Source organism: Clinocottus analis, unplaced genomic scaffold (assembly GCF_023055335.1).
Source record: "Clinocottus analis isolate CAN_PGR_092001 unplaced genomic scaffold, fCliAna1.0.p SCAF_13, whole genome shotgun sequence".
NCBI classification, from domain to species: domain Eukaryota; kingdom Metazoa; phylum Chordata; class Actinopteri; order Perciformes; family Cottidae; genus Clinocottus; species Clinocottus analis.
Genome location: NW_027175854.1, coordinates 5,554,997 through 5,625,364, shown reverse-complemented (window position 1 = coordinate 5,625,364; position 70,368 = coordinate 5,554,997). Strand labels below are relative to the sequence as shown.

At 40.5% G+C, this 70,368-nt stretch overlaps 6 protein-coding genes across 14 annotated transcripts in view; 2 read left to right on the top strand and 4 right to left on the bottom strand.

Annotated features, from left to right (window-relative positions):
* Positions 1-1,325, bottom strand: part of trabd2a (TraB domain containing 2A) — a 48,277-nt gene extending 46,952 nt beyond the window's left edge. The window contains exon 1 of the mRNA XM_068574564.1: positions 1,221-1,325. Coding sequence (XP_068430665.1) covers positions 1,221-1,325 — 105 coding nt within the window. The remainder of the gene's footprint in view (positions 1-1,220) is intronic.
* An 11,738-nt stretch (positions 1,326-13,063) lies between these two features.
* hook3 (hook microtubule-tethering protein 3) lies at positions 13,064-34,426 on the bottom strand. 4 transcript variants are annotated; one of them, XM_068574022.1, is made up of 25 exons: positions 34,295-34,426; positions 29,242-29,327; positions 28,919-28,991; positions 28,681-28,731; positions 28,359-28,491; positions 28,171-28,238; positions 27,762-27,824; positions 27,174-27,257; positions 26,247-26,309; positions 24,634-24,797; positions 24,379-24,519; positions 24,062-24,149; positions 23,751-23,864; positions 23,460-23,570; positions 22,998-23,082; positions 22,802-22,871; positions 21,052-21,192; positions 20,627-20,714; positions 19,535-19,569; positions 19,304-19,386; positions 19,005-19,105; positions 18,788-18,892; positions 18,547-18,618; positions 17,932-18,068; positions 13,064-17,747 (listed from the first exon to the last, which is right to left on the bottom strand). In XM_068574022.1, exons 1-25 carry the CDS (start codon positions 34,349-34,351, stop codon positions 17,735-17,737), a joined length of 2,226 nt encoding a protein of 741 aa, XP_068430123.1. In that variant the 5' UTR covers positions 34,352-34,426; the 3' UTR covers positions 13,064-17,734. The 4 variants fall into 4 exon arrangements, with proteins under 4 accessions (XP_068430123.1, XP_068430122.1, XP_068430124.1 ...); XM_068574021.1 differs by having other exon boundaries at positions 13,064-16,295; XM_068574023.1 differs by lacking the exon at positions 26,247-26,309 and having other exon boundaries at positions 13,064-16,295.
* Positions 34,427-36,588: 2,162 nt separating this feature from the next.
* rnf170 (ring finger protein 170) lies at positions 36,589-40,551 on the bottom strand. 6 transcript variants are annotated; one of them, XM_068573535.1, is made up of 7 exons: positions 40,271-40,551; positions 39,202-39,365; positions 38,736-38,811; positions 38,452-38,566; positions 38,137-38,210; positions 37,688-37,819; positions 36,589-37,363 (listed from the first exon to the last, which is right to left on the bottom strand). In XM_068573535.1, exons 2-7 carry the CDS (start codon positions 39,339-39,341, stop codon positions 37,094-37,096), a joined length of 807 nt encoding a protein of 268 aa, XP_068429636.1. In that variant the 5' UTR covers positions 39,342-39,365; positions 40,271-40,551; the 3' UTR covers positions 36,589-37,093. The 6 variants fall into 6 exon arrangements, with proteins under 6 accessions (XP_068429636.1, XP_068429641.1, XP_068429638.1 ...); XM_068573540.1 differs by having other exon boundaries at positions 40,489-40,506; XM_068573537.1 differs by lacking the exon at positions 40,271-40,551 and adding an exon at positions 39,915-40,229.
* Positions 40,552-40,640: 89 nt separating this feature from the next.
* On the top strand, positions 40,641-43,394 carry gpn3 (GPN-loop GTPase 3). The gene is made up of 8 exons (XM_068573534.1): positions 40,641-40,793; positions 40,941-41,049; positions 41,454-41,621; positions 41,955-42,079; positions 42,226-42,341; positions 42,617-42,713; positions 42,787-42,915; positions 43,009-43,394. Exons 1-8 carry the CDS (start codon positions 40,746-40,748, stop codon positions 43,072-43,074), a joined length of 858 nt encoding a protein of 285 aa, XP_068429635.1. The 5' UTR covers positions 40,641-40,745; the 3' UTR covers positions 43,075-43,394.
* An 81-nt stretch (positions 43,395-43,475) lies between these two features.
* arpc3 (actin related protein 2/3 complex, subunit 3) lies at positions 43,476-46,421 on the top strand. Its single transcript, XM_068573541.1, has 7 exons — positions 43,476-43,574; positions 43,976-44,075; positions 44,461-44,537; positions 44,922-44,990; positions 45,284-45,410; positions 45,804-45,898; positions 46,178-46,421. Exons 1-7 carry the CDS (start codon positions 43,569-43,571, stop codon positions 46,238-46,240), a joined length of 537 nt encoding a protein of 178 aa, XP_068429642.1. The 5' UTR covers positions 43,476-43,568; the 3' UTR covers positions 46,241-46,421.
* A 909-nt stretch (positions 46,422-47,330) lies between these two features.
* LOC137783522 (ubiquitin-conjugating enzyme E2 G1-like) lies at positions 47,331-50,743 on the bottom strand. The gene is made up of 6 exons (XM_068573542.1): positions 50,559-50,743; positions 49,683-49,785; positions 49,499-49,596; positions 48,419-48,597; positions 48,004-48,114; positions 47,331-47,826 (listed from the first exon to the last, which is right to left on the bottom strand). The coding sequence occupies exons 1-5, from the start codon at positions 50,599-50,601 to the stop codon at positions 48,028-48,030; spliced, it is 510 nt and encodes a 169-aa protein (XP_068429643.1). The 5' UTR covers positions 50,602-50,743; the 3' UTR covers positions 47,331-47,826; positions 48,004-48,027.
* Between the last annotated feature and the right edge of the window lie 19,625 nt (positions 50,744-70,368).

Here is a 70,368-nt window from a genome sequence, read left to right as displayed (position 1 = left end):
CTTTCAGCGTGATTATACTCTGATTAATGATTAATAGACGAGAAAAAGTTCAACCTGCCCTTGAAGTTGCCTTCAAATCGTTTGTTTTTCTGACCGACCCTTTTAGATTAATGTCATTTATTTTACAGTGATATGAAACACAGAAGTTCTATTTATTTTTTTTTGTTTAATCTGATCCATAAATATTAGTAAGTCAGAACCAAATGATTGCAATAAAGGGGAGAGAGAGCGGGTGAATTCACACACACATTACTTTACATGAACCAACACTGGGCCTGTCTGGCACCAGCCAGCCAACTTTGCCTGTGAGAGGCTGTTTATTAGACGGACCGCTAACAGACTGATAATGACGTATTAACAGGCCACTTAGGACCCAAGTGCCAACTAACAATACACAAGTCAGCGATAGTCAGACTGTGAACCCAGCGTGTTGTACCTTCCTGTTCCTGCTGGAGCTGACCTGAGATGCTCTGCGTGAGTTTAAAGAACATGACTGAGTGATGTTGGTAATCAATAAAAGAAAGGTTACGTAATATGAACTATTTGTATTTAACACAATAGAAATGGACAGAGTTCTTGAAAGAATGCCAGTCTCCCAAATACACACACCTGGAGTGTGTAAAGACCTTTTTACTAAAAGCCAATACACAAAACTAGTGCTGGCACAATTAATTGATTTTTGTGATGAGATGAGTTGACATTAAATGAATCATATTATTCATTTTGATAACTGATGAACTTTATCATAACAAAATGCACTTCTACCTTTTAATGACAATATTATTTAGAATGACATTACTATTTGTTAACTTTTCTTTGACTTTTCTTTGGGTTTGGGAGAGCATTTGATGCTGCTTTTCCACTTTCTGTGGAGAGTTGAAGTTTTTTTTCCAACAAAATATGATACAGATAATAAATCAATAATGAAATCAGTCAGAAGTTGCATACCAAATCAAAAAAAACATAAGGGCTTCAATAGACAAGGTCGATGTGACAATTGCATTACCCTCCATCACTACGAAGTGGGAAGTAAATCACAGAGTGGCGCAACTGGACATTGAGAAGTTGTGAAAAGAAAATGTGTCCAACAGCGGAGAACAAATGGCACTTTATATTGCAAAATAAAAGAACATGTGGCCGTTTTGAGAGGTCCAGACACAAAAAAAAATTGATATGTTGATATGACATCTCACAGAATAACTCCTCATTGAATGACTTACTCTCTTGTTCAGCTCGCAGTCGTCGTAGTCCTTCAGCCTCCACTGGTCTGCTCGGACCAGCAGTATCACACAGGACTGAATGAATGCGCCCAAAGTGCCCCGCATCGTCGCTCTCTCCGGAGTGTGTTCGCGTCGCAACGTGTCGCAGCAGCTATCCCCCAGAACGCATGGATGAAGTACCGCCTGTCTACTGCCACAGCTCCGGCTCCATGCGGTCGCGTAAAATGAGCTGACAAGTATCCGACAAACCGCCGGACAGAGTCATGCTGGCTCGAGCCCTGGACCCGGACGCGCTGCTGCTGCTGCTGCTGCTGCTGCTTCACGTGTGGTGTCTGGGAGAGGAACGAGGGGAGAGCTGGTCACTGGAGTTTACGCAGGGTCACATTACCCCTCTCTCTCTCTCTCTCTCTCTCTCTCTCTCTCTCTCTCTCTCTCTCTCTCTCTCTCTCTCTCTCTCTCTCTCTCTCTCTCTGTCCGCACTGTCCTTTTTTTTCCGCGGCGATGTTCTGCAAAAGTTTGCGCGAGTCTATCCGAAAGTTTGAAGGGGTTCAAGTCAGAAATGGAGCGGCAGCGCACGAGGGAGCCAGACTAGAGTAAATAATAATAATCATACTAATAATACATCCATCTAAAGTTTAGTTGTGAGGCTGGTAGAGATGAGGCTGGTGAACACGCTGCATCGCCGAGTTGGACTTTTAAAAGTCAAACTTTCTCTGCACACATGCGGCTCAGTGTGTCTGCCAAGTCCTCACTGTTTGTATCTGCTCTCTCTCTCTCTCTCTCTCTCTCTCTCTCTCTCTCTCTCTCTCTCTCTCTCTCTCTCTCTCTCTCTCTCTCTCTCTCTCACACACACACACACACACACACGCACACGTAATCTGATTAAAAACCACGCCGCCCGCTATGAGCAAGTCTCCATTCACCTCATCCATGTCAATAAACAAGGTGTGGAAGCCTGCAGACCATTACGACTACTTCATCTTTACAACAACACGAGTCACGAAGCCAATAACACGTTTTTATCATTATTTACGTGGCCCCTTGATTTCAATTCACAGTGGCCTTTTTTTTTTATTGTCAATTTCAGACAGACGCGTTGCGTCGTCACCCCGTAGGAGACCTGCGGGCAATCAAGGGTGCCAGTGGAGATCCCGAGGATAGATTATCGTGCCCTGGAAGTTCATGCCGGACAAACTGGAGGCATTTGCATGAGAACACGCACGATGACAGCGTTTCATCACAGCACAGACACGGAGACCCCGGAGCTCCATCTTTGTTGAAGACCAGCAGACTTCACGCGGCAGCCACTCAACATAACCAAACACAGCCCATTGGATAATCCCCACGCATGTATAAGGATGGCGTAATGCGCAGGCTGAATAGTTTGGTGACCCTCATGGAGCCGTAACAGTAGCAAGCACGGATCAGTCTTATTTAGGCTCAATGAAGAACACGTAGTCTTTAAATAGGCCCGATGATTGACAGTTCACATAGTAGTTCAGTAAAAGATTACATTAAAACACACTTGGTTTGGCTCTAAAAAGCAATATCTTTGTAGATCGTTCGTATTGTCATTAGTTATGTGTTGCACTTAATTATAAAAGTAAATGTCGGGATGCTTGGCTGGTGTGAAAGGTTTCAAAGCCTCATGCTTTGCAGTCGGAGGCGGATCTATGCGCTCTGACTCGATGCGCCTGCCGTCAAAATCCTGGTTCACACGGGGGCAGCGGACACATGTCGGTGTTGTCAGACGTCTGAGTAAATACAGGACGGTTTGTTGACGCAAAGAACGACTCCGGGGCTTAATTTCGGAGACAAAGAACAGGCTGGAAAAGTGGTGATGAGGCCGGCACGCCTGGACAGACAGATAGCAGTCCTCAGCGCTGTGAAGTCACATGATTCGTGAACGTCTTACATTTAATAAAGTTGAATAAGCGTCTTTGCTGGTAAGGACAGGACACCATTCACCCAGTTTCAAATAGAAATTGAAGAAGAAGAAAAACACAGGTGCCTTTAGGCTGCATTTAAAGAAACCGTTTTTATTGGCCAATTCTACAGCGTTTCTGCCCACTCGTGTAATTAGGACCCTTAGTTTTAATAGGGCCCTGTTCAAGCCCCCCCTAGTGGACACAATACGGGTGTTTTCTTTACCAGCTGTGCAATTATCTGGTCTCTGGTCTCAAAAAATCTCTACTGAATGTCCCATTACATTTAAACTTTTTGACCCATTTTTTCCCCTTCTATTTCATTCCCAGACTGTAAAGGGTAAAGAACACCTGCTGACAGAGGAGACATTACATGGACATTTATATATACAGAGAGATGCAGCAAATAACCTTTCAGAAACACGGCAGCATATAGTTTCAGGCTCTACTCTTACTCGTCTTATCAAAGAATCTGACGACAGGTTTTAACTGAAAACCAATCAGATATCAGGGTTGTGTTTTGAAGAAAAGTATTTTAAAAGTAATCTGGTCGGACAGAGTTGTACGTGTCATCTGACAGGATCCAATACATCCTCCTCCCAGTCTTTATAAAAATGAAACATATGTCTGGTGTGTGTGTATGTGTGTGTATGTGTGTGTGTGTGTGTGTGTGTGTGTGTGTGTGTGTGTGTGTGTGTGTGTGTGTGTGTGTGTGTGTGTGTGCCTGTGTGGCTGCAGAGGACCATCTACAAATCTCATGTTCTCCACCTTTTTGGACATTAAAGAGGAAGCAGCTGCAGGTACAGATGCACAACAAAGAGAATCGCACACATGCACGCACGCACACGCACAGACGCGCATAGACGCACGCACACAGACAGACACACTTTATTTCCACTCCCCATGAACCCCCATACAGAGGTTATTCTTTATAAATACTCATCCAACATACATCAACCTCGAGCTCTGTGCAGCGTTAGACTCCACATGTCTGAGATATGATAACTGCTGAGAAGTGAAACCACATATTTTAGCTCTTCACTCATACTAAATGTGGGATGACTTCTGCGGTCAAGTTTTTTCATAGCTTAAAACCATATGACACAGCGTGGGGGGTGATGAGTACAACAATGGTCTCATCGTATGCGTTGAGTTTTGAAGCGGTGACATCGTTTTAGTTTTCTTTTATGGGGACGGCTATATCAAAATTATTTTAATTGATAGTTATTTAGTTTTAAAGAGAAAGTTAATTGTGCAAAAAAGGGACATTTTGGTTTTTTTTTACAAGTGGATTCAACAGTTGTAAAAAGTCCACTTCCTGCTTTTGGTGTAATATTATGAATTAATAAATAAACAAATTACATTTTTGACTGAGTTCAGTACTTTAATGCATTTGAACGTATTAATTCTGTTATGCCATGAAAGGGGAGTCTGTTTGAAGCCTGTTATGGACTTCAGTGACCTCCGTCAATACTGATACCACGGCACATCTGTACATTTCCACTTTAAAGTGGCTGGGTTTGTGAAGATCAAACAGCGCTGGGGTCTACAGAGGGTTTCCGAGCAAACATCTGATTCTGCCTCTTCAAAAGGATTTGACAATATGGAAATGACCACATATGTTTCATTTTATAAAGACTGGGAGGAGGATGTATTTGATCCTGTCAGGTAACACATACAACTCTGTCCATCCCTTCAGGAGAGTAAAACGACCAGATGATTTTTTAAATACTTTTCTTCAAAACACAACCCTGATATCTGATTGGTTGAAGTAAAGTTGGGGGGAGAAAAACATAAAATAGCAATAAAGTGTAAATATGTGTGGATGCAAACCTGCTAGTATTTCCAGATTGCTATCTAAAGTTTAAAGTATTTATATGTCTGCATGCTGTTTACACATTCCTGATGGCCTCATAATCCTGAAAATGGACCACGGAAGACATGACTGTCGCTGAACATCATCCTGGACAGATGTATCCATTCATGTTACACATGAGACGAGAGGAGGAGAAGCAGTGGAAGCCTTCCAGTAATATCTTGAGTCCATGTGATTCAGTCTTTTTACAGATGGTCAGTCATATCGACCATGGTCTCCTTCCCACACACACCATTAAACTCTGATTGAAAAGGCCTGGCTCGATCTGCAAGTGTCTCACTGTATGTGCATGCAACATAATGACTGGCATGTGGCCTGCGTTCTCCAAGTGCCGTTCTATTTGTTCACGCTATTGCTACACGGATTGTTATTCTTATGGTATTGATAACTGTGCAGTAGCCCATTACTAATCTTAGTAGTAGCTTGCTTAAATATACAGACAGAAGCTTAGCTTAGAGCAGTAGCTTGGTGTATAGACTGGGAGCAGAGAAGGCTCTATGGAGCTCATTTGTACAGACTAAAACGAACAAGATATAAAGTGTTGATCAGTAAAGCTGTTGGTAGGCAAATTATATTTTTTTAAACTTTGGACATAGCATTTGTTTTCCTCTGCTTTATGCAATCTAGGCTAACTGCTAGCTGCATGCAGATTCATATTTAATGCACAGAGACTCTTCGAGTACGGACTTGTTGACTTGCCGGCGACAAGAAGTAACATGCAAACAGGATGCAAAACTAAAATTACCGTATCTCCTCGAATATTTATGCCATCGACGTAATTCCAATGGATTCTGAAATCTAAGACGCGTAGCTTTTCCATTGCCATGACAAATACTTGCCAGATTTTGAATGTTACATTTCTCCTAAAAAAAAAAAGGAGCAAAACAATTTTGCCAAAAGGACATTTTTTGACATATTTATTGCTTAATAAAACAAAAAGGACCAGGCGGACTGTCATCAATACATATGTAGGAGAGTTAAAAGCACCGGCCACACCTGAACAACCTCAATAAACATGCAGTACGAATGCCTCGACATGTGTCTTTGGACATCTCCTACTTGTCTCAATGTCTACTGACTTCAGCGTCGTATTGACTGCTTCACTGACGCAGATACAATTAAAAAAAAAAAAAGATGCTCAGGACAGAAATTTTGGCGTCTGATGTCTCACAATAAAGGTCTGTTATCAGGTGGCTTCCTGTTGAGGGGCACGTTGGTAATCCCTCCCCCAAAAACAATGACTCAGACATTCACTGTTTATGGGAAACATGAAAGCGAACTTGTACAGAATGGGTTATGGCTGACAGACAAATCTTTATCGATGTAATCTCAGTAAACAGTGACTTCCTTCAATTTCCTGCGTGGAGTCAGATACACCGTGGTGGTTAGGCCTCTACAATCCTCGTCTGGATTTACAGCATCACTGCCACAGTCATTCAGACAAAAAGGAGATGTGCCCTTTGAAAAGATAATCTGACTTCACAGCACTAATTATATAAATGGTGATTTTGTGCCGTTTACAGTAATCCCAATGTATTCTAATCTACGACTTTCCAACACAAGCAAACAAACCTTCCAGATAACTCAGCATCAGTAAATGTTCTACTCCGACCTTCTGGTTTTAGCAGCGATACAAACCACATGATTGCTGTGTTTGATATACGTAAAACACATTCAATTATCCACTTCTTGTAAACAGCTATAGTTTCCGATTTCAAAAACAAACATGACATTAACTCCAACCGACACACAGAGAGAAAAGGCACGACAGCACGGTTAGTTGTGATGGAAGCGGTCGAGTGACTGATCCCTGAGTCACAGCATCAAAGCGAAAATGGTGTTCATGCTAAAAAACATTTACTGGAATTCAGGGAGTCCTGGCGGCTCTGTGGACACACACAAACACAAACACTAACACACACACACACACACACACACCACATTCATTAGATCCAAAGGTCTGCTCCAGCTTACTAAATTACTAACCCCACCACTGTCCTGTTTCCCCTCTCTATTTATTAGGACATGGTGTCATTGAATTGTTTCAATGGCATTCCACATAATAATATATAATACTAACTACTATAACAAATAATGAGAAAAGGAATATTACAAATAATACTCTACTTGAGCAGATGGACTATATTCGAGGACAATGCAAGATGTAGTAACAACTGGCAACCAATGTGTGACGAGTGAAGTGGAATAAATTGGCGGGGGCCAATATGTTGGGATACGTCAGCTTATGGCTGTAGCTCATGGAGAGACTGGTTGTCCCATAACCACAAGGTAGCAGGTTCAATCCCCAGTTTCCCCATAATTGGGCGTTGAAGTGTCCTTGAGCAAGACACTGACTGAACCCCCGGTTGCTCCCCTGGGGCCTCACAGGACAGCACACTGCTCCTTAATTCTAAGGAGGGGTTAAATGCAGAGATGGATTTCCTCAAGAGGATTAATAAAGGATAAATTCTGTTATCAGCATAGGTGTCGGCCAATAAGACAGTAGAGAAATGTCAAAAAAGATTTGAGGCTAAGACTGTATATAAATGGGTTTGAGGTCCTTTAGAAACAGTGTAGACCAGAGAGCACATGTGTATTTTCACACTGTGAAATGTTTTGTTCAGCCACCACCAAATGTAAGCTGTCCTCATCAAACAATATTAAAATAAGAAACGGTTGAAAAAATCAGTAAAAACAAATGTGTCCTCTCCTCTCAGTAGTTTTGTATCACACTGCATCAAGTTCACACGTGACTGACGCCAATGTGCAAAGTTACCTATAGCATATTCAATCTGTTTCTATGTAGGTTAGGTCTTTTTTTATTATTGGTGTTTGGATTCAAATCACAATCAAACCAAGACAGTCACACAAAACATGTTCAGTTGTGTTCATTAAATGGATGAAAAACTCATTTAAATTGAAATCTATCCTGTTGCTTTTCCAAAGATTGTCCAGTTGAGGTCAAAAGTTGACCAACAGTTGTTTATCGCTTCCAGCCAGTGTTAGGTAAAGACTTAAAAAAAAAAAAATCTTTCCTACTATTATCATTCCAACTCCACCCTCGACTTCCAGCCCATTCCACGAAGACTCTTTCTCTCTTTGAAGTGCACTGTGCATGTGTTTTCACATCATTAAGTTTCATGATGACATGCTTAAATTGATGTCTCAGTTATCTGTCACTGCCAGAGGCTCAAACGTGTTCAAAAACAACATTTCTTTCCATTTTCCCCGAAAAAAAAATAATATATATATTCATCAACTGTTCTGATTTTGATCCTGCATGTGACTTTCCACTCTTGTCTCAGTCCCAATCTTCTAAAATATACAACAATTGCAATATATTTACTGCGATGATTTTAGATTCAGTCCACTGATGCAATGGTCACAGATGTGAACTAAATCCCGGGTGGCAGTTCCAGAGAATCAACATAACTTTGGAAATGCTAGGATTCAGTCAGAAGAACAAATTCAGCGCTGAGTTTGTCCATACAATTGCGATTATCAGGCCTGTCACCGAAAACGAATGGCCCAACAGTATGAGACTCTGGAGCAGGGCAGCTGTATGAGTGAAAGAAATGGAAGATGCATAATGACTCACTTGGGGCTGTCATGGGTCCATAAATCAGCGACAGTTGCTGCTGTGAAGCCTCACAGAGTTGCTCTGTCTCATCTTTACGCTCGACCTCTAATAGACACCTGTCCACAGTCAAAGGATGACTTACCTCACCAGAGAGAGAGAGAGAGAGTAAAGGGGTATGAAGGAATGCAGCTGTTCAAACACCTCTTTGATTTAGTGGTCACGGAGCCCAGCGTGACTCACTCTGGCTCAAACACCGTGGAGATCCCTCAGACGTCCATCCCTCTGGTCCGATGGTTTCCTGCTCTGTCGGACTCTGTGTGCGTGTGCCTGTGTGTATGTGTGTGTGTGTGTATATGTGTGTGTGTGTGTGTGTGTGTGTGTGTGTGTGTGTGTGCGCGCGTTTGAAAGCGTCTGACAAGCAACACATTATAAATTGCCCCAAAGAAAACAGAAACAGAACAAATTTAAATTGAGTAATTCTCACCAAAATAAACATTGTGTGTATGAGCTTCATTTCAAGTGTTATTTTCTCTTAAAATGAATAACTCGCTGCAGATTATGCCACAAATATATATCCAAAATCTGAAGTACTGACCGGTAACATGTGGAATGCATTTACTTTTGAAGCCTGCATTGTTTGCATTCACATGTAATCAACGGAGGAGATGCTAAGCATCGCTTGAGGTGAGATGAGAAGGTCCGTGCTTCGGTAACGGTGTGAAACGCTTGTAGCTGCCTTGTGACACACGATTCATTTTATGAAACATGGGTTCAGGCAATAAAACTGCTTGGCTACGGTTGGACAAACAATCATGGTTTGGCTTCAAATGAGTGCTCTTGTGACGCATCGTAAGCTACGGACGTGACGTCATGTGACTCAGCGGTGGAGCATCTCTTAGCACAAAGTCGTCTGTAAAAAACACTTTTGGTCTCCTGAGTAAAAGTCCTGCGTTTTTTGACCCGTCCACCACGGGCCTCCTTTAAAGTCTCAGCAATAATTTATGTGAAGTGAAGCAACCTTAATTTATGTGAGATTCCACTGTGTTTTCAATACATTTACAGAAAAGCCCATTCACGACACATTTAGCACTTTTATTTGAGTTATGCTTTTCACCACTGTGTGCATGTCATTGCTATGTCTTAATGTTGAGTCTGCTCATGAGCAAACATGTATGGTCTCATTCTGTCTCGAGGGCAATAGGGTGAAAAGGGCAAAAAGCAAATCTGGTTGCATGGATCAAAAAGGAACAGGCAAAATCATGAACCCTGAAATTGTGGACACAATAAATCACTCCTGAATATTGTTATCATTTCTAGATCACTGATTCTGATGGTGAACACGCATCAGCAGGTTTTATCATAAGGGAGGCGACGTGGCGGCAAGCCTGAGGATCTGTCCGGGGGAAGCCAGGCTTCATGTTGGAAATAAAATCAGCTCTGTTCTTCTCGAGAGCTCGGCAACCTATTGCTCAACGAGAGGCGTTCTGACAACTTAACAAGCCTGAGAGGAGGCAAAGAAAGCTGGCGGGAATAAATACATATTCATGTTCAATGCGAAAAGAGATTTTCGTCTCACAGAATGTACATCACAGCGGCTGCCAGTCAAACAGCTACCCCTCGAACTCTCCCCGCTCGCTGGGGTCAATACAATCAAAGAGGCGCTCTGCCTCCCTTTGACTCTCCCACTGTGTCAACAGGCCGAGCATGAGGTTTCAGTTTCGCCGGTGCACTTCTCACCTGCGTCTCATTGAAGTCGTGCCAAAATAGATCATGTAAAAGTGGAGTGGTTGCCTGTGTCTTGGCTGACGGTGATGGGCTGTGTGTGTGTGTGTGTGTGTGTGTGTGTGTGTGTTGGACGCCGTGTGCTTTCCGTGCGTGTTAAAACTTCAGGTCAGGTATCCGCCAGGCTCCAAACCAAAGCGCTGACACACCACCTAATCTGTGTGTGTGTGTCTGATTGTGTGTGCGTGTCGGAGTGTGTGTGTGTATCAATGAGAGCCTTGTGTTATCAGGCCTGCCCCCCACTATTCTGATTGGAATGGAAATTGAAAGTGCCATAAAGCCCATATTGTCAGCCAGACGTTAAGTTATGAAGAATAATAACAGGCTCTTTCATTAGGGAAATGACAGCTCTTGTTTGCTCTGATTTTCCTCCCAGTGGAATGTTTCCATAATTATTTCAATATTGAGAGTCATAAGGAGAGAAAAAAGAAAGAAAAAAAAAAACATCTGGGATCAATGACAACATTTTCTTTGGATATTTAAAAACAATGTTCTGACTTGAAGCATTTGCTTGGAAGAGCACTGATGTTCAGTGGAATGGGGCGCAGTGTACAATTTGCCAAATTCAGCGAAGGTGTGGAACATTTCCTAAAAAAAACTAAATAATCCAAGCCAAATTAATTGATATTCTCATAAATAGTGATTCCGTCAGTGCATCTCCCTCAAAAAGTCAAATTATGGGAATATCGGTTGTTTAAAGTTAATGAAACGCTACATCTGTTAAACGTCCGTTGGAACGTCCAACATTAACGGATTGACATCAAAACTGACAGCTTGTTGTGTTGTTATGAACAAAAGTAGAAGAATTGGGGGCTTTTGTCTGGACCACACGAGTGGAATCGTGTGAGTGCTGCTGCTTGTCCACCCTATTCATGATGTTCACGACTCACTGTTTACCCGTGGTGTACATAGAGTAGATGCCTGTCAAAGTGTGAGGCGGGAACATGTCATTTCAAGGGTGTATGGAGACTGAACAATATCCTGGAGATGTTATTTGAGACTGTTATATTGACAACAAAGCAGACAAGTGTCACTATCTGATGGTTATCTTTGCCAGGAGACGCATTGTATTTGACCTTCCATCATTCGAATTGGCATGATGTAATCCATAAAGAGAAGTGTCCTGTATTAAAATATCCCACTGATGTGCAAACAACATCACGCACACTCAAAGTAAACAGTGGACTGAATAGAGACAACCACCAGTTACTGTCTAAACTTTCAGCCATTTGGTTTTGGGTCCTAACTGGAATGAGATGAACCATCAGCACACTTGACTTGACCCAGGTGTGGGGAGTGATCCCAACACTGGACTGCAACCATTCCTCTGTCCTCTTTTCAATCAGACCCGTCATGATAGGAGTGAGTGCGGAACCGGAGGAGTGTGTTTGTGTTGACTCTGGACCTCTGCCTGCGAAATGTCAGGAGGAAGCACCCAGAGGCCGAGGTCGGGACGGAGAGAAAGAAGCTCTCAGGAATGAAGAATGCAACACCGATACAGGGACGTTTTCTGTGTCTGCAGCCTCGAGGGGCATCCAGGCTTCATCCCAGGCAGGGATGATCCAGTTCATGAGCTCCAACAGAACTATGACCAAAATTGTTCTACAAGAGTGGTTATCGCACTAAGGCCAAAGTTAGGATGGCGGGCTATTATTAGGGAAAATCTCTTTGCCATTCACTATACACAGGGATTTAAAGGCTGAGCTTAATTATAAATAAGAGAATTCCTGACTTGGATACTGTCCCATCTGTCAAATTATCTAATAAAAGTAAAGACGCACTGCAGGAAGAACTCAAATTCACTACAGGCCTAAACTTGACTGTTTTGGTCGATTGATGTCTTTGCAACCTAAGGATTGTGTGTATGTGTGTGTGTGTGTGTGTGTGTGTGTGTCATAGCTACGCCAAACATGTTTGTCCTGATCTCTTCCTGAAAGTGTGGCAGAATCTCCAACAGCAGGCCACAGAGAACTTGATCTGGCTCATTGAGGCATCATACCTGCGTTAAGTGACTTATACTTTTGGCCACTAGAGGTCATAGAGGAGCACAACATTGATGTATTACCATCTAAGTTGATGCTGTGAACTTGTTAGCAAACAGTTACTTATTTACACTTCCAGCAGTCAAATGATCCTTTACAGAGTCATACTTCTGTCTATCTGTTGTATGGAAGTCCAAATATAGATATGTATCCTCCTGGGGTAAAAATGACTGGCTCTTCTTAACAACTCCGTTTCTTATCCAGGTGGCACGCGGCCATCTATGTTGCGATTCCAAAGCAGGTGTAGCGTTGGAAAAATATTTTTGTATATTTTCTTCATCATTCTGGAGATGTATTTTCATCCAGTGGTTTGAGCAGCGTGTATGCCAATAAAGTTCATACACAAGAAGCAAAAGGTGCTGCTCCGGGCAGGTCAGCTAAAGCTCCATCAGGCCAAGGGGCGCTGCATTCAGGTGCTACCTGCCTGTTGGTTCGTCACTGCTGATATACAGATATCAATCAATCTTGTGTGCAAACAATTGAATTTGTGGTGAAGGATTAATTTATGTCACCAGCCTAATTGTGGCCTACCTTGAATAAAGTGGACCATTGAAAGCAGACGCTATGGGTGTGTGTGTGGTGTCAGATTGCATAATACTTGTCATGATTTGTAAAAATGATGAAGAACAGAGACCCGGACGGTTTTATACAAGCTTTATTTACAATGTAAGTTCCAAGTTTTGCAGTGTAGGAAGCACATTTTCATCAATAGGTCCTGATCGGACAGATGCTGAATGAAATCCATCTAACTTGACATAAGTTGTACGTTCTCATTCTCAAATAGCCAGACACCTCCTCTCGCGCTGCACACATTTAGTATGTACATAGTGTGTTTGTATACAAGCAATATAAAACTTGGCAAATGGAAGGTTATTTGCTACTTCAATATGTAAAGAAACGTTGTTCCAATGAGTAAAAAAATACAGCAAACATTGCAGGCGTAGTGACGCGACGCTGCCGGCGAACAGCCTCGTGCTGCTCGTCAGGCAGCACGAGCTTCGGCATGCAAGTAAAACACCACGTTATGACCGGGTTTTGAATACTGCAATCTTTCTCATTTTGTTCTCAAAAAAATTATTAGAAAATGATTTGGGGCCTTTGCATTAAACAGTAAATCAAAATGTCACCTTTCCTTCTTTATTCAGAAGTAAATTGTCACAAACTAGCTGGTTTTCTCAGGTTATTACTGTAATAATCTTTACCCATAGTATTTCATTATTTGCCAGTACACAGACACATAACGATAAATTACAGTGGCTGACTTGAATGGGGATAAAAGAGAACATCATATGCTTTCTCTCAGGGGTTATGAAAAAACAGAAACTGTTTCCCCAACATCCCTGATATGATTTTAAACAGGTCAACCCCAATGTGGATGTGTTCCATTATATACAGATTTCTTCCCAAACCAATGACTCATGAGGATGGACGGTTAAAAGAGTTCTGTGTAATATAACTTACAGCTGGATGTTAATGGCAAGTGGTTTCCAAAACACAGAATTGGACAGAAACAAGTAGCGAACTAGACAAAACATCACGCTTTTGCTTTGCAACTGAAATCATACGGAAACTACACACCCTGTCACCACCGCTCCCTCTGGGAAAACTAATTTATTTGATGGCTGAATGTAGAATCTAATTTGATCAAGTTAATCAAACATCTGAGCTCAAATAATTGTTGATGCAGTTACACATGCATGCTTAACATCTAATGAGCCGGATCCCAGACGTGGCCTCCGTCTTTGTTGCCGTCGCTAGAAACACTAATGATCATTTTGTAGGGTCACAGTAACCGTTCAGTGAATTAAAAGTGTACAAATGTGCTTTCTTTTGTTGATAAGAAAACATTCCGTTTCAAAAATGACTTGTTTTCTAAGAGACTCCTCTTCCTGAAAAGACTGGAGGTAAGTGGAACCTTCACAATGTTCTCTGTGTTTCTCTGACACTCCGATGACAGTTAGTAATAACCGTCATTTTCATTACATGGAGACAAACAGTATTTCCTCCTTTTGTTGCATAAGACAAGTATGTAACAGTATCGCGATCTCGTATGGAAACTTCACTCCATTGTAACAGTACAAGTGGTGATATAATAATACTACTGATATTTTAAAAAAAAAGAAAAAAAAAGAATGTAACACTGCTGTACAAGCGCCGAAAGAATAAATAAGCTATCAAGATAAAAATGCACGGCATGAATTAAACCAAGGTTACACAATAATACAGCTATAAGTAAAATAGGTCAAAGTACAGAGAAGAAAAGCCCTCATTAAGTATTACTTAATGTATGCATATGAGATTTAAAAGTATTGTTTTCAAATAACACAAAAAAACTGGTCTTTAAAAAGAAAGGTGGTATGTCTCGCCATCTTTAGTCATAAAAAGAGCGACCAGTCTGTTTTTTAAAATATATTTTAAACAAAGGCACTCCAATTGGAGGATTCACCCATGTATGCACTTATGCCTAAAATATGCATATATCTTTAGCTCCAGGTGTTTTTTTAAGTCTCTCACCCTAATTGTCCACATACCTATAATATGATCTGAAAATAAAATAAAACACTTATAAAAGAGATTAAAGAAAAGCTACACACAGTGTACAGTATGTCTTGCAGCAAGACCACATTTAGGTTTCTTATTTCTGATAGTGTCCTTTGTGTCTAATATAAGTTAAAAATTTCCAGTCAACGAATTGAATGCACTTTACATTAGCCTGCAAGAGCTAACGTACGCTTTCATTTGCTTATTTTTGTCAGGAAAATATTCTATTAGATTTGCATTCATGTTTGATGGTACAATGTATAAAACATTTCCACCGTTTTTAGAGGCTCTTGCTTTTTGGCTCAGTTCGACCAGTTTTGTGTTACTTAGACAAATAACAGACAACATAGTAGTCAACTACAACCACTGTATACATGTGCATTAAAGAAGATTTTATGGAGAGATTGATGCCATGAGGGCAGTAAATTCCATTGGAAAAAAAGTTATAAGTCGCCTTAATGAGGGCTTTATCCCATAAAAAAAAGAATATTTGTAACAATGTTATTCATTTTAAAACACTTATTTTGCCATCCTATGCAATCTGTCTAAACATGTGCAGGACATCACAGTAATGTCCTGCACGCTCTCCTTGTTGTACTGATTACTGCTTGAGGTAAAACCACTTCTAAGACGCCATCTAGCAACATGTTGAGGAGAGGCAGGGCAGAACCACACCTAGAAGTTTAAAGGGGAGCGCTTTTTGTTATGGAGACTGATTTGCAGGCTACACCTCTCAAATATTTATCTCCCATACATAGAGACAGATATGTGGAAATATGTTATTGAGGTATCCTGGAGGAGTCAAGTTACACATGACAGAAAAGGCATATTTGTAGATGGACTGCTTAATTGACAGACTAAGCTGCTATATCCTGCCCCTGTCCTTGGTGTTTGTAACATAAATTGAAGTGTAACAGACTTGATGCAGCGTGGAAGCACAAGCAGGCACGTCCACGAAGAGTGAGTGGAGGGAGGAGAGGTGGAGGGGAATGGAGAGGGTAACAAAGAGCAGGAGAACACGAGGAGCGAGGAGCTGGAAGGCCGGGAAAGGCGTTTAGTTTCTGGCCTCCTTGAGCTGGTCTTGGGGTTACGATGCATGCCACGGCAGAGGGTTGTTAGTTCTCATGCTGTTACTGGTGTGCTGGTTATTCGCAGACTCGAGTCAATGCAAAGTCATGCAAACAGTAGGCAGGCAGGTAGTTCATGCATCGTGCGCCTCAGTCTAGCCCTGCCCGCGGGGGAGGGAGGGCAGCGTAGGCCAAAGATACGCAGACCGCGCCACTGAAGGCGAGGCCAGGTCAGTGAAGTGCCAGTCATGCAGTGACATTGCTGTTGAGGGAGGAAAGAGAGAGACAACGGTCAGCCGGCGGGGTTTGTTAGCTTGAGATTCTACGCCTTGATCTAAACACATACACAAACAAATGAACGAACAGGGTCAATTCCAAGGCTTCTAAAATAAAAAGGAAGTCCATTGTGTTAATGATAGATTATTCGGGATGTGGCTTAAAAACAATGACAAGGTTAACAGAGTGGAAGAATAAATGGGTTGAAGAAAGGACAGGAACAGGCATACCTATTCAAGATTTGTTTAAAGTGACATGGGAAGCGCTGTGTACTTTTCAAAAACACCCTAAACAACCTTTCCACTACGATAGTAATCAATCGATTCCCAAGCGATATGGAACGGAGCTTCAATGAGTGACACCGTTTTAACACCTCCTCTTTGTTGACTCATTAGTAGAAAGAGCGATCTGCAAACCAAGACCCAATCCCACCATCTAAAACCATGTCACGACTATTCCTTTAACACATTCACGTCCGTGCATGTCCGTCGACCGAACACTGTGGCGCATGTTCTGAAATGTAACGCTATGGCACGTCAGGTGTCATCTGAGACAACCGGCTAAATGCTGGTGAACCTAAAACTATATGAACTGATGCATTTCCCAGTCTGCTTGACGATGGCTCCTTAAGAAAGATAATGAAAACCAGTCTACACAGTTATGTAGACACAATCTACCTCGCTGAGCATTGCAACTTCTGACGAAACTGCAACAGCTGAATCAGAAATGACCATTCACAATTATTGCTGCACTGTTATCAGCTGACAGTGACGTGTTTTTCTCCAAATTATGAAGTCCTATAAGAGATTATTAACCCCAAAAGCAAGATAATTGAACATTTACATGAAATGAGGCGACTATACATCTTCCTATGCATTTGTTGCTCAATATTGCCTCTAAATGTAAAAGATTACGGAAATTATAATGACACGGCAGAAGAGCAACTTATTTCCATTTGCAAAACAAAATTAAAAATGTTGAACACATGTAAATGAGAATTGCTGTCGCCTGCTGAAAGCTACATCATAAGAGTTAAAACCGATAAACGCAGGACAGAGAGTCTGTCGACGCCAGACGAGAAACACGATGAAGACAGAGATGTGCGTGAATACGGCATGAACGGGCAAAAGCGGTTCCATGAAACAGAAATAACAGGAACTTTGAATTCTTCTCTACCTCAGGGTCAAAATTACCTGCCTGACAACGGTTTGCCACAGAGCACAGGTTGAGGAAGGTCAGTGGTGGAGAGGGAGGAAGAGAGGATGCTTGGGGTCAGACCCTATGGAATATGCTGGGGTGTTTAAAGGGGTGGAGCCTGGCATCACAGCAGTCAGGGTTAGACAGGTCTCACAAATATGCTTTGTGAGTGGAAAAAAAGAAAATAAAAAAGTGGTGCGAGATTTTGGACAGCCTTGCCTGGCATCTCTACCTCATGGATCTGATCAAGAAGAAAAAAAAGAAAATCAATAGACGGAATATAGGAAAACAAGAACGTCCATTAGAAATGAATGCAAATAGTGTGCCTCAAAAAAAAAAAAAAGAAAGGCACATCTATTGTGGGTAAGTTTAGGGGATTTGTATGGTAGTTTGTCGCATTATTTGTTTGCCGTGCTGCCATCTACCTTGCGGTAGCTGGCTGGACGTGGCCTGGGTAGGAGCGGCGTGTGCTTGTGGCTTGTCTCTGGCGGGCCAAGAAGGACTGACCAGAACCGGTGTTGGCGAGTCTGTCTTCAGCCGCTTTCTTCTGCAGCGACATGCCCTGAGAATAAGATACAGAAGAAGTCTTATTTTTGCCCTCAATGGACTTCATCAGTAGAACAAGAGAGCGAGTACATGGAAAATCAAAAACCAGAGCTTATTCAGGAGCATGACACATAGTGGAGGTCACCAGAGACTCAGCGGCCATCAGAGTTGAGCCCAAACACAATATTAGTTCTCATCTAACAACTTGTGAACATTAACAGCAGCTGATCAAATGTTTAACGGAGGACATGTCATTTTCTTTTTACAACTATATATAGGCCTATGCTTCCCTCTGGTGGTTAAAAGGCGTTCTTGCATGACTTGTAAATAATGATGAATTTCATGCATATAAGAAAAAACACTCAAAGCATTCAAATTCACAGGTAAATACATGTGGCTGGAATGCTATGTTCAGGAAAAGGAATAATTGACCACAAATCATTTCTGGAGAAACAGGACACTAGTCCACGAGTCACTGTTCAGGTCTTTCTTACCATATTGTACCAGGCAGACACGATCAGTTTCTCCTCGTAATCTCTCTGGGTTTTTGTCTTGTCCATCTCTTTCTGTTTGGAGAAAACATAAAAAAACACACAAAAACTGCTCAATGCCGGTTCTTTTTTTATTAAACATGCATCCTTCTCCAGTTCCTGCTCATCTCTAAGGTGACTGGTTAATAAGCTGCAGAGTCCACCGCTTTCCTTACCGGATCATCCAACTCTCATACGTTATTACCTCCAATGAGTGCAACATCCTGTCCTTCTCCTGCAGCTGGTTCTTAAGGGCCTGGACTTCGGGACCTGAACCCTGGTTCTGCTTGGGGTCTAGGGTCCGGATCACCTGGAGCCAACATATTCAATCGCATCACATACACTTTCTAGTTGACCTGCAGCAAGCGATCACTGGTTACAATGCAACCTGCAAAAAAGAGTTCAGCTATAAATAAACTCACACTCTTGGCTTTTTCCAGGTATTTCTTATATCTCTCCTCCATCTGCTTCATGTCTTCATCTTTCTTCTTCAAGGCGTCTTCAAGCTCCTCCACTCGTTGGGCTGAGAGGAAACAACATAAAAGTGATTTTGTTGAACTTATTTGGCCTTTGCGATGAGTATGCATTGAAAAAAAAAGAAGACGTCTCAGTGTTTCTGTAGCACATGTCACACATTAAATTTAAAAATGAAAAGAACGGTTAAAAGAGGAGAGGTCATCAGGCTTCAACTGCATTTCACACATTGAGAATTCAAACTCACAGCTGGTGTTGTATTTGGGCTCCATTTCGTCGATGAGGGCGTTCTTCTTCAGTAACTCGTTGTTCAACTCTCGTAATTTCTCCCTGATGAAGAGCACAAAAGCATGTACAAAATGTTTTTTCAGACCTAGTTTTGTGGAATATTTCATATTTAGCATCCCAGGACTAAATGAAAAGAACATTTTAAATCAAGTTGTTTGTATGTCAGCATGTCTGGGTTTGTAAAACTTACATGTGCTCCTCATATTTCTTCTTCAGGATGGAAGACTGGATACAAGGAAGAGAACATCAAGAATATGTTTTAAAACAATATATTCCAAACTACAAAACCCACAGATACAACTTATAATACAAGATAAAAAAGACTTGAAACATTCAAAGAGTCTTTTGTGTTGGATGAATGCAAAAGGACCAAAAGGCACCACAATATAACAAAACCTTGCACACTTCCCTTTTCATCCACCAGAGGGAAGAGGAGATCATAACATGTTTGGGTAATGTTATCATGTGGTATCAAACGTTTATATTCTTACATTTAAAAATCATTTTAGGAAAGAGGAAACTTGGGTTTCTAGAGAGGAGAAAAATCTACACAGAGAAGAAACCAAATAACTAATTACAGATACCTTTCCTCCATTTCTAACAGGAAAACGAGATCTGCAGGATCTCCAAACCTAGCTGGGAAACTAACTACTACTTTAGTGCAGCAACTTAGTGAAATAAATGCATGAAGTGATTTTATTTGCAAAGTGTATACAGTATGTATACCAACACAACATTAGAGCCTCATTATGTGAAAATGTGTCACATTGTGAGTTGTTACCCATTCGTTTCACAAAGTCAAAAAGCTAACATCTTGAGAGAACTGAATGGTCTATGAGAGGGAACTGGTCAGGAATCACAAAGTTATACTTACTATAGTCTGTGAGTGGAAGCATTATTTGAAAAGAAAATAATGAGAATATTTCACTGAGAGGCAATAATCGAGATAATCTGTCAACTTTCTTGCCTGGCTACATTTGAAAAAAAGAAATGCTTGTTTTTATAAACTCTATCTAAAAATAACAAAAGTATGTGTTCTGTTTAGTTTTTATCAAAAAGACAGATGGTTAATTATGTTAACGGCACTCCTTTGGCCTTTTCCCTTTTTAAATGTGACTTTTTAAAATAAAAATGTAAAGCTGTGAGCCTTCAGGAGGAGCGCTGGACTGCAGTCTTGTTGAACATTTTTGTTTAAGTGTGTTTTGATGGTAATCTTTGCTTGTTGTCAACATTCCAACAGGTATCAGAGTTACGTCTCCAGAACAAACACGTCATTACTTACATCATCTGCTTTGGAGCCCTGTTCTTGAAGATTCTTATGTAGCTCCTCCACCTGACCCTGCTCCTCCATCAGGCGCTGATTGATTAACCTGGATAAATAACAAAACACAAAACACCAAATTTGACAAGAACGTTTTGACAGCAATGAGCAGGGAGGCAGGCTGCTGACTAAAGGGTCGCTCTCGGAAAATTCCAGTATCGACAAAGAAAATGTCACGGGGGACATACAATACAATACATGAATAAATAAAACCAACACAGGCAGCCCATGCTGAAAGTGTGGCTCTCAAAACTATACAAACACAACAAAAGATACTAAGCAGGGCAAAGAACAATTTAATTGTGTTTTTTTAGGCAAATATAAAACATAATTCAGCCTCCAGTTTGTTTGCTTTTGCCCCGAAGGCTCCTAGGCTCTCTGCTGACCTGTTTTCTGTCTCCAGTTCATTCTTTCTTCTGTTGGCATCCTCCAGGAGACTCTGCAGCAGTGCAATCTTCTCATTGTCCGATCCCTCCTGGGCTAGCTTCAGCATCTTGTTCTCGTGCTGAAGACGAATCAGATGTTCTCTGGAACAACACATTGGACAGAAGCAAGTATTAATTTCAAACAACATTGCTCAAACATAGTTGAAACGACCACTTACACCTGTCACAACCCATAATGAATATTTACCTCAATATCATTTAAATCAAATATTATACCATCATGGCTAAAGATAAACGAAGGACCACCGGTGAGAACAAACACATTTCAGCATGCGTTGTTCTCTGTAGTTACTATTTGGCACCAACTGTGCAGCATTAGTAAAAATAACGTGCGAAATTATAATTTTATTAGCAATTGGGAAACTCAACATACACATGTCATGCAAACAGATGCAATCCCATCTGCTGGTTCGGTCTAGTCGTTAATACTAAAATATTTAGAGCAACGACTGTATTGTGGCTGTAATATTACAAGTGGTGGGCTGTCAGACTGACCGACAATGAACCCTTAAAATTATAAATATACTGTATATACTTTGAGATGCCCACTAGCTCTGTTCCCCCAACTGATTTGACTGATGTCAAACTTTGTACTCAGTTAATACAAAACTGTAAATGAGGAAAGACGGGCAAAGATACTTTAGATACTTTCCACCTAACAGATAGAAGCCAGGAGACAGACGGTGCTCAACATTATCAAAAGACAGATCCTAGACATAACATATCTTGTTTTTAGGGTGTGGCTGCTGACTCCTTTCCAACTGGCAGACTGACTAAATGTTTCCAGATGGACTAACAAATGCTGGCTCGCAAAAGGTCGAGTCAGGGAAGGCAAAAGAAGACTTAAGAAGAGGTTTTGATACAGCTCCTTGGGAAAATATTACAGTGGCCTGACTGGAATTCTATTGGTCGAGGTTTCAAGGAAACTGAAGGGCAGGAATCAACCCCAGACGCTGCTCATGAAAGCAACAGGTTGAATGTGTCTAAAAAAGGCACAGCCTGGTTCAGTATTCACACTCACTGTTGGATGCTGAACCGACAATCACAAGCAAGTATGAATCATCAATTTTGTATTTCAACCACAGTTATTCTCTTTAGATATCTCACATGAAACACTGCTGTTGCAACATTTAACTTCCGAAAACTTGCAGGATATGACATCACCTCAGGCCACAACAGTTTTTATTTTACTTCACCTCCAGAGGGTAATAATTAGTCTGGACTGGGTGTTTCTTCCATTAGAAGCTTTTTAGAGGATTTCAAAGTGAACCATATTTATTTTGGTTCACAAAAAAATCCAGGCACAGTATGGTGCCAGCAGAAAACCCAGCCCTCTTGGAAAGCAGCAGTCAGGCTGATGCAACTCACACCCAAGTATTATATAAGTCACTTCAGAGACGGTTCTTTTAAAGCAGCAGAGAGCAAAAGGAAGCCGACCAGAAACCATCTGGCTACAGATTGAATAATAGCAACACACACACACGCACACTCGAGGGCTCTCCGCATTGCAAAGCATCTCTCAAATCTTATCTTCCATCTTCTGATGTGTGTCTAGCACGCAAGTTGCAACATTGGCTGCAATAAACAGTGTCCAAAACCTCACAAAAGCAAATACAAATACTTTACTATTTACATATACTCTATTTCAAATTACTCCAGAGATTTAAACCGTGGGGTTCAAACGGCATACCGGATCTCTGGGGTGGTGATCTCAGCAGCCAGGGAGTCAGAGCCGTCGTTGCTGACCATCGGGAACAAGCCTATAACAAACAGATGGTACTGTGAATACAGGGTGAAACCAGCTTGACCAAGTAGATTATATTTTGCTGAAGAAAGGACGAGCGCAGCTATTAGTATTTAGCCGCTCTTGATATTTTTGATTTTACCTGATGTGAGCTGTCCCTCCTGGGCTTGTACACAATGTAGCTCTTCAATGGTCTCCTTCAGAGAGTCTCTCTCCGTACGCATACGCTACAGAGGGAGAAAAGTGTGTGAAGGAGTTATATTGAAAATATGATGAGAAATAGTGCAGGGTTTGCAATGAATGTCTCCATGTGCCAAAAATAATTACTCTGTCAATCAAGTAGAGACAGTGCACACTTTGGTAAATTTTTAAACTGCAGTATTTGAAAGTTATGCACAACCTTTGGTCTTAACTTATTCCTACTTGTAGAACAAAATGTTTCATTTACAAATTTAGGCAGACTGATTCCATTTATGAAATACGACCGAGAAAATGTAGGGTGGGATATCTCTGAATATTTTATATTCATCTTTTTGCAGAGTATAAACAATACTGATAAATAAACAGTACCACTTCTAGTATTAGTAAAATGAATTGTACGTACATCTTTTTCTTTTTGGAGGGAGTCCACTTTCTCTTTGACGCGTTTGTATTCAAACTCCATCTTGTCGGCCTTTTTAGATTCTTCTGACAGCCTGTTCTGAAGTTCAACTACCTGTGCAGAGAAAGGGCAGATAAGGGAAATACATTATATCTTAAAATATACAAATATATATATATATATATTTGTGTGAGTATTAAACAATAACAGATTTACTTGGGGTACCTCGGCAAGCCACAGGCCATGTAGATAATGATCATTCTCAGTGAGTCAACATGACTATTGGATGCTTACCTGTCTCTTGTAGGTCTCCAGCTGGCCCTTGGTTGCATTCGCCTTTCGTAGCTCTTCTTCCAAACTGACAGTGCTCTGCATCAACAACGTGTTCTTCTCCTCCAAAAGCTTATTCTGGGAAAAAAAACGACAGACATGTCAACTTTATTCGTTGGTAATTTGGAAATTCAAATATTGCAATTTGTTAGAATAACACCAAAAAAAGATACTGATTGAAACTATACACTGAGTGATAATTTGTCAGAAGATTTGTTAGAGCTCATGGCAAAATGAAGGCATTAAGTTATTGCTACCGTCTGTCATCTGGGTACCTGTCTCCTGAGAAGTCCCATGTCCTCCAGTTTCTTCTTGTAATGTTCCACTGTGCCCTCCAGCTTTGACACTTTGTCTGACGAATGCCTGAAGAGGAAACAACCGGCACTTTACATTAGTGATGTTAAATTTAGAAAGAAGGAAAGAAGTCTGAAACAACAGGAAAGTGGTTCAGTAAAACATTATTTGTCTTGCTTCCTCTCCTTTGTTTGACTCATTTTATTTCCATTTGGCATTTGGAATCTCTTGAGTTTGGTTTGCTTTATTCCAGTAATCTCAGTGTGTTGAGAGCCAAGATTTCGCACCCCCTTCTTACCTGAGGACATCCATCTCGTCCTTGAGCGACTGTGCTTCATCAGCCAGAGACGCAAGCTCTTCATTCTGTGACTTTACATCCACAAGCTCTTTATCGAGCTCTTCACAACGGATCCGGTAGTCATCTTTTGATGCCTCCAACCTAAACAGAATTAGCAGTAATCATCTTTAAAAATCAGGTTTTGACATCAGCATCAGTCAATTCAAATCTCACTTTTTATTTGACAAAATGTCTCTTCTTCTATCAACTACACACCTGAAAGTTTCTTCCTGTAGTTGCTCCAGTTGCGTCTGCAGCTGCAGGTGTCTACGTCCTGCAGGGCTGTTTATATCCTCTATGGAGTCAGACTGGTTAAGTCTCTCCATCAGGACCTGGTTTTCTGCAAGGAGACTGCTCTTCTCCTCTTGCAGGGCTGCCACCTGTGGAAGGGATGCGAGGAGGGCAAAGAATAGGTATGCAAAAAGAGAACCAGAAAGGGCAGCAAGATATGTGCCCAGCAGTGAGAGAAAGGGATTTGGAGAAAAGGAAATAGAAAAAAAAAGAAGGAAGCGCAATAAAAAAGGGTGGTGTGGAGGAGAGAGAGAGAGAAGGGAACACAGGTGTTGTAGAGAATGATAGAGGGATGGAATGTTGAAGATGGCGAGAGAAGAGAAGCAGAGAAGGAAAATAAGTTAGTTCGTCAAAATGTATCTCTCAAACTACTTGACTTCTTGACAGCATTCAATCCATTAGGTCATCATACTGCAGCACCGCTTCCGGTAATAAAGCAAGCACACATCAAAAAAACACTCCAACGGGGCAAACCAACAAACTCCAACATAGCAAAGAGGGCTACATATGGTTTGATGTTGCCTTCTCAATATGATAGAGAGGGAATCAAACTCCACACAAAGCAAAGCAGAAGCAGATTCCTGGTTGTAAATGTGTCACTAATGATAGTAATTCATTACTACGCCTGTTGCATCTCAAAACAAAATAACTGGTCTTTATATGTTTGTTAAGAGGAGATAGAAACATATTTGTAAGATGAATAAGGAGGATTATTTTCAAATTGTCTAATTACCTGGCCTGAAAGGATTAAACAATTACCACATATCTAAATTTCTCAACCCTGTATAAATAAGTCAGGATCAAGTCAATAGGCAATATGTATTGGGACTTTAAAAGGAAAGCCATCACGCTTAATGTGCTCCACGTGTAAAATATATTCCATTTACGTGTCGGTAACACTTTTGTTAAAGTCGTCCTGGAGAACTTGCAAAAGTGTTACAAAAAAATGCTCCCACTGCAACAAGTATAGATCCCATAAGAGCTTTGATCAGAAAAACAGGAAACGTTTCTAAAAACATACGTAGTTGAGTTACAGGTATTGAGTTACAGTACGAGCAATGTTGCTGCTGACCAAAGTCCTTTTTTTATTTTGATAAAAAGGTTGTTGGTGTGCACTTTTTCCATTCAGGAAAAAATGGTTACATCACACAATAATACTACACAGTATGTGTGATATTTTACATATATTTAACAGTTTGGCCAAGAGAAGACTCCTTCCTGGGATTCCCCCTTACTGCTATTGCTGTGGGAGAGCAATGAAACACACAAGGGTAAAAAGGCAAAGGATAATTAGGGAAAGGGTGACAACTGACACACCCACACCAGACTTCAGTTGTGGCTGGCGTGCCCCATGAGGACCATGTGTATACGTGTGCACAAACACGCATGCACAGATAATTAGTGCAAGGGGGAGCTGGATTCCAAAGGGGATGCTGGTGCAAGCAGACTGAAAGAAACCCCAGGACTATTAGACACACCACACACATCATGGAGATGGAAAAAAAAAGCGACAGAAAGAAAAGAAAGTTTGGATTTACCCTCTCTTCTAGCTCATTAAAGTCTAACCTCAGTCTATCACGCTCCTCCTGGACACGGAGGGCCTTTAAAGCAAGGCACACAGTGATGCAATAGTCAGGAAATAAGAGGAAACCGATTTAAGACAGGAGAGCAGGTAACCCTTTAAATCACAGCTCCATTTCATCTGCAATAGTTGTGTCTTCAGTAAGTAAATGTAAATAAATATGTTCATTGTGATAATTTGCTTTGAAAATAGATACACAAAGTGTGTTAATTATTTTGTCACTGTTACTTGCTAAATCAAACAATCTGATCAGGAAATTTTGAAGTACGTATAGGAAAGTCCAGTCAGATGTTTTACAGTGAAATTATGCAAAAAAAGGAGCTGCTTTTAAAGTGTAAACAAAAACTATCTGTAAAAAGTACGACACAATCACTAAGATAGTTAAAAGAGTTACAAAATAAGGCAACAAAAATGAATTAAAGTGAGTTATTTGAATAAATATGTTCCAGCAAATTATACAGTTACTGTACATAAGTGCTCACGCAGCTTTTCAGTTTCAAATTGCATCATTATTGCACAATTATAATTGCTTGAGGCTAATGAGCAATGCTTGACATGCAACAGCTATCTTAACCACACCTAACAATACTAATATGGTTCACACTTTGGTCGTTATATGAAGACATCGACTGAATAGTCCTCTCATAATAAGGGCAGCTTCGAACAATGTAATCCAATATTATTAATGTCAATTATTCACACATTATTAACACCTTTTAATAGTGTGCTATTGTGATAACTAACTGACCTATACAACCTCGCCAGGCCCACTTCGGCCATTCGGCCTCGGGATTGGAGTTCCTGAACACTGTGCTATGATGAGCTCTAAAACCAGCAGTCGACCAGCCTAAATCATTGGGGATTGAAAGTGCAGAAAACCAACCTGCATGTCAAGCTCACGACACCTCTGGCCAATCTCTTCCTTGGTAGACAAAGCATCATTCAGCTCCTCCGCAGTCTTCTTCAGCTGAGAAACCAAAGAAAAAAGAATAAAAACCTGGCAGATATTGTTTAATTTCCACACAATTTAGTTTACTCAGCTGAGTCTAAAGAAACAAACATGTATAACCTCAAGGAGATGTTGGATCAAGGACAAAACAAATACATTTACCACAAATAACAATGAGAGATGTTTTTATGAGGTAGTTTGTACACATCAATGATTGCTCAATAGCACAGAGCTTCTGCTGACTTTTTTTTAAACATCCAGCTGTTTCACAGGTCTGTGGTCAAAAAGGAGGCGGGTGTAACATTGGCTGAGGAAGAGATCTGGGTCAAGTTTTATTGTAACTTTGTGTGTAACGTCTGTGTGCGAGTTCAAAGACTTTGATGTGTGAATGTTCAATCGTTTACCTTTAAATATAAGTCGATTCAATACAAACCAGGTACCTTCAAACTTGAAATATGTCTCATCTGAGAGCATTTTGATGGCTATAAAAAACACCACAGTGAGGTTTTATCGTCTCCATACCTGTCTGTCTAGGTCCACATATGAGTCACCTCCTCCCATCACTGGAGTCTCTTTACTCATTAGCTGCAGAAACAAACAAAAATAGGTTCAGGGTTGAAAGAAGATTCAAGATTCAAGATATTTTTATTATAATATGCACAGATAACAGACAGTTACTCCGTACAATGAAAAGCTTATTTTGTTAGGTCCTCCTTACACACATAATTACACTAATTTAAGGTAAAAAGAAGAAGATTCCAATAAGAATTAAGAACACAAAAACACATTAACATAAATGCTAATAGTCTCAGAAAATATGCAAAATAAGGCAGCATTGCACAATTGACGGCCACAGGAGCACCATCAGCCGTCCCAATCCCACCTTTTTCTCATCGTTTATCAATTGTTATTAAAAAGGATGATCGTTCACCTCTTGGATGGCCGTCATGACAACATGCTGCACCGACTCCTCCATCATCATTATGGTCTGGATGTATTCTGGAGAAATACACAAAATAATGTGTGGGGAAAATTCAAGCCTCCGAGTCATTTGGTGATGCACATTGTTTTGAAACCGTTTTCGCACACATGTTCCCGAACAGAGCACGGGATGTGTACCTTGTTTCTGTTCACAGTTGACAGCACAGCCCAGTATAAGTTGAAGCATCCTCCCAAGTTCTGCTGCGTCAGAGTGCTCCCCAATAAGGTTGATGTCGGGCAGTGTGAAGTCGTTAATGTGCTGACCGAGGATCTAGACGAGCACAAAAGGCATTTTAAAAATCAAAATATAAAAACTGGATGTTCGTGGTCTGTGTTGTGCTAAAGGGGTTAAGGGTAGTGTTTGCAGTCTCGACTTTTCTCTACTCGCAACACGTCAGCTTCTGTAAATTGGATGCTGGGTACTGATGAAATCTAAATGAAGACAGTAGATTCTTCTTACCTCCTGGTTATAGTCGAGGACACCCTTCATCACTTTCTTGAGATTGCTGATCTAAAACAAGAAAGAACTTATGTCGCGGTATTCCTTGAATAGAAATATTACTGATATACCTATACAGTACCAACAAATAATGATGGCTTTCTGGATAAACAGACTATTAATTTAAACTTGTCATCTGCTAATAGGGAGAAAAAAAATGAACAAAAGATGAAACACACACACACTAAAGTATTCTTACCTTCAACCTCCAGTTGTCCCCAACCTCTGGTTTGACTCTACTGATCCAAGCGTCATTGAAATACACTAAATCTCTAGAAGATGCAGATGGAAAAGAAATTAGGGCTTAACTTAATGAGGAAAAGGCTGACAGTCCTACTGAATTGTTCAATGTTTACCTATTAGTGAAAATTATCTTTACAGTACATCCTGGTATATTTTCTTATAACATATGACTCTGCTCAGGAATAACACAACCTGCCACCAACAGTGTAAAACACCGTAAAAAGAGAGGTCTTCTTAGAAAGATGCATTTTCTTCGACACCTTGAAGATGAAAACTTACATTTTCTGCAGAGCTTGAGCCATGACAATACCGCTTGTCAGGTCTTCTACCGTCTTGCATGGAGCCTCCACTCCAAATGTCTGAATCTAAACAAACAGACAGACACCTGTTGAGTGCTGACAGCAGAAAACGATGCAGTCAAGTGCACCGGGAGTAAAATGTCAACAAACATTTCACTTGAGGAAGCAAGTTAGGAAAATGGTATTTTGATGGTATTTTTCCACAGTAGCACCCTGAAGGCCTGACACCAGTCACAAGTGTGCAGCTCACAAATACTGCCTCCACTCAATCTTCCTCTACTTTGTGTATCCTTCTTGCTTAGTTTCTCTTTCATCAACTCTATCTCTCTTTTTTCCAGATCCTTTTTTTCCCCTCACTTGGCAAAGTCATTGTTCCCTTTCCTTCCTTTATATCCTTCTTCATCACTTTTCCAGCAGGCTCAAAGTCTGTTTTGCCCAGACACAAGAGAATATTTGTTTCTGTCCACATGCCAAAGGAGAGGGAAATTGAGAGCAGGAATGTTGGAATTCTGACAGAAAGAAAATGACGAGGTTCAAATTCCGCCTGCACGTCTCGTTCCATTGGGCTCACGTTTCATTACGTGGCTCGTCGTGCAACGCTCAAGCCCTGAGTCACAGATTTATCAAGAGCAGAGGGCGACAAACAAGACATCAGCAAATTGCCTGCGAGACCGCCTAGCAACACAAGTTGAATCACCTGCTGACCGGCTTCACATGAAAAGACATGAAGTGAGCAGAGCACTTTCAGTGAGCCTCCCACTGGACGTTAATGCATTCTGATATATTTTCATCTGTCATTGTGTTTGACATTTAATTCATTAAGATTTCTTTTTAAATATTGTATTGTGCAAGTGTTGGCAATCATATGCCATTTGCTTGGTGTCGTCTTCCCTAATATTAAGATACTGGCTGTAGAACATTTCTTAAAATAAAGATGATGTCAGAAGAACATCTCCAATTACTGTGTGGCTGTAATGTGAGTATCTGTTTTAAACTGATTGTAAATGGACAAGTGAATTCACTGTGCTGTATTTTTTCTTTTGTTATTCCTACAATCAATCCATAGGTCTAACACATGAAGCAACACTTCTCAGAGCCCAATAATATCCCTTATTAGCAGAGACAGAGGTCAGTAAACAAGAAGACATTTGACACTGTAAATAATCAAAGACACACGTCAAATGGCACGAGGTAAACATGACACTCAAAACAACACACTAATCATTTCATACATTCAAACAACTTAAATGTTTTTTTTTAATGTTCCTAAAATGCTTTAGACTGCTTTTTTAATTTTGATTCACAGTTGGACATGAAGTGAACCTCTGCATGAGATCGACTTATAGGAACCTCCACTCAAAGTTGTACTACATTGCTCCTGATTGACTGTATGTATGAAAGCTTTCAAATGACTGACTTTTCAACCAGATGACCCCCTCGAGCATCTATATTATTATTCCTATTTTCACTAACTAGCTATCACTTTTTTTCCCCAGTAGCCAAGCACTAATAAGATAGCTTCTCTGTGTAGTAGTAGAGAGGTTGCAGCTAAAGCCAACCTCCGGCCCATAGCCAACACAAAACAATCACCCCGATTAAATAACATGGGTTACCAGTGAGACTGAGAAAACCTGACCCACTCCAATTACCCTGCCACATTGAAACTGCAACCTTAAATGTATACGACAAGTCTACACCATTCCTGTAAAACTAAATTGTCTCATAGAGTGGGTCACATGCTGACTTCCTGAGTTTAGCTGACACCACAATACTGAAAAGTGAGATTTTATTAAATATTAGAATACATGGAGTAGTGATAAAATTGTTGGTAATCAAAAATATTGATTTCAAATTGGTTTCAGACCAGTGAAAACGCTGTATTACAAACAAGTAAACAGCACTACATAAGACAGAAATATACATTAGACTGGGTGGGTCACTGTCACAAGACAGATGACAGGCTAACACTATATAATTAAATCAAACAATGTATGTGTTAAGGTCCAACACATCCAGATCTGTTGCATTTTGTAGACCGACTGACCAACGTACTTTGACGGGGCTCTATTTTTACACCCTAAACTATTGTTCCCAGGCAGAAATAGGTTCTCATTGCCACAGCTCCAAATGCTCGACTGCATGTCAGGTCAACAAACCTGTGGTATACATACCACTGGATTACAAAGCTTTTTAACAGAATGTATGCTCATGTGATGCCTCTTGAAAAGCCACAGTGGAGTAGTGCTGGTGAGTTCTTTTATGCTGCATGGGACATTGTGCAGGCACTGGCCACCTGTGAAAGGAGACCCCTTTTGCCAGCTGTTTCAATTACTGTATTGCCTTGAATGCTAATCAGGATTCCTTATTTGTGATATTTTAGTGATAAGTAAACATTGTAGCATCAGTGATATGTAAATAGTGCTAAAGTCAAAGTCAGAACTAAACAATACTGCATGTGCGTTTACTCCTGTGTTTGTGCACACCAGGCATGTTTTAGACACACATTTTACAAATTTGGGATTCCAGGAATTGAGGGTGTACACTGAACACTTTATAAAGTATAAGAAAAACAAACTACAAAGATTGGTGTTCAGTTACTGAAATAATGCTTTTTTTGTAAGTCACATTTGCATTATTATTAGTTAATTACTACTACTTAATAGTTTCCTTTAAAGTTCGTAGCAATAACCATCTGAACCAGTAGCTGTTCACTGAAACAGCACAACCCAGGTCAAGCAGCATATGCCACGTACCATATTGCACTATTTTATCTGCACAGCGTCTTAAGGTCCTCCTAATGCCCAATCTTTGTGTGAGAGCTGCAATGTGATAATTGAAAACCAATTAATCTGGATACAAAGCAGCATGTGATCTGAGGGATTTTGAGGTTCTGGTTCAACAAGATTTGCTCATGTTCCCCGATTACATTCAGTCTGCTTTGATCGCATCATCCGTATCAATCTGCTTAAAGGGTAAATAAAAGAGCGTCATTGAGTTTAACTGAAAGAAGTTCATGTCTGACAGTGTACAAGACCTAAAACGAGTCACATGCACAATAACTCACGGTATGACAACCATTTTGTGGTAGCACACAAAAGCGTGCTACCACAAAACGGGCTGTGAAACAGAAAATAAACATCAAAAATGTAGCGTAAAATGGATTTATTATCTATTACAAAAGAGTATGTTTTCATTTTTGAAAAAACAGACCCAAGAAATACAAAATAATAAGAATAAAAGCGTTAAAAAAATTGGCTTAACTACAATATTGACATACAAAACAGGGCGGACTGATATCAAAAAAAGGAAGCCCACGCCTAAGAGTTTGCGGAAACAGTTGGAAAGGAGACAATCTATCTGTGGAAAACACACATGTCACACGAATAGTACAAATGATGAAGCAAATACTCTTCCCTCTAAAGCATATTATATATGATCAAAACAGCCAAGACAATAAAATGCAAGCAATGCACCTAGTTGCTTTGGTGATGTGTGATCCAGTGCATACTCTGTGCAATGCACAAGTGAGCCATACACATCAGACAAGATTCTTTCCAAGAAATTGCATTTGGTTATATCATTAAAGGGCACATTTGTGAGAAATGCATGAATACAGTTGTCAATTAATTATTATTACACCTCGTGAAAATACATATTTTAGCATGTGTATGTAACTGAAATTGTGAGATATTAATGCAGCTAGGGCCACCCTGAGAACTTGAAATCATAAATGTTCCATCCCAAATATACTATTTCGTCATTACTTTGGCATTCAAACCAAATGAACTACAATCATATAATTACATTGACTTAATACTGAGGCTTCTGCTATGGCGTAAGAGGTACCGCCTCATGCGCTTTTATAAAAGTCGGTCATACTCAGTGCTGTGACTTCACAGTTAACAGGTATGTGGGGAATGCTTGACAGCCACATCATTATAGGAGCATGAAGAAAGGCAACTCTGAGTTGCTGTACCTAAGACAAGCTGTGACAACAAGAGGATGAGGAGTCAGTGATGAATGCACATGTCACATTACACAAACACACAAGTTTGAAAGGCCCTTTCCCTCAATTTCACTACAGAGAACTTACAAATTGATTTCAAGTGTGATTGTGTGACATGGAACTGACCACTTGACTATGCAGGAGTACAAGCAAGTTGTACTGAGCTCAAATTAAAAACAAATCTTTGTCAGCATGCACTACTGACATTGAAGCCAGTAGATGGTGTAAACATGGAAGCACCTATATGCACAGTTTCCAGCCGATGATGTCAGCCGATCCATTCATAATTCTGTGCACAACATAAGCGTCATACATGAGTAGTCAGTGACAGTATATTGTTTTGTCCTTGTCTAAAAGTCTACATTTCAGTTTAGAGATTATAGACTTTGTTTTTGTCAACAATGCAAACATGCTACAATCCGTGTCATGTGATCCTACAATCTGATGCCCCTTTTCCACATCCGTTTTCAGGTTTTAACTAGAACTATTTAGAGTCCCGTTAGAAATCTGAGCCTGTCTTTGACGTTTATGATCAAGAGGAATGAGGGCGAGGGAGCTCGGACTCGATGCGTGGGTCAACAATGGCAGGAATGTCAGACTAAAAAGCAGACACCGAGCTGAAACGTTGTATCCTCAACACAGAGGAGAGGGGAAAAGACTTCACTAAGAAAGCGATGGACCACAACAAGGCCAGCGTTTCTGCCGCTAGATCCCGCCGTCACAACACACGACATTGCAAAGTTGAGCTAGCTAAATACCTGACAGCACAAGTCTAGAACCAGTGTTATGTTCACGGCCGGGGGAAAGCTTTGCTGGAAGCTAGCAAGCGACACATCAGCAGCTAAAGCAGCAAACAGCTGGCCTGTGTACGTAACCAACGTGAGCCTGCTAACGTTACACCCCGCTAGCCCGTCGAGCTAGACGTATAGCTCCGGATGCTAGCTAGCGTCGCCCCGGCGCCAGAGAACTGTCTGTCAGTGAAAAATAAAAATAAAAAAAATAAAAAACTTCACATTTTATGACCTACCCATGTCAAGAGGCTTTCACAGAGTTCCACTCTATCCAAGGACCCCGAGGTAGTCATCTTTACCTGACGTAAACCGACAGAGCCTGAAGTTAACAGTCGGCTTCATGTAACGTTACTCCCGATGTTTCTCAGTCACGTCTGCCAATAGTCGGGTTCGCTGCTTCGCGAGCCCGGCGTCTGCCGGGGGCGGGCTGGGTGGGCGGAGTCTGCAGTGCATTGTAAAAGAAAAAGAAAGAAAACACACTATTCTCCATCGTTTGAAATGTTACTTTGGGACAGGAGTAGCAATGGCATGAAGCTTGGTGACACAAATATGAAGCTGGGCGTTGAAGTTGCATTTACAGTCACGTTCAAAAGCTAGACACAGGAGGTTTGCTTGCAGGACTGGATGAACTTGCAGAAAGGAGCTGCAGGCTAAAGTTTTGGTAAAAATGTGGAAATTAGCTCTGGTCCGGGTTCGGTTCATTGTGCTTTACTGGTGCATTGCCAAATACATTTGTAATTGATTATGTATACAGTATTTCTCCTGCAGACCACATTGGTCCAAGGCCCTGTAGGTAATCCAGCCTTGCTTGCCACAGAAGCAGAGAAAGAAAATACATTCTGTGGGTGCAACACTGGTAGTGTCAGGTAATGGTTCCCAATCTGGATATCTAATTATGGGTTGTGAGATGATTACTAACACAGGAAAGCAAGAAAACATTGACCAAACCAACAAATTGCATTTGTCTAATTCCTGTTTTTCTTCTTCTTGTGAATTGTGGGATCATTTTAACTCTTCAGGTTTTAAAATATGTAATATCAGCTAAAACGGAAGTGGCCTATGTTATTAATAGCTGTCTCGTCCTCGCCCCCCCCCCCCCCCCCATTGAAGCGTCCGACTTAAGTTTGGTCAAGTGCACAGCTGACTCCCTTCTGAAGAAAGATTGGGGATTGTGCTCAGCGACCAGTCTGTGTAAAATGTCTAAACTACACCATCATATGAGACCACCAAACTTAATAAATTGTGAATGTCATGGCAAAGTATCCCGACGGACAGCTCGTTATGGAATCCATCAACGAGGACCATGATATTGTTTCATAGTCTGTCACTTTGGAGCATTTTACACGGAAAACCCTTCAACTTGAGGGAGGCGAAGAATGTGATAGTTTCTTGTGGAGGTGTCATTTTTATGATGTTTTTGGGTGGAGAAATTCTGATGCTGATTGCACCGGCTCTTCCAGCAACTACAGGGTAAAACTCTCACCGAACCGGTTCCCTGGCTGAAGATGAGTAGAAGCATTTTCAACACACGCTCCCTCAGTTTGTCTGTCAAAAAAAAAAGGGTGCAGGTTGCTTAAACACCCTGGAGATAAACTGGAGGACATGCTCGTCTGTAAGGACTGTAAATAGGAATGACAAAGCTTGGCATGTGCCACACCTTAGAACATGACATTCTGAGAGGGAGTTGAAGCCTTCAAGCAAACTGAATGTATTTTACATTTGACTGTTAATCCGCCAAATTAGCCCCAACCGCATCTTGTTCTTCTTTTCATGAACACGAAAGCCAGTGCTTGACCTGCAAATAGAGCCTCGAGGCAGGCAAATGGCCTGGATACAGTTTCAGTTGCCACTCCAAAGCAGATATTTTCAGAGGGTAAAAAAGCCGTCATGGACATGCAGTAACTTTAGGGTGCCAAGAAAAGATCAATAGGAAAAGAACAAATAATACAGACAAATTTAAGGGGTCACAAGACAAAAAAAAGTCGAGAATGAGCACATCTTTACTGTAACTCCACCATACCATGACAAAATATCTTCCAAAAAAATGAATAACTGAATCACATATTGTATGTTAATTTAATTAATTCATTAATTAGGACACTATCTTCTAAAACATTAACTGATAAATGTGAAAAACATTGGTATGCAGAGTTCAGTGGATTCTGAGCCTTAGAACTGTACTTTTTGTACGGAAGACTTTCAAACACACAATTAGCTTTAAGTTAGTGTTCATAACGTGAGCATGTTTACATTCAACATGAACTATAATTATTCTGATACCTTTGGTTTGCCTTCTTTGGAAGATCAAGACTACTTTTGAATTAAATGTGAAAGTAATTAACGGTTGTCTTGTCCATCCTCAGTTCTTGTGGCTTCATTCAAAGAGGTTCAGACAACAAGGCTGTGCTTTCTCTTTTTGGTCATTATGAATCTGTATAGTTGCAGGTTACTTAAACAAAAGCATAATCAGTTTAATTGACCCAACTGGCTGCAACAGCCACAAAAAAAGAAGGTTCAACAATCAACAATCTCAATGCAGACGGCAAACTTTTAATGCATATAATCAAGACACTGCCATGTATACAATACATTCAAGATCACATTATGTTACACAGTCGTCTTCATTATGTTCATGCAAGTTAACCAAATAAATGGCAATGATGACACTGAATTAGCTGGTAGTGTTCTGTTCGGGGTGCCTCCTAAGTCACTGAATGCACCAAAACGACTTCCCTGGCTTACTGCAGAGTCTAATAGGTCTTATGCTGTCTTGTTGTGCCTCCTTGATCTCCCACATTCTATGAACCAGTCTTGGTGAATTATATCTACAGTGTAAACATTCAGAGTTCATTCTTTTGCTGACCCGTCTCCAGTGAACAAAGACCCCCAGCTTCAAAGTGAACCTCTCTGAGAGACAGCATTATTGATCAACCGTGGTCTTTCATGCAGTCTTTACGTGTCCACCTCAGATGCCCACGTTTACTCTTTCCCGAGCACGCCGTGAGCGAACCAAAGCCTCTGCTATGAGTGAACCTCTAGCCATTTAGTCTCTGTGTTACCACCTCTCGGTACATGATGGAGATATACACAAAGAGAAGTAGGATCACAAAGAAGTCGTCCATGAATCCCAGCAGACCGAAAAGTGCCTCGGGGAGGATGTCGAGCGGCGAGGCCAGGTAGGTGATTGCTCCCACGAGGCAGAGAAGAATTCGAATCCTGAACATCCAGAAGAGGCCACCCACAGAGAACATCTCCCGAAAGGCATGACGAAGCAGGGTGGGCACATCTCGCAGCCTGTCCATATACTGAGAAGACAGGAGGAGAAAAAAATAATTATGAGAAGTTCTAAATGTACTACTTCGATTGTAATGCCCAGTACAAGTCGTTATCACATATGCATACTTGTATCTTTTACCAGCAGAGCCACATATTTTATAGTCTGGAGGGAAATTCATGTTCTTAACACTCAAAAGTATGGTCAGTGATACTGCTCATACTTGAATAACATTTGTACCAGGGAGACACAGATGTTACCGGTAGCAACTTTAACTTGTTTCTATTTCATTAATTGTCGCTAATCACACACACAAGTTATTTAAATATTAGTATTGTAGCTGTGGTATACTCACAGATCTTGGCTGGCCTGAGAACCTGCGATTGTAATCAACAATGTCCGTTAGTATCAGCTGAGGCTCCGCCCCCCCATCCTGGACCCTCTCAGGAGTGGTGTGCTCATGAAACAGTGGGAACATCAACGTTACCTGGGCAAGGGGGAGAAAAACTTAGCACATGGTGATGTTGATGCTCAAAAACTAATTGTGTGCCACACACCTACAGGAATACAAGTATTTGTACAAGGGGAGTAAAGCCAAGAAAACAATGACATCGGAAATAAAATATATTTTAACAGAGGTAAACATGTGTACAAGTCTTAATAGATGATCATTTAGCATTTATCTGGATGGGTAAATTTGGAGGATAGCATTGTTAACAGTTACCTGCAAGTCTGGTATTGATAAATTGTAATATGAAAGCTCAGGTTAATCATTCTACAGCCAACATTTATTACAAGTCTCACCATTTGTCTGCAGATGGGGCAGTGAATAGCACCAAGCCATGTGCCATACCTCCAGTAGGCTATAATGCAGGATCCTTTGCAGAAAAATATAAATCGCTTTACAACATGAATGTATTAAGTACAGATACAAATCACAAAGAGTCATTTTTTACAACTGCGCAGTATCTAAAGCTATATCAGCATGTGTTAACAGAATAGAGCGAAGTAAACAAACTCAAGTGGTAACAATTACTGATGTACTTCATTTTTCTCTCTCTAATGCAACACTTTAGTTTGGCTCAGTGTACATTACTAGAAACTGTACAACAGTCATACCACAGAAAAGGTGTCCACAATTGGTTTCCACAGGCAGAACAGCCTGCTGTAAACACACAGGGCAGGACATGTCTGTGTAATACTGCTGCCTGGCCTCCGCCTGAGGATTTTCATCCTGATAAGAAGTAATCAAATGCATGAAAATTAAAAACACACATGAAAAAGTTTAATTTGAGAGTCATCACATAGCAGACTGTTTTGAATTGCATCAAAAAAAGTAAGAAGTGTATAAATTAGAAGTGTATATATTGGCGGAAAGGCTAGGAGTGTCTTTGCCTACATACCTGCTCGGTTTGAAGCTGTTGTCGGACAGCTCGAACATGCTCTTGATTCTCAGGATGAATGTTCTGCTGCACTTCTCTGAAAAAAGGTGAAAAGGTAGACATTTGGCCACTGAAGCTAATGAGTGGAACAACACATGAAGCTATGCAAACTGACAAAAGCATTTTCATTTCACAAAGATTTTGGAAACCTGACACCAGGCGAATAAATGCAAAAATAAGCTTGCCATACATGCCACTTTGATTTGAATTATAGAAAGATTCATAATGATGTAGTTTAATGTTAGTGCCAAGCAGGTGTAACAGGCCAGCAGCTTGTAGAGGGAAGTCCTTCTTTGTGAGACTGAATAAAAAGTAAAGCTTTGGTGTTTGGTGGAATATATTTACTGGCTGCATTGTACTAGAATTATAGTGATCACCTTTTAAAGAAGAAAGATAATAATAAGAAAGAAATTGCATTTTAATTTACCTGCAGAGCAAAGTGAGAAGGCCTGCAAGGAAGGTGATGCTCAACACAACAACAAATAAGACCTGGTTGCTAACACCTTCAATGAAGGTATCCTCATCTTGGAGCAGGTAGTCCAAGTCTCCACATTCACTGTCCTCCATCACCCACACTCATAGCCTACAACACTAGAACACAGAAACAGAAGTTAGCATTTCTCTGGACAGTCTTCTCTTTCTGAACGGGGTCTATCCGAGAGTAAAATAAAACAGTGTGCATTAGTAATATAACGTATACTGGATTATTACGTCAAATAATGGGCGTAGAAGTAGCAATGTTATGTATCTTGTGGATATCCCATCATGTAGGTTAAACGTGATACCACTCTTAAAACAATCCAAAATTAGGTTTTTAACATTTTCAAACTACGTTTCAGCCACAAACAGAAGCTTGCTGTGACTAATGAACCCACACAATAACATCGTTAGCTTCTTATCGTCAGGACACCTAACAAACTAGCACTTCTGGGCTAATCCATTCCAATGTGAAACCAGAAATCACCAAACACCTAAATACCTAAGAAGCCGCTGTTGATTACTTTCCTGACATTGTCACCTGGCACTGTCCGCCTTAAGCTGACAATTAAGTTACTGTACTCACACTGCTAGCTAAATTTAGCGTTAGCGCAGTGTGGCCGGGGTACGCGCCCATAACGCGTAGTAATGAATTTACTTAACCTAGTTCCCGTTATAAATACTGCTAACGCAGGTAGCCAACGTCGTGTCGTCTGGCATTTGAAAGCACACCCACCGCTCAAGATGCTTATCATTACACATCAATGAAACACAAATAGCTGGTATTCGAAATCCGAGCTCAACCTGAACAGTAATCGCTTGTAGTTGACGCTAAATCATAACCATAGCTAACGCTTCCCCGCTGAGCCTGGTTAACCAACGGTTGGTCCAAGGTCCAAACCAACTGTCGGGTCCAGCCGCTGCGAGCAGCAGCTAAAGAGTCATCGTTTAACACAAGAGCACAATCGAGCAAATGTAAGTCGACGTGACTTGCAGCACAAAATATGACGATGACCTACCCATAAGTCCTGTGTATGGCTCGAGTTGCCAACTCTATTCACTCTTTAGAGCCTCGAGCCATTTTCAAGATTTTAGGAGCTCGGAAGAAGCCGTACAGTTGCAGTGGCGTGAATATGCCGTGTACAATTAGTCTGTTTGTGCAGGTTTGGCAACGAGTTTAGTTTCGTAGCAGTTTTGGTTTGTATATAAGAAGCAGAGTTGCAGCAGTCCTGCATACTGGTGTGTGTCAGTTTGTTGCTTCCTCCTCTTCGCCTTTTTCTTCTTCTGGTCTCCAGTTTCCGCTCTTATCAACGCTTCACCACCTAAAGGCTGCAGGGGGCAGTGGTGAGTCTTACGACGGGTGTGTGTGAGCATCCCTGAAAACAAAAAGAAGAAGAAGAAATGCGAAGGCATCCATCAGTACATAACATAGCTAGCTACTGTCCGCGAATATAGTTATTTAACTTGACCACAACGCCTGCTCATTGAGGCAGAATGCCTCGTTATGCGCAGCTCGTGATGGGCCCGGCGGGGAGCGGGAAGGTAAGTTATTAGCCATTTAGCCGCACGTGCTGAAATGCCTTGATATGCTATGCAGCTAAAGCGACATGCTAAGGCATGAGGTTGTCTTATCGTCACATCCACATCGATCCAGGTAAAGTTGTAACTGCCTTTTATTTTCCATTTCAGAGTACCTACTGCTCCACCATGATCCAGCACTTAGCGAACATGAATCGCTCAGCCCACGTTGTCAATCTGGACCCAGCAGCTGAGCACTTTGACTACCCCGTCATGGCAGGTGAATAGAGCATGTTTTTAGTTTTATACAATTATTATAGTACAAAGAGAACATCTTAGTCGGGTATAACCCAATACAAAGGGGATATACAATATATATATATATATATTTGTTTATTGTATACAAGTACGGAGAGCAAAGTGAAACCGCCATCAAATTCCATGTATGTGCAAATTTACATGGCCATTAAAGCCGATTCTGATTCTGACAATACACAATAAATTGGGGAGTACTTTGTTTTCAAATGTAGCGTTATGTACAGTAGTGTGTTCATGAAGAAATTGATTTCTTTCTGTACAGCACAATTTTATGATGTATATGTTCTTAATCACATGCTAATATGTGTTACTTGCTATTACATTTAGTATACTTACCAGACAATTTCACTGTTTCTGTGTCTGCAGACATCCGTGAGCTAATCCAGGTGGATGATGTAATGGAGGACCCTTCTCTCAGATTTGGCCCTAACGGAGGCCTAGTCTTTTGCATGGAGTACTTCGCCAGCAACTTTGATTGGCTGGATGAAAGCCTGGGTCACGTGGAGGATGACTACATACTGTTCGATTGCCCAGGTAAACATCTTGGCAGACGCATGATAGAGCCAGTGCAAGGTGTAGTTACCCACTTTGTTTGTGTTGGCCCAGTATGTTAAGCGTTTTATTGGGTGGTAAAATGGGATGACGTGTGTTTTGTTAATGCACATTGTAATTACAATCGTAATAATATAAAGAGCATAAATTCATTTAAGAAAGAAAACAAGGGGACGGGAGACACTAAAATTACATTTGTCTTGGTTTTCTTTATGGCATGTGATAATGAATTACTGTTAACACTGTATACATACAGCATTGTCCCAGTTTTGGAGCTAAGTCTTGCACAGTTTTGACATGTGGCTTCTTTTGCAGGTCAGATTGAACTTTATACACATCTCCCTGTAATGAAGCAACTGGTGGAGCAGCTCCAACAGCGGGAGTTTCGGGTGTGTGGGGTCTTTCTGGTAGACTCCCAGTTCATGGTGGAGTCTTTTAAGGTAACGGACAATCTCTTGAGTGGCTTCATCTGTTTATTTGGTTCCTGTTTGGGCCTGAACACATCTTATTTCTGCACAGGGGTGCACATCATTTGGTAATGAAAGCAAACTTGGAGTCTCACATCTTCCCTCCTCTCTACACACAGTTCCTCTCAGGAGTCATGGCTGCCCTGAGTGCCATGGTGTTATTGGAGATCCCTCAAATAAGCATCATGACAAAAATGGACCTGCTTAGTCCCAAAGCCAAGAAGGAGATTGAGAAGTAAGTGCTGTATGAGTACAGAACAACCGTGATATGTGTCTTCAGTCTACATAAAACTTCACTAATGTTTACCCTTAATGTTAGTACTTAGAAGGGTTATCGTTACGTGAATGTTACTCTTACAGATTTGTCTAAACGAATACAAAATTTAAAAAATGAAAGGTAGTGAAAAAGAAAGCTTTATTTTTTTTCTAGAATTCTTGAAAAGCTTCCAAGTTAAACAAGTGTTTAATATGGAAGCAGCATACATTGTGTTTTGTTTTGTTTTTCACTAGGTACCTGGACCCAGATATGTACTCAATGATGGAAGATAACTCGGATCACATCAGAAGCAAAAAGTTCAAGAATCTGACTAAAGCCATCTGTGGTCTGGTAAGTGAAGGCCTTTATTTGATACGGTTAATTTTGGATCATAGTAATAATGAAACGCTTCGTCTGTGTCCAGATTGATGACTACAGTATGGTGAGATTCCTGCCTTTTGACCGCACAGATGAGGAAGGTATTAACATAGTGCTGCAAAATATTGACTTCTCTATCCAGTATGGAGAGGACCTGGAATTTAAGGAGCCACGGGTAAAGAAACAAACAAAAACCAAACACAATAAAATATCATTATCATATTATGTATTAATCCCTTCGTTATTTACATCCTGACTTTTTCTACAGGAGGTTGATGAAGACCCTGATAACCTAAATTATGACGAGGCGTTTCAAGACAAAGTGGACAGCTGAGGAGTCGAGTGACTCCAGAAGAGTTGAAATAAATTATATTTGAGGATGACGAAGAACCAGGATTTCCTATATCAACTCCAGATGAAGAATTGCATGGAACTGCAAGGACAACAATTAAGGGGAATGTCTGGGGGAAAGACAAAGATCAATACCATGTATCTTTATGTTCAGAGGTTTTTCTTCCTGTCCTTTTGAATATGTTGGGGGATTTTAACCCTATCATGTTTCATTATGTCAGGGCTATGTTTAATTGTAAAGAGTAGTTTGTAAATACGTGTATTTATGCTATATTTTTAAATAAAATATGACAAAATATTCAACTTGACTTTCGGTGTGAATATAAACTTGTGCGCTAGCGCCGCTGTGTGGACGGTGCGTGGCATGACACGTAGCCACTTCCTGTAAAGCTGAAGGGTGGGACGGGCGGAAGCTGGGTCCTTCCGTGTTACCGTTTTCCTCTCGCTGAGCAGTTGGACTGATATTTATCACTCAACATGCCGGTGAGTAAACTCTATACGATTATTGACGAGCAGAAGCTTCTCTTGTGCGGTTTCGAGCACAAAGAAATGCGCATAAACGCCTCTGGTTGACACCAGGGCCTTCAAGTTGACGTTAGCTGTGATGACGAGTCTCGCTAGCTAGCTATGCTAGCTTCTGCTCGCGATGTAGGGATGTTTTTACATGTCCGACATCATGATGTTCCCGTTGTGGCTTTTTTTCCGCTGCAAACTCTTCATTGTTTAGTGTCTATAAAACTCATTGGCATCGTGATGTCATAGTTGTTCGACCGGAAGGAACCGTACAGAAATGTCACTCACGTTACCTGCCAGGAATGTAACGTTACCTGGTGAATATAAAACTACGTGAAAGCAACTTTTTCTCTTTTTTTCTTTCTTTAAAGGCGTATCACTCCAGCCTGATGGTCCCCGACACCAGGATGGTGGGGAACATGGCTTTGCTTCCTCTTAAAACCCAGTTCAAGGGACCTGCCAGAGGAGACGGTAAGGTTCACTTCAGAAACACACATATTACGTTTAGTTTGTGCATTAATGGAGTCTCACTCACTCACTCGCCCGAATTTGTTACCTTGTTACAACACGTCCCGGATACACGGATTGGCTACACCTCCATATATGGTCCGAAGTGTGCAGAGAGTTCAACTTCTTCATTCGTGTCTTTTTGACGCTTGCAGCTTGTCTGTCTGTCAAACTGAGTGTCCCTCTCAGATTACTTATCCAAAGTAAGCTGAACCACCTATAAACAACGGATATGTGCTGCCCGAAACAGGAAATTACTCGACATTGATGCACATAGTTTAACACAAATTCATCATTATGAATTGATTCTAAAGCCTTTTTTTCACTGATTCCTCTTTTTCCATTTTAGGTATCGAGTCAGACATCATTGATGAGGCCATCTACTACTTCAAGGCCAATGTTTTCTTTAAGAACTATGAAATCAAGGTAAGTTGTGTAGTGACACTTGTATTGTTAGCTTGCATTCATCCCTCATTTAAGGAGACCAAAGATGCATAACATTTATATTTGTGGACATAAAATGTAAGAAATGTATTGCTTATGGATGTTTAACAGGAAACCACAAAGTTTTAAATTAGTTTGACAGTGAGGAAGAAGTATGTACCTCACTAGTATGCCTGTTACTCAGTGTTTTTTTTTTTCCTTGTCTCTCGGTCTTGAAGCAGCTGTGCATTTTGATTCCTCCACATGCCCCAACTTGCTTCTTCCTGGTCCCCTCAGCAGTGCATATTTGCTCTGGAGACCTGACTGGAACTGTACTGATTTTAATAACATTCATGCTTTTTGTTTGTTTGTCTGTACTGTTTTCAGAATGAGGCGGACAGGACACTGATCTATGTCACACTGTACATTTCTGAATGCTTGAAGAGGCTACAGAAGGTAAATTGCACATTTGTTAATGGACAGAGTTAGTTGTGAAAATCTGGACTTGACACTGGTTTCATAATATAAGCAGCAGCAAGTTACAGGATTGTGTTAAAAATCTAATCCGGGTTAGCAGGTATATTAGAACGGATTTTAATGAGTCATTAAATTCGTAAGAAGTGAATTGTTTTCCTTCCACACAGAGGAATTAATTGCTTAAGTGCCTGCCTATTGAAATGTGTATTGATTCCTTTAAACAGGTGCTCTATCTGACCCTTTTCATTGGTGTGTTTGGTTGCTGTTTATAGTGCAGCTCGAGGGGCCAGGGAGAGAAGGAGATGTACACTCTGGGCATCACTAACTTCCCCATTCCTGGAGAACCTGGCTTCCCTCTCAATGCCATGTATGTGAAACCTGCAAACAAGCAAGAGGACGGTAAGAACTAGCACCATCCTCGAGGTCTAATGCTGTTTCACTTCCCTGTTGTCCAGTATAGAGATGGTATCCATGTACCCTTCTCATATTTCATTAAATACCGAAACCATAGTAATAGCAATCCCAAAATAGCCATGTTGACCCCGCTATCATCATTAGTGTGTAGTGCGATCAACCTTGTTCCTGTTCAATGTGCCTGAATATGCAATCGTCAAAGTCACAACTATGTTTACCCTTTATTTGGAACAACAAGAAAATATTAACGGTGGGAGGTCAACGAATTGATCCCAGTAAGAAATTAAATGTTATCTTGTGACATTTCTCCACAGTAATGGTGTCTTAAACTGTCGTTGGTGGCTGTGATGATAATACTGTCTCCGTAACCTTTTCCAGAGACTATGAGGGCGTACCTCCAGCAGATCCGCCAGGAGACCGGCTTGAGGCTATGTGATCGCGTGTTCGATCCCCAGACAGACAAACCCAGCAAGGCAAGTCCAATGTTACACAACAGTTTTGTATGCACATTGTAATATGAGGGGGCATTGCAGAAACACTATAGCTGATCCTCACGGGTCGACAGCTGCCTACGAGAACGTCCAGGTTTTGTTGATGGAGCATTAATATAGCACAGCCACTCTATCAATATATAATGTATATCAACATAGGGAGTAGAGGATCCATGTTGGCATTCTGAATGTATTTCAGCATTAAAACTTTTGAAATCTTACTCTTGTTACTTTTCTTGACATGTTTTTCTCTTTTTCCAGTGGTGGGTGTGCTTTGTCAAACGACAGTTCATGAACAAAAGTCTGTCAGCTCCTGGACAGTAAACAACTCAGGACTCAGTTTCTACTCTACACCTGCAAGATGGATGGATTTTTCTTTTGGCGGGGTCTGCTCCTTTTTGTTGAAATGATTTTATAATCTAAGTTTAAGGATATGTCTTTACTTGTTTGGATGTTGACCATATTGAGCTGGTTCTTAATTCAATAAAGTAATCATGGATTGGAACATTATGTGGCAGTTTGTTTATATAGCGCTTCCGTTAAAACAATGCCCATATTCGGTGTTGTGATTATTGTAGCGCTGAATTAAGTGAAGTTCAATCTGAAAAAGAAGAATTTACTCACCGGCAGACATGTTTTAGATGAAAAACAAGTTGTATAGTGGAGATTTAGAAATATTTCACCAATCACTCACATGTCTACAATATGGTTTATTACTACTTTTCACAATGAAAAGTTCATGAAGTGGGTGCCTCTGCATACCTGTTATTCAACTGATGTCCATACTAAGCATACAAATTACGGTTATTACTGTGTGGCTCTGAGTCACTTTAATCAGCAGATCATTTTGTAGGTGGGATAGGCCTTTACCACAGCAGACATTTTGACTTAACAAGAGAAAAATAAAGTGTTACTGATAACTACTGGCTACATTCTATTCAAGTGCCTCAAACAAAAGCACAAAGTACAGTGAAAAGTGAGTGGAACTCGGACGCTGAAACTGGAGCAGCCATTTAGCCATTATCAATACACACCTGTGCATCTCCTGCGACATGTCAAAAAGGCCCATTTGTAGCGCTACTATACAATATTAACATCCTGCCTCTCCCAGAGGCAAGGTGAATGCATTTTCTCTGTACACGTGCAGTGTTCAAAAGCGTATTGACAGTTTATCAAAACAAGGACAAACAGTTTATATTTACACAAGTAAAAAAATGTAGCATGTTTGTTAAAATATATATATATATATATATATATATTTATTGGTGTGTATTCTCTTTGGTTTGCCCACAAGTTGCTTTTTTCTGGATTCTAAACCGGCCTCCAGATGCAGTCTTTATTGAAGATATACGTTTCCTTTGCTGGCAGTCCACGTTAAGGCAGCGCTGGGTGATAAGTTTGCCCATCATTAGGGTGTGCAGGAAATGAGAGCCAGTGTGACTGTAAATATTGCAAAATTGCATATTTGACTAAAATAGCTGTGGACTGAATGGCTCAGTGTGGCAGGTTGAAAATAAACAAAAACCTCCATAACAAATGATATGCATCTTAAAACAGCCTCACTCTAAATAAATAGGTCAATATAAATGTAAACTAAATAACAAAATGTTGCATTTATCAACGAGGATTCCTCCTAAAAATCTGACGCGTATGTACATTAGAGGCTGTGTAATTATTCTTCCTGTGAGCAAAATGTGGATTCTTAACCAGTAAGTGTCTGGTGAAATTGATGGTGGACAATTTAACTCATGATGCCAGTCAGCAAAATTAATAAATATCATCCCTCAAACTGCAAAATTAGTAGAGAAATATGAATTTTTAAACTGTTCCTGCGAGTCTTTTTTGTTGAGGGTCCCATGGTCATCGAGCCAAAGTGTAACCAGTTGTCAAATCACCTCTCCAGTTCCAATCTGAAACAAAAAAAAGGTGGAGGTTTGGTCATCATTGTTGTTGTTTAATGTTGTGTAAACTTACGGCACTAAGCTGGTCTGGTTTCACACGGAAAAACATCAGCTCGATGAGCACCATCAGTAACTCAACTGTGCGCGATCACACTACGATGAATCCTGACCGGCAGTGCTACTTACTGTGTTGGCGGCGCGAGTAAGGCCTTAGTCATACGCCATCTCTTGACTCCTCCGCACACAGCGGGCCACCTTCTTCTTAAAAACTCCTCTCGGATCCTCCCGCCACTCTTTCTGCAGGATCGAACACAAACTATCAACAATCACTTTAGAGTGATTATTACCTCCCCATGTCTGTTCTTTCTACTTAATTCTTGGCCAGACATTTTGCTCAAAAAAAGGTCCCAACACAGCATTTACAACTTGAGTTTGAACTGTTGTTTTTTTCTGTCTCGAGGCAGTCCCTCTGAATAAAGCGATAACACATTTTAACCCAACAAAGACTTAACTTGGCCATAACAGGCAGTGAAAAAAAAGGAAAGTCTACAAACTGACCCCAGCTTTGAGAGCGATCTTAGGAGAGACAGTGGGCACTTACAGCTGCGTCTACGTTGGCGGGAGAGTCTCCATTGGGGTCCGCCAACATGGAGATAACACTGATCATGATGGTCTCAACTGTATGGATTGGCAGCCAGCGCTCCTCGGGCTTCTCATAGCCATACTTGTCCTCGCCAGGTTCATGCAGGATGGAGATGCAGACATCTCCATTTTTTGCCACTGGTAGACATACAGGAACACACAGAGCTGGCAGATAATTCAATCTGACAATTTTAACGGAAGCACATAGTGATAAAATCAATACGTGGGATAACGTTTTCAAAGAACCTGAATTGATCAGAATTCTGCTCAGTGTGGTTAAATCAAAATCAGTCTTAATCTGACTCCATTTATGTGTATGTATTATTCAGCGTATAGAAGAAAATATTATATTATGTGTTGATTATTTTTTTCTTTATAATTTTACCTAATTTTTTTTTTGTACTCAGATTACTTTGTCAAGTATTTTATTCACACATTTTACTATGTGGTTATTTCACATTGACTGTCTAATGAATAAGCATAAAATGTGCTATATTGTGATATCAACTTTGTTGATGAGACTAAAAGGAAAACATAATATGTTTAATACAGTTTGAGTTATGTTTATAACTCAAAATGGTGCAGTGCCATTACCAGCAGTAACAATGTGTATATTGTTTTCGAGATATGAAATGACCTCTAACAGGATTATAGATTTGGGCCTTAATGTTCAGCCTCACTGACACATTTGTACTAAAGCAGAAGATCAGGTTCTACACTGCAGCTCTGCAAAAAGTGTAACCTAACACATTTAATTGTGACCCTATTTACAGCAGGAGACTCTTGTCGAGGGATCTTTAGCACAGAACTGCAAACTAAAACCCTCAAGGCAACTAGAGGCTACCAACACGGAAAATGTGTCCACATGTACATTATAGCAGATACTAAATAACATAATCCAATGTTATATTTTTACGGTTATGTTTCCAAAGGCTGCCCGACTATTCGTTTTCACACCAGCTGCAGACTAAAATGGATTGATTACTTTCTTCGATTCAGATTAATGAGAGCAACAGAAGCCTGGTAAGTTAGTCCTCACCATTTGGATGCCAGATTTCTGTGACAAACTTCATCTTGGGAGGCCTCAGAGGATAGTCACGAGGGAAAGTTAGGGTGGCTTTGAAGAAACCTCCTTCACTACAGAAGACAAAAAGGGTGGCGTTAATGTGTACAGAGGGGTTTAGGAGTGAAAGTAAGTCTTCTGGCAAAGTGATTTCTCTCACAATATCGTGTCTTGAGGTCCAATGACAACCACTTCCCACTGATAGATGTCATCATCATCAACGAGACCGGCAGAGAAGCCTTCCACTGGGTTCTTGTTGAGCTCTGGAATGTAAGTTGCAATCAGCCTGATGTAATGTGGACGGAAGCAGTTGAAACTCAGGTTTTAGTCACTAACTACGTCAACATAAGTAGAAAGTTGACCAAGCTGGCTGTTATGCTTCATTCGCGTGCATCTCTACCTGTGAGACCTCAGACTGCTGGCCTCCTTGGATCCTGGCTGAGGACATTCTTTAAAAGAGATTTCTCTGCAACATTACTGCTATATATGCTGTATTAGGTCTACTAGATTGTTATGTCTGTCCTGTCTTTCTTATCTGAACTGTTCCTTCAATACAGAAAGTAAAATCGTAGTAGCACTTTGTAGGTTAACTTTCTTGAATAAATTGTACTGTCTTGATTCCTGTTGTTGTGAGTTTGTATTAATGGCTGAATGCACTTTTTGTCGCTTTGGATAAAAGCGTAAGGCTAAATGAGTTTGAATGTAATACCAATGTATTGGCATTAGCATGAGGAGAGTTCAATTAGTGGCCCTGCTGTCAACCTAGCAATGCTTAGTTAGCTGAATATCCAACGTACGCAGTGTCTGTGTCACTGGTTATTGGGCAACAACTAGCCTGAGTCATGCCCTGTCCCAGCTGTCTGCTACGTCTGTAACGTTACACGTGCACTTCAGCCTGGTTGTGCCTCGCTGTATCCGTACGGAAGAACATAAACTGTCCAAATAAAAGGTTCAAGTTGATCGCAGCGGTGGCTCTGGTGCGACTAGAGCCTCGCGTGCAGTGAAATAAGGTCCAGTAGCAAGTTAGCAAACTTACCTGCTAATTGTTTACGGAGCAACAACGAGGAGCGTTCCGTCATTTTATAGCTATAACGTTGCGTTTCCCAACTCCGTTGCTTGTATTGATTAACGCTAATTAACTGTCAAACTGTTAACGCGAATAAATTAAACATTGGGCAGAGAATGAAGCTAACGCCGTCCACGTTTTCACATCTGCCTCTATGGTCAAAACCAATAAATAACATGAGTCAAAAAAAAAAAAAAGATGGTGCGAAATTGAGGGGAGGTTTTATTTCCTCAGCTTCACCGGTCAGGCAAGTCTTTCTTCCAGGGTTTGGTCGGTTCTTGATGAGTTTAACCAAATTATTCCATCTTAGTGTCACACTAAGAGCCATGGCTAATATACATGGTAGTTACCTTTGGTATATTATTTTGAATGTATTGCTCACATAGGTTAAAAATGTGTTTCCTGTCAGGTAAAATTGAGGGCTAATTATGCTCTCATACTGCATTTTCTTCTTCGTGTAGCTTCGCAGAAGACAATCGCCTCATTGGTGCATCACCGCCGCCAACCGTTTGTAATGAATACTACACGTTCTCTTTTTGCACCCCGAGGTGTAGACTCAGGGAGAAAATACAGTAAGAGGTGAAAAGTTAAAACTACCGAATGATTCCGGTTTTTCTCACTTCAGCTATAATCCTGGCAACGTGAAGAAGGCTTTAACAGCATTGGTACAATCATGTGGGAAATAACCTTACAGCAAATATGTTGAACAATACTGAATAAATCAAATTTATGCAAAATGTAATTTATTTGAAATGTGTGACTATGGCCTTTTCTGCACAGATATCTGACCTACATTATAACAAGCAACTTTGCTATGAATTAGATTGCCAACTATAAAACGCATGTGTTACTGACCAACAGCAACGTTTGAGATTGCTGTTGTGTCTAAATGGGAGCAAATCCCTGAGCTCAACTCTTGCTAATAAAACAGTGTCTGAGTCTTAATTATCTTTATTGCCTAATCACTTACCTACAGAATGTGTCCCCTGCTGAAACAGTGGCATGCCTTATACTCTCCTTGCCCCACTCCTTCTGGCATCTCCTAGTTGCTTCTTCTCCTATTTACCGCTTTCAGATATCTCCAAGGCAGCTTCAAATCCACATCATCGCACTCTATTCCATACCTGCCACACCAGCAACACCATAGCCTACTCATGCTCCAATCTGGAAAAACACCAAGCACTCCCTGTATCCATTCAATCTAGAGCCACTAAAAGCTCAAAAACCTTTTTAGGCCCGACCAAAGATGATCTCCTCGCAGTGCTCTTAGTGCATCTGCTGAAGAAAATACATCTAATGATGTTACTTTTCTTACTCTGGCAAAAACTAGCAATCACTTCCCTAAATAACCATTTGCACTAGAAATCTCACTGTGAAAATCTGCAGGTGCAATTCTCACTTCTCATTTTGACTTTTTGAACCTCATCATCACACAGACTTTCCACAATCACTCTTTCTTATCTTCCCCAGTACTGATAGACCTTTTTAGGATTTGATCATACTGTTCTAATGCCTGGCCAGCAGGCTGTGTGACGTTTCATTTCCACCTCCTGACACAGAGCTGCCCTTTTCTTATTTACCTTTGGTTTCTCTGGGTGAACCCCAAGCTCATGTTGTAGCATGTAAGTCACAAATTGGTGTTTTATTCTCTCATGTCTGTCTTCTTTTATAGCTTGTCCGGTCTCCTGCGCGTTTCAAAACATACTTTTAGAGAAATGAAACCTCATATAATGTTTCTGAACCAAACTGCTCCATATTGGTCTTTGCGTGTCCAGCAAAGGATTGGAGCTTTTCTAATTCATCAGATGTTGGGTTCCCTCAACATTTTACTGGTCAGCTATTAATATTTACCCACGACTTCTGACTTTGATGGAAATATGTCAGTTTGCTCTGTCCCATGTGGTAATCATGTCCCCATTTTATAATACTTGTATTCTAATACCCATCTCTGACCAACACCAACAATTTAGAAAATGTAATTATAATTTTCAGGTCACTGTTCTTAACCTCTTATCATTATGTATTCTACTGGATATTTTCTCACAGCCCTCTGGACTTTATTCATTTTCACCATCTGCATTATCACAAGCCATCTTCCTCCATAACACAGTGCAACAAAACTGTAAAAGGACCAGTTTATCCCCAGAAATATCAATACATCTTTTATATGTCTTTCCAATTCGCAGCAATACATATCACATACTATGTCATTCTCTTGAAGTCATTTGCACCCTGACTTACTGGAGATACGTCTCATGTCCCCTGACAAAGCCCCCTGTATCTCCTCTCCTCCACATTTGATCTTCCAGGAACAGCTCTTTTGCTTCAACCAGCACTCCAGTCACCTCAGCTCTCTAACTGACTGACATTGTTTTTTGCCCACAGGCACTCATGATAAATGTAGAGAAAAGACAGTGTTCTTATCAAATATGTATCAGGGGGAGTTTCTACGTGCGTTGGTCTTGAGGTATTTCCACGCACACCCACAGATCCTGTTGTCACCTTCTGTTTTTCAAAAAGCTTTTTTGCATATGATCCTTGCCACATCAGGCAACATTAAGATAAACAGAGGAGGTTCTAACCTTTACCTACCCAACGTCTTTGAGCTTTGGGTAGTAACCAGAAGAATGAGATTGCGGTCCAAGCAGCTATACAGAATTTCTTTAGTGTGCTTGGGCTCACCCTGAGAAATAGGGTAAGAAGCTCAGACATCCAGAGGAAGTTAGGGTGGATGCTCCGACAGTTCTGGTCATTTTGGAGATTTTCCAGGCACGTCCAACTAGGAGACCCTGGGGATCTGGCTTGGGATGCCCCTCAGAGCACCAGGCAGAGTTGGAAACATTGACAAGCTTACAACTCAACCCTGTAGAAATAAAATGAAATGGATGGATGGAACTTTGAGTGCTAACAATAGCACTGGCACAAGACAGAAAAGCTATACTTAGTGAATTGTCTCATTTGTATAACGCAGTTATGCTGCTACATGCTGCGTAAATCATTAAGCAGTGATATAGCTCATGATGTTCAAAAGGTTGCATGTGTTTGCCTTTCTGTGCACATAAGCACTGAAAGCAGAGAAGGAAGAGACACAGATCCCTAGCCAGTGGCTAATAGCAGGTAATTTGTTCCATTGATTAGAGCTGTCTCATTGCCGTTCTGAGATCGAAACCACATTGGAGTATACAATTGATACTCTTCAAAAGGAGAAAAGGAATAAGTTGCTGACTCACAACTCTTTCCTTGAGAATTAACTATGAAATGGAAGATTAGACCCCTTCAAAAGGGAAGTGAAAAGTACACACTAACCTTAGATTGAACTGCACCTTTAGAAGAAAGACATCAGGAAATCAGCTATATAATCACCGTATTTTCTCTAAAATGTCATGAAGGTCTGATGAGAGAAAAGATCAAGTGGGAGATTGTGACTGGCTGTGAGGAATTAAATGAATTATTGATGTTAGTTTCAGCCTGGTTAAAGATCTTGTCAGAACTAGGGTCATTATTTCCTTAAAAAAACACAGCATTTTGGTCAGGCATGTGCAACCTGGATACCATGGAGCTAAATGTCACATACTCCCTGCTTAGGGATTAGATTTATCTCACAGACTAATTAATGTTGTTATGATCTTAGACCTGTACTGTCTTTTCTTTTCACTACAGTCTGAACATAAGAGTTTGTCAGATGCACATGGAGAGCTGGGCTCTCTGAACTCAGATAGTAATGCTGTAATGTTACAAGGAATTTAAGTCAAACACAAGTTTGAGCCATGGGCACTGCTGTTTATGTAATGTAGTCCAGGTGGACCAGGATTTGCTGACTCAATTGCTACTCAATGTGAAAATATGATCAAAGCTTAACGAGATTCTCAAGTTTATGCACAAACTAAGGTCTCACCTGTGCATTTGACCGTGTGTGCTGTTTTTTAAATTTGTTTTAGAGTGAACTTAATTAACAAATCCTGTCCACATGCGCCTGATGGCTTGTTTCTCTAAGTTTGTTAATGCCGACAGTGATCCAATAAGATTTGTTTGGAAATTGTTCGGCCAATGTGCTGACAATGTCCCTTCAGTCATTCATACATACTCATTCACTTGTCTTGTAAGCATCTTGTTTCACACAGTCCGCTGCTCATCTTGTTGACTTGTTGAATCTGTGTGTGTGTGGAAAGATGCTATTGCGTCAGCTGGTACTTTAATGTTTGCTGATTTCTATTAGCGATATGTTCTACTAGTCGTGAAACTGCGAAACAGCAAGCTAGTAGTAAGCTATTGTGATGGTGCTAAAGCAATTAGCAGATTTAAGTAACTCTTAGCGGGACTACTGGCTCTCTTGCGACTGTGACAGTTGTAAGAAAAGGATCACAACAATTTGCAGCCTGGAACCAACAGTGTTTTTCCCCTAGTGCAATGGGGATTTTGAACTTTGCACCTTATTATTTAGGAAACCAAGTGAAGTGATGAATAGATTTAAATCTCAACGGAACAGAAATTGTGTGCCTACATCCATTTGTTTATTTGCAATCCGTGACAGAAAATATGTCGGAGCTATCGCCATGAAATTCAAGCATCAGCAGCTATTGATTGATTGATTGAGTGACTCTTTGACCTTTCCGCAGTGTTCGTTAGGTACATCCACAAATGCTGCAGTTTCTTTGCTCAGGAGTCTCAATTAATGGCATGACTGTTTCTGAAACAACATCAAAGTGTGCTTCAGTCGAGAAAACTACATTCCTAGAAAAAGGCGATCAAAGAAGACTAATTCCTTTGCCATTATTCATGAGATCTGAATGTATTGAACCAGTGGCCATTGTTTAGAATGAAACATGTTTAAATTACTTTAATGTAATCATTTCTTAAGTTACGAGGTTATGAAACACATTAACACATGGAATTTAGTGATTTCAGCGCTTGAATGGTTGGAATAAGAACATTTGATTTAAACTTCCGTTCGTTGCTTTTTGTCTTGCCGAGGACCCAAAGAACTCACTTCTAATGTGAGACATTTCATCACTGGGCTCACAGAGGGAAAGGGAAGGGAAAAATACGCTCCTATTGTATTGTGTGTTTGAATGCTCCACCGTGAGAGACATTGCAGCTTTGACTCAACTACCTCCTCTTTCCCTTTCTTTTATATAATATACAATACACTCATGAGATATCGTTATTTCGGTCAATAACTGGCCGGCAAAAAGTCGATTTCACATCTATCTCAGGAAACGTATTACAGTGTGATTTTTAGAAAAACTAGTGAACATCATATTGACAAAAAGTCTTATTCATATCAAAGTATAACCATACTATTTTCATTCCCAAGAGGTCCACACAAGACCTTCTTTAACATAATATTTAATATAATATAAGCTCAATATAGATTTGATCACAGCAAATATGGCAGACATTAATTAAGCTGAGCTACTTTGTATGGACTCAAGTAAACACCAACATCTTTATGAAATATGAAAAAAAAACACCTGTTTTTAACAACAGCACATTGGCTCATTTGCGGTTTACCGTTTCTAACGTGGTTTATTTAAGATCTTCAATTTCCTTTCTATGGGCAATTTGACATATTGTAAATGTCAAATTCGTTATTGCATTCATTATAGTTGATTGCATGTAGCCCACCTCACCACTCGACTGCGAGCAAAGAAAACAAATAGGTCTGCGAATAGGCAACAGAAATGTTTTATATCACCATATCTGTAATTGCCTCAGGATTGACTTCAAAATAAAAGAGTGAATAATAAAAATAATAATTACAAAGCTGTTGTGACATGAAAACAACACATGATGTAGAATTGTGATGTATACAGATGAATAAGAAGAAGAAGAGAATGGGGAGTAGAAAGACAAATGGATTTATGTTCACTTCATACGGTCCAGTGGAGCACACGCACTGGAGGTAGACTACCTTTCAATAGATGGCAGTGTGACACACATTTTAAATACAAGGCTTCAAATATGGATGAGTTTAAGATTACAAACTGCAACTTTGGTGGTTTGAATTGTTTGACAGTTTACCTATTTTATTTTTTATATCTGAAGAAGGTTGCTGAGCAAGCAATTTTCTCTACAATCTTGCAAGACAAACACACCAGAGAGCTGCGGTGATTCCTGTAGAGTAAATGTGTGAGATAAGAATGTTCACTTTTCCTGTCCAACATCCTTTCTGATCATCTGGGGACTCGCAGCAGTTATCTTGCAGTTGCACAATAGCTTTCACAGGACATAGACTCTCCCGTTATTCTGAAAACGTAGACTGTACATTAGGATGATTCACCAAAGATCAGGGCTTACGGGCTCATTATCTTTTGACAAAAACAATTCACTCTGTGTGTGATTACTCTAGAGGGAACAACAGCAGCGTTTTAGACTTCAGGCTTAGTCTTCAGGCTCAAACTGTCAAACTGTATAAGAAGGATCAAAAGTAAAAGGGGCATTGCTAGATAAGAGGAAATAAAAAGTTTGAAAGAAGAATCATTTTTATGATAAAAGTATAGATTTATATGAAAAAAATCTCTCTCTCTCTCTCTCTCTCTCTCTCTCTCTCTCTCTATATATATATATATATATATATATATATATATATATATATATATATATATATATATATATATATATAAATAATTGCATATAATTGCAACTAACCAGAATTAAATTGGTGAAATCAGAAATGTTTAGGTTTTAGTTTAATGTTTTGACAGCTCTTGCCTATTTGTGTGTTTTATTTTCATACGCCCTGCTTTAAATAGTGGAGTATTAAATCCCCCGGGGACAGCTCAACACCCTGCATGGCTGATTACATCCTGCTTTGATTTAAATGCACTCATCCCTCAAAAACATCGCCGGGGTCTCCTGGTTCGACCGGAAATTAGTGGGCCGGTCAACATGATTAATAAATAGCTGGTAAGTAAATCTGATTTTGTGACTGTAGAGCTGACACAACCCAGTCGGGGTTCCAACACCCTCTGCCTGTTCGCATGAGGGCAGAGTTATAACAGATGTGTGCAGTGGTTTCCCTAATATTCACAAATATCTTTAAAGAAAAACATCTGTCCGAGGCAAGATGTTTTTGTTTTACTCAAAGGGATAAAATAGAATACTATAATTTGTATTTTTTTTTTTAAAAATCTCTACACCTAGACCACTGTTGGTCTCTTCCATTTAACCAATCTGAGTTGGATTGAATGGGATCTGCGCTTCAATTTAAGCTGTTTCCAGCCAAACATGTTGTTCAACATGATTACTGCTCAGTCTATCTTGTAATAAATACAAATCATAACTGATGTTTGACTTTTTGATTGAAAATAAATGATAGATTATGGGAAAATATAACACATAACAATGCCCAGTGAAAACACATGAAAAACCCACTTTGTATGCAAATTAGACCTCTGATGTGTTTTTTTGTTGTCTGTTGACATTTTAGTGCAGGACCTTTAAAACTGCCACTGTAAGTACATGGAGGGGAAAACCGGGACAATACATCCTGCTTTGTGCTTATAAAACCCAATTGCCCCATCGCTGAGCATTGTCTAGTTAGTAAAGTAATAGGCAGAGGGCCCCCTCAGGCTTATGACCAGGAATAGCTGTCCTGATTGTCCTCCCAGTTGGTGGCTGTGAATAAGAGGCTTCATGTGTTCAATGTTCATCAATGTTCCTATTACGGATAACACAACAAGCCATGACACAGAGGGAAAAAAACAGAATTGATTAACAAGGATGAGAACAAGATTGGCCTGGATAACACAACATCCAGCAGAGATCATTCACACACACACAAACAGGTTGAACGAGAAGCTGAGTTTTAATATCCCCCATTAGACTTTAATCTACTTTTGGGAAAAGTGTGATTATGTTGTATCACATCTGGGTTTGAGGAGAAAAGCTCTTGATATGGAGTGCACATTCAAGTGCCATTCATTTTGAATGGGAGACGTACAATTTATTCCAGTGTTTTAAATCAAATCCTTGTTAACGGAGAATATTATAGAAGATGTTTTGTCTCAGTGGGTAATGATTGGTCTGAAGTACTTCACTGTATATACTTTTCTTTTGTGAAAAGCAGTTCTCTGTGTACGCCAGAGTTATTTGCTTCCAAATAGGCTCAATGACCAACTCCTGAAATCAATTTATCATTGATGTTTTGGGGCGCACCCAAGCGAAATTCTTACGTACAATGAGACACGAGAGGCAGAAACAAGGTTACTGATGAGCTCTGTCTGAGGAGCAGAATTTTGATTTATTGCTCCCCGACATGACTGCAATGAACACAGGTGGTGCAATCAGAGCAATGTTGGTGTAATTGTGTTTTGCCTCTTGCAATATGTCTGTATTTAATGTATTCTCAAGGTTTGTCCAAACATCAACGAAAATCAAACATTTTATACCGAAAGTATACTAAAAAATTCTAATCCCATTTGATTCCTGTACTGGTTTGATACTTCTTACATGGCTTTTATATCTAAGCGGCCTCTTGCCCGTCACTTTATTCAAAGATGTGTGATTGTTCACACACTACATTTTCTTTTTTTATGCAATCTATCCAATCACTGCACTCCCTTCTTTTGGTTAAACCCAAATCATGTACAACAGTGATTCTTAATGTAGTTGCCAGGGAGTATGTGGGAAAGATTTTTAGAGTAGCTCAACTCATTTAATAAAATTATGACTTGATTGAAAACATTATATCCACCTATTGAGTCAGCTACAACACCTGGACAAAGCATCATTGAGAATGTGTGACACGTAGCAAACAAGCAGTGGAAGTAATGAATAAAGAATTGAATTAAATACAATGATTACAGGTAGAATAGCTAAAGGCTATGGAGAAATAGTGGAAGTATTCAGCTCAAAATAATGGATTAAATACGTAAATAAATCAATAAACAAAAGTTAGTTTGAAGTAATGGATATATGGTTGCATAATCCAACTTCAGCAACTCCAAAAGGTAGTAGTATGAATGCAAACATTGACAGTTTAGTTGTTTCTACATTTACAACACTGATATTTAAATAATAGCCACATTAATATGTATCCGTTAAAAGGTACTGAGGTTCTTTTAGTTTGTCTGACTCCGATTTTGGAAAAACAAAGGTTGGGAATCCCAGATGTACAGTACAAATAAATGAACTACCCTGTTTGCTTCCCTCTTCTCCCATTAAACCAATCATTATGTGACCTGTAAAGTCTGCAGATTTTTGATTGGCAGCTGAGTGCGACGCTTCTTTCCGCTTGTCATTAACAGTTATCCTGTGCAAGCTCAAGTCTGGAGGGGGGATCGACAGGCGGCCGCGCTGGTTCTTATTCCTGTTTTGTTTTTTTTGGAGCTTTTCTGGAGCTGAATTGGGCCTATTGATCGGGATAGTTAATATTCCATGTGTACTGTTCCTTCAGCCTGCTCCATTCCCAATGTTGTTCTTTTCTGACATCACTAAAATGTGGCTGCTGCTATTTAAAGAAACAGGATGCATGCTCATGATCAAAGACAGCCTTAGTCTCTGCCAGTAGTCTAAAGAGCAATATTCCACCCAGCTGTTTTCACTGTGCCTGCTTTGCATTATTTCCCTCCAGCGCTGTTTTGCTTTGGATTGAAGAGAGGACAAAATAAAGGCGACTGCTGCAATTTTATCCCTATTGGCCCCATAGCCAATTGGCCCTTTATCAAACAGGGGTCTCATCTATCAAGCCAAAGACGGGTATTGAAATTGCCCCGCTGGCCACAAATCAGACCAATGGATCGGCCTTTATCTCAGACAAGGCCGTCATCACTCTGTAGTGGCTGGAAGGGGAGGAACCAGGCCAGTTAAGAGTCTATCCTGCGTTTCTTTGCTGATGGATGTGGCCTGCTTGACCTCCCTTTGACCAGGAGCTGCTGGACGAGGGCCAAACCTGTGCTTAACCTGGGTCATTATCTGGCTGCGAGTGGGTGTTTCATTCTCTTTCAATCCAAAACTCAGACTTTGTCTCACTCTTTTGTTTTCCCCTAATCCCAACATGCCTTTGCTGTCTGTCTTCCACCTCTATTACTGTGAGTGTTCGTTTTTCTAACCTCTCTCTGCCTTTGTCCACTCTCCACCTCTCCTTCACCCGCTCACACACAAACACAAAATCTCTTCTTTCTTTTTCACCATTTGTTTTCATAAATCTTTTCTCTCACAGCTCACATTCATTTTCTGTAGCCAATCAATGCAAATAGAAAATGACCATAATGAAGGACAAGACAGATGGGTTCAGTATTGTCAGCTGTGCCTCCCTCGTTTTAGACATTAGTCTGCCTGCTATGATTGATGGAAAGTGGTATTCAGGTAATACCCCACTCTTGCCATTTTCCACACAAGCAGCCTTCAATATTGGTGAAATATCTAGACGGCTCTACTCGCGCAATTCGACTGCATGTTTCTGTCTGAATAAATAACATGAATTGTATTTAAAATATTGCTCCCTCTATAAACCGATGTAAACTGATGGTTCTCACTCCTCTTCTGATGCACATTGAAAACTAGATTGATTTACCAACAGGTCAAAAGTTATGACAAACCCACAAGTTTTGATTGCTTTAAAGTGAATATGACTGCAGGACAGAGTGATCAATATGACCTGTGATCTATCATTTCCTTCCTTGGCAGGCGGCGTTTTTTGTCCATCCTCCCTGATCAATTTTGTGACTTATGGGTTTAACTAAAAGCCCATCCACAATCTAATCCTCTTCTTAATTATGTTTCAACTGCTCTCCTCTTATTTGATTAGATTCAATCACAGTGCAATTAACCCAATCAAAGACAGGGATATTATCTTTACATGAAGATTCATTAACACAAACCCACTTTGTGTCATTTGGATGATTGGAGACATTATGTAGGACAGAGAAGTCACCCAATCAGACGGCACAGTACAGCAATCAAATGCATGTTTACAAAGGACAGTTTAGCTTGTATTTTATCATGCTTCTTTTCAAAATAACTTGAGCTCTCCATGATCAGCACATGATGGTCTGACTGTTTCTGTTTCCCCACAGTCCCCACAGGACTTTTTTTTTTTAGCAGTATTGCACATATCTCAGCGATTATCCTTGTGACTACAACGTTTTTATTGCCAATGTAAATGATGACCAAACCTGCGCAATTGAGACCAAGACGTAATAAACCAAAATGTCCTTTGAAGTCGAATGGCCTGGTACTCCTTGAATGGCCCAGTGGATGACAACACCTTACAAGGCCCCCAGCAGTTTAAAATAAATGCTAAGTATTTTTCTTAATGTTATTTTGATGCACATCTGGCATGTGTGAAGTAGACTGCATAATCCCACTGCTTGCCCTTGGTGCACAGCGAGAAAATGGAGCACCATGAAATGCTAATCAAATTTAGGGAAAGCCAATTCTGAATTCTGAAAGCCTTATCCCACCCAATCCTCTTGACTCAGTATATGTGAGGTGTTATCAGTCCCTTGGGGGAAGCAAGGGAACTTTGGCCCGCTCAGTGTTGGGGAAGGGAAAAATGGAAGTCTTCAGGGGGAAGGACACCCACACACACAATGGACGCCGGCAGAAAGTAAAACAGGTCAGGACTCCAGTGGTCTGATAAGGCAGAGGACTCATGAATTAAAGAGTGGTGGAGGAAATATGACATTTTTCTTTTCCATTCTGTCTATCGGGACTAGTCGCTTGCCAGTGAAATTACCTGGAGAGAAGCTGGTCTGATAATGGACTGCCAGAGACGAGATTCACTCTCGTAATTTCTCTCTGCTCGTAAAGGCCGATTGGCATTGAAAATTCAACACTTTTATTCCCTTTTGGGAATTTGAGAGACAGGGGAGTAACATTATCATAATAGATCCTGTGTATCTTCTTAAATACCAATTTTCTATTGTGTAATGGAAGCCTTTCTTTTGCAAATCATTCCCTATTGGATGAATATTGGATTTACAAGGCTCATTGCGCTTAATTAAAGTAGCTAGTGAGAACCTTCATCATTCCCAAAGTTACATATGTCCACTCATATTTAGGTTTCTTAGCAACATAATACATCAGTTTATATTCTGAGCAGCAGTGCTTTCAAGCGCCATGGCTCCAACTAGCTTACTCATGCAGATAAAACGCCAAAACATCCTTGTTCTTTTGTTTTGGGAGTAAATGAGGACCTTTGTTCTTCTTTGCTCCTTCTAGAAAGAAGTGGATGATTAATATGGAGTTTATAATGGAAGACGAGGGCAAGGATGCAATGGGTCTTCTTTTTCTAATGATTGGTTTAAGTGAGTGCTGTAATGGGCTGTGGTGCTGGGGCTGGTGATTTACGGGACTCCTTCCTTACGTCATGGCATTGGAGAAGCCTGGATGGGTGAGTTCAGCCATGCCTTGGTAATAATTTCAGGAAAAAAGACGTTTACACAAGATCTATATCCATGTATATTACTCTTTCCTGAAAACCAAAGGGTGTTTCTGCATATTTATCGCAGAGAGAAGGGGAACTCGGTGGCCTTGTTTCAAGCTAACCTTTAACTGAAAGCGTGGATGATGCCATGCAGGTGTGTGATGGTAAAAAGATAAATGGCCCCCACAGAGAGAAATGCTGGATGCAATTTCTTGCCATGAGCTCCATAGTTGATACTTTATTACAATCCTCACTGTAGCGTTACCTTGAAACAGAACTCCTAAGTCCAGATTTATAAGATGCCTCTGGAGCAGTATACACAAAGTAGCTATTTCTCACTTTGAAAAAGGTTATAATGTCCTCCATAGGGTCTTTTGGTGACCAAACAAAGTGAAGGGAAGCCCGAGGGGAGGAAAGGTGGGTAAATAGTTTCTCTAATGGAGTCCTAATCTGTGGAGGCAATCTGCAGAGAGCTGCCCCTGGCCGTGCCAGTTGGGATGATGAGACAGAGGTGACAGCGTGGCAGTTATTATTAGTGGTATCATTGATCAGACAGCCGCAGTGGCAGAGTTGGAGAGGGATGATGGATTTAGTTGCTCCAGCCCAGCTACGACATGAAGGCTGTCAGGAGCCAGTCAGGGAGGGGCAATGGGGACAAAAACAGAAAGGATGAAGAGTTGTGGGTTTTGTTCTGTACTTTCATGTAAAACCCGATGGGGTCTTGGCCATAGTTCAAAGACGGGTTCGCTGTATTTGACAAGTCATCCATCTCCGGCAGTGGAATGTTCCTCATGAAAGAGCTTGCTTTACTTTGGGACACACACTATTTGCACAGGATTCGAAGAAAAGCATAAATTATCATTCAAATTCTCTGAAATGGAATAATGTTTTGAATAAATTCTTTTTCCATCTGAGCTATTTTTCCCCTCTATTGTTGTTGGAAATGAACTTAGCTGAATAACTTCTGGTATCCTCCAGAAATCCCGAAAAGAAAATTAAATTGGGCCCATGTTGGGATAATTATCATCATTGGGTGTTTGATCATTTCGTGTCAATAATCCTCACCTCCTCGTGTTTACGGAGAGTTTACGAAAGTGGAAGAAAGAGAACAAATAGAAAAACAATTCTTCAGACTACTTGGCAAACCTGCTCACAGTGACCAGGATAACATACTGGTCAGGTATTGATTTAGTATAGAGTTCTAACATTTGCTAATAAGCACTTAACACAGCTAGGACTGATGCGGATGCCATTAGATTTGCATGTATTTGTTGACAAAGTATTGGACAAATTCAAAAGTGTACATGAAGAAGTGATAACCAAAGTGACTAAAATTCAGCCAAATGGGTAAATGAAAGTCTGAAACAAATGTCATGGCCATCCAATCAATATGTGTTGAGACATTACACTAAAAAGAACAAATAGTCAGTTCATGGTGGTAGAGGAAAAGTCTGAGACTCACCAAAGTAATTTGTATGTATCATCTGGGAGCAATGCATGTCTGTACTGGATTTAGGAGCAAAGCAACTTGTAGTTTCCGTTTGGTCTGAAACAAAATATTAGATCTGCCCACTGACCAACACTACCATCCCAAATAAATAATAAAACAAGAAAGAAAAAGAAAACGGATGACTAAATGCATTCAACGACAAGTATCCTTAAATGTGTTCATTTTATGGTCAACTTCAGTAGTGAATAATTTGTTTAAGAAAAATTTCACAACCAGAAACTAAACACTTAGGCCCCATTTGAACATAGCCGGGTATTTACAGAGACAAATATTTCTGCCCCTCTGTTTTCAAAAATAACATCGTACACACAAGATCATTTTCTGTTTACATGAACCCGCATGAATAAGCCACCGAGCGCCGTCATAACTATGACAAACCTGTACAGAGGACGCTCATACATGACGTGATGCAATTTTAGTCGCATACGGTGACGTTTGAGGACCTAAAACTCCGCTTGACCTCATGCACACGCAAACACAAAACCTCCGTTTTCGTGTAAATGAAAGGCCAAACCGCATGAACATATATATGCGTTTTCACCCCGTATAAATGGGGCCTAAATACGCTTTATATGCAATTCAAAGCATATCAATGTGACAACCCTCTCTGCCACTATCCGTTGTCCGTGCGGGTGTACAGGTGGGCGTGGCAGAGAGTCCTCAGGGGGAGTGGGGACACCTGTGCTCATTAGTGGCACTCACTTAAGAGGCCCTTGGAGTTGAGCTCTCTCTCTTTCTCTTTCTCTTTCTTTCTCTTTCTCTTCCCCGAGACATCAGTTGGGTTGGTGGTCAAAGATCATGGTTTGACTCTGTTTTGTACACATCCAATAAACCCTTTTTGTGTTAAAGCCCTACAAGGAGGGCTAGAGCAACTCCATTTTTCTGAGGTCCCTCAGCATCTGCAGGACAATGCTAACAAGGTTTTATAAGTCAGGTTTGCTGTTATGAGCTGGGGCAGCAGGTTGAGGGTAATGGATGCCAACGGACTCAACGAGGCCAGTCTCGTCGTAGGGGTGGAGCTGGACTCCCTGAAGGCGGTTTCAGGAAGACGAATGCGGTCCTAGCTATGTGCTATGTTGGACAATGTCTGCCGCCCACTCCATGAAGTGCTGGTCAAACACAGAAGCACATTCGGTGCATGGCTTATTCCATCAAGATGCGCCAAAGGAATTCCTTCTTGCCTGTGGCTCTCAACTTTTCAACTCCTCCCTCAGTGTCAAACACTCTGATGCAATAGACTGGCCCTTGGACTTCTAGAAATTCAACTGTGCTCCACTCCTAATACCGCATTTATCTGGTACATTTCAAGACATAATGTAATCGTTTGTTGTGCTATTCTTGCATATATATTGAACACACAGATCAAGCACAGATGTCCCCTTCTTTGCTATGCTTTCAAACCAAACAGTCTGGTTGTCTAGCCACTTGTGTTTCTCCCTCTGTGTGACTGTAATCCGGCTGCGTCTCCGCATTCACCAGATCAGTAAGTGTGTCAGCAAAATGTAAACTTTCTCAAAGCAAGGACGTACACTGAATTAAAAAGGAAGAATTTTCCTTCAACCAGGTGGCTTAGACGCCTCCGTGCCCTCAATTATCCCTTTTGTACCTCCAACTGTCCCCTGCCTGGTCTCCCTAAGCCGCTCCTTGTCATTTAAGCTTTACACTCTTCTTTCCAAGTCCGTTGGAATAGTTTTCTCTTATGTAGAGCTTTTACGTGATAGTTTTCTGTTAACAAGAGGTAGTGAAATAAAGACTCTTCTTATACTTGACTAAGAGTTTGGAAAGGCTTAGGCTGAGATCCAATTTACATCCAATGTTCATGTAGTTTGTTCAGTAACCTTTTGTACAAGGTTCTGCATATGATAAGATTTAATCACATACGCCCAACTCAGTGGAAGGTGCAACTCTCACTGTAGCCTTTTGCTTCCCTTAAACCTACTATGGTGCACTACTGATTGCTGGAGGGGAAATTGTTCAGTCTGTCATGATGCCTATCTGCCAATGCCCTTCTGTACTGAACTCTGCTATTGTGATGAACATTTAAATATTTAAAAAAATATGCTTTGACTTTCTGCATTTTACCAAAGCGTCCAAACCTCCCACAATAAGTTATGTGATACTCTGCCTAAGGCTTTAGGAAGTTTCACCAGTGCATGACGTGGAGGTCTCTTTCCTCCACTTTAGGCGATAGCATTTGATGCCAAACTACGTGCTTTGTGTAAATATAGAATCCTGGAAAATAATCCTATTAGATTTTCTGCAACGTTTAATTAACACAATTCTATAGAGGATAGCCCCTACAACACATCATCTCTTGTTATCATCTAGTCGGCAAAGTGCCTTCTGCTCTTCATCATGAACGAAATTAAACTGAATAAAGCACTTTTCAGGACAAGTATATAGTCACAGGAATAATTAGCTTAGGCCATGATGATGCACCTGAAGACATTTTGACCTTTTTTTTATTTGAGTGGGTTTTATACATATGATGACCTTCCATTGGTGGGATATTTGGAGGAAAGGCATCCTTTTGCAAGAAAAATGTTGAGTCACAATGAACTTTTAATTCCAGTGAGTGTAATTCTGTTCTCTAAAATGTATGTAAAAATAAAGCACATGTTTTCTACTGTAGATAAGAAAATAAAAAGTAGTCGTATTCATTTTCTTCTTCAAAGTATTCAGGCGCGGCTCTGAATGTTGTTACTATGTGTTGGAGTCCTTGAGACTAACTTTGGACAACTATATGCATGGCACTATCTTGCCTTGCAACAGAGGACAGATTCCTGCAATTCAAAAATCCTCACAAAAAAAAATATGATCGGTTTTAAAGTCTCGTAGAACGGAAGTATGCAAACATCAACATTTCCACAGTTTAGAAAAAAAGAATTGACTTTTTATTCAAAAGCCAATTTCAAATCCGTCACCCAAGGACAATGTACAAATCATAATTAAAGGTCAACAAATGAATCCAAGTATGCAAAATGAAAACAGAAAACAAGACAAGTGGATCCGTCAAGGATAGCCAGACACATTTTATGTATGCAGATTAAAAAGCCTGGGGGGAGAGCTTATTTAAAAAGATGAGTTTTCAGTTTTGTCTTAAAAAGCAACAGATGTGCATTGAAGCAAGATGCAAAGTTGATGAATGCTTGGGGGGCTCAAAGCTGTGCCCCCCATACAGGAAAGACCACACAGAATTCCATGAGGTTAAAGCAGAGGATGTCTACAGCCATGCTCGTAACTCCGTGAGGCTGTTTTTAGACGATGCGTTGAGCTAAATGTTAGCGTCATCATGCTAACATGCTCACACAAACAATGCCACAAACCGCAAATTACACCAAAAGCTGATGGTAATGGTATTAGTTTGCCAGGTATTTAGTAATCAACCAAAGCATGACACAAATGGAAATGTTGCCCTGAAAGTGGAGCAATATCTAAGGTCAGAGGATCATCAGAGCTATTGCAATTGATCCACTGTGCAGCTGACATTTGTCCTCAGGTACACAACGGAAATATGTGTAAGAGAGAGATTTTTTTAAATTAAAGAACATTACAGAGAAAAAAGACCCAATGATATTGCTGCTTTTGTACGAGACATGTATGGGAAGCAACAATTGTGGGACAAATTTAGTGCACAGTCCTATGATGGAGCACAACTTTCAGGGGGAAGAGCCCTACAGCTTTTCCATAGAGAAGGAGCAGCTTTGGCTCACGCAAACGTTTGGACATACAGACTTAACTTACATGTCTCATTTTTGCACTGTTAATATGTTGGCTATACTGTATTACATTTGTCGAATTTGCACAGGTGAACACTGTTGAACCCTGCTTGTTGTTGGTTTGCGTTTGCAATCTGGTCGCTGAGGAAGATGTGATGGTGATCCTGCAACTTGCTGCTGTTGTGCACAGAGGTGTGCGCTTCGGTTGTTGAACATCAACTATATCTTGTTGGTGATGATGTAGTGTTGCGCGTCGTGCTGTTAGCGATGTGTGTTTAGTATGTAGCATTGTTGGCTGTATCTGCACTCATATGAGGATTTTTTCAGTTGGCAGGGTGTTGTTTGTTATAGAAGACCCTGAATAGTAAGGAATTATGGTAAACAATTTTAATTAACATCAAAAGCCATAATGAACTTGATACTAGTGCACAACATGATACTATTGTAGTGTACTTATATTGAACAATAGTGGGATGTATTTAGTGTCATTTAATACGCTTTGTACTACTGTAATTAGATGTTTTACCGAGAATGTATAATTGCTTTTTATAATATTAAATTAAGCAAAAAGGTAGATAAATCCATAAGTTAGTACACAAGCTGAAATAATTGAAAAGAGGCAGTGAAAGGTAAAGTGTTGCCAGTGAAGATAATTGCACGGGATGATGAATAAACTGTCTGATTAAATCTTGTATTTGTGTTTGTGGCAGTCTAAAGCAGGAAACCTGTTTCATCTTCCTCCCCCAAGAGTCTCTACTTACTATTCAGCAGGATGCTCTTCGTAATGAATGAGACTCTTAATTGCCCTGAGTCCTCCAGAGCCAAATTAATCATAAAATACATCCATATGTGATTGTGTCAGCACTGTGCTGACTAAACATCAGGCTAGTTGGGTTGCATTCAAGTCATGATGACATGGTGAGCGGTCACATGGTGAGCGGTTGCATGGTGACGAAGGTTACGATATTGTAACCCTAGATTTAGAATTCCTCTTCTGGATTCTATGGGTGAAACTCTCTTTCAATCACGATCGCGAGCATTCGCCAGCTGAAAAATTGCAAAAGCGTAGCCAGACGATCAGGACATGTCGATGCAAATACAGTGCTGACCCCACAGTACTACAATATTGTCACCTTTGTTCTAACTCTCAGATGCAAAGCCATAACAGCGACCCAGCCATATAGAACCATTGAACCTCTCCGGCTAGACATTAGTAGCTGCTGCACATCTACTTCTCTATGACCTATGCTGCCACAGCACACAGGTGGGCGCCATGGCCTATCCCTGCACTGGTCGAAGGTCACCAATGAGCACGGGACCATGTAAGTTGATCATGGGGTCAGGTGCAACAAAACGGACCTGCACCCCACACTTTTTACCTGTCCAGGGTTTTTTCAGTTATCACAGATCCTGAAAAGGAGCCTGAAATGTCCAAGAGATGGAATCCTATGAACAGAGAAAGCACTGACTGCAAGGTTGGGCTGAGATTTTCTGTGTTAGAATTTCAGTACAGTACTCTAAGGTACATAGATTATTTAGTTTTTGCCTTTCGGGATCTTTATCCTGGTTAAAGTGGAAAAAGGAAGTTTAGGAAGAGTGTGGTTTCAGGTGATATTTAGGTTTCAAAAGCTTTGATCGATAAACTATTTTTTTTTAGTTCATTTACTCTGAAAAAGCAGAGAAACCGCCTCTGGCTTCTCTTTGATTATTTCTCAGACAATTAACCTAAACTTAAACTAATACACTATTTCACCTTCTGTCTCTGGCAGCACTACTGCAGTATTTCTCAATGGTGTTGCCTCTTTTTCTAAACTGTGACAAAACTAGCCTGCAAAAGCCAATGCATATTTTTTTGCAGATCAAGCATGACTATATCAAAGTACTTTACATTTGTATCTGCCGAGATGTAAGACACACTTAAAACCTATGACATCGAAAATCCCTGTTCATCCACTTTTTCTTCATGCAAGAAGCAGAAGAAAGATATGCATTGTTTGTTAAACTAAAACTGGATGATTGTACGTTGGTCTTTGGTTGAAGGATAGTGCGCTCCTGGCGAATGTGATTAGCCGAGGGCTTTATTACCCTCTGTAAAACACCCCACACTTTAATGTTCTTTCTTTATGCTGCTGCAGTGCTCCCTCTTCTCTTCTCATTACAAACATGCTGCTCCGGCATTTG

Excerpts from the sequence above, each read along its gene's own strand:
- hook3 (XM_068574021.1), bottom strand. The coding sequence starts at position 34,351 with ATGACTACCTCGGGGTCCTTGGATAGAGTGGAACTCTGTGAAAGCCTC. Across the intron at positions 24,798-26,246 it reads TTAATGAGCTAGAAGAGAGG|GTGGCAGCCCTGCAAGAGGA; the intron begins GTAAATCCAAAC and ends TCCCTTCCACAG. Across the intron at positions 23,571-23,750 it reads TGGAGACCTACAAGAGACAG|GTAGTTGAACTTCAGAACAG; the intron begins GTAAGCATCCAA and ends TTCTCTGCACAG.
- rnf170 (XM_068573535.1), bottom strand. The coding sequence starts at position 39,341 with ATGGAGGACAGTGAATGTGGAGACTTGGACTACCTGCTCCAAGATGAG. Across the intron at positions 38,812-39,201 it reads CTTCTCACTTTGCTCTGCAG|AGAAGTGCAGCAGAACATTC; the intron begins GTAAATTAAAAT and ends ACCTTTTTTCAG. Across the intron at positions 38,211-38,451 it reads TTGTGGACACCTTTTCTGTG|GATCCTGCATTATAGCCTAC; the intron begins GTATGACTGTTG and ends TTTTCTGCAAAG.
- gpn3 (XM_068573534.1), top strand. The coding sequence starts at position 40,746 with ATGCCTCGTTATGCGCAGCTCGTGATGGGCCCGGCGGGGAGCGGGAAG. Across the intron at positions 40,794-40,940 it reads GCCCGGCGGGGAGCGGGAAG|AGTACCTACTGCTCCACCAT; the intron begins GTAAGTTATTAG and ends TTTCCATTTCAG. Across the intron at positions 42,080-42,225 it reads TCATGGTGGAGTCTTTTAAG|TTCCTCTCAGGAGTCATGGC; the intron begins GTAACGGACAAT and ends CTCTACACACAG.
- arpc3 (XM_068573541.1), top strand. Across the intron at positions 44,991-45,283 it reads GCTTGAAGAGGCTACAGAAG|TGCAGCTCGAGGGGCCAGGG; the intron begins GTAAATTGCACA and ends TGCTGTTTATAG. Across the intron at positions 45,899-46,177 it reads AGACAGACAAACCCAGCAAG|TGGTGGGTGTGCTTTGTCAA; the intron begins GCAAGTCCAATG and ends CTCTTTTTCCAG.
- LOC137783522 (XM_068573542.1), bottom strand. The coding sequence starts at position 50,601 with ATGACGGAACGCTCCTCGTTGTTGCTCCGTAAACAATTAGCAG. Across the intron at positions 48,598-49,498 it reads AGAAATCTGGCATCCAAATG|TGGCAAAAAATGGAGATGTC; the intron begins GTGAGGACTAAC and ends TATGTCTACCAG. Across the intron at positions 48,115-48,418 it reads CCGCCAACGTAGACGCAGCT|AAAGAGTGGCGGGAGGATCC; the intron begins GTAAGTGCCCAC and ends TCGATCCTGCAG.